The sequence below is a fragment of the Saccopteryx leptura genome, chromosome 2 (genome assembly GCF_036850995.1).
Source record: "Saccopteryx leptura isolate mSacLep1 chromosome 2, mSacLep1_pri_phased_curated, whole genome shotgun sequence".
NCBI classification, from domain to species: domain Eukaryota; kingdom Metazoa; phylum Chordata; class Mammalia; order Chiroptera; family Emballonuridae; genus Saccopteryx; species Saccopteryx leptura.
In genome coordinates, this window is record NC_089504.1 from 290,316,936 (window position 1) to 290,389,024 (window position 72,089).

Consider the following 72,089-nt stretch of genomic DNA (forward strand, 5'->3'; position numbering starts at 1 on the left):
CTTTGTTGTTCTTTAAAAAAAATTTAAGATGTATGCTCAGTTTATTGATTTTTTTGGACTCCTTTTCCTAACATGCAGTTAAGCTGCACGTTTTGCATTAGGCATGCAATTTATGTATCCTCAAAGTTTGGTTATTTTATATTTTTCTCATTTTCATTTAGTTCAAAATATTTTCTAATTTCCATTATAATTTGTTTAATGATCCATTTGTTATTTAGAAATTATTGCTTAATTTCCAAACAGTGAGAGATTTTTCTCCGTGTATCTTTCAGTTAGTGAATTATAGCTTCATTCCATGTGGTACAAAACAAACTGTACATGATTTCAATCCTTAAAAATTTGTTGAGGCCTGACCTGTGGTGGTGCAGTGGATAAAGCGCCGATCTAGAATGCTGAGATCACCAGTTTGAAACCTTTGGCTTGCCCAGTCAAGGCACATATGGGAGTTGATACTTCCTGCTCCTCCCCCCTTCTCCCTTTCCCCCCTTCTCTCTCTCTCTCTCTCTCTTTCTCTCTCTCCTCTTTCTAAAATGAATAAATAATTTTTTTTAAATGTGTTGAGACTTGCTTTGTGAACCAACATAAAGTAAATTTTTATGCTTGTCTCAAAGGGGTATGTTTTCTGAAGTTGTTAGGTACAGTGTTCGATATATGTTAGTTACTGTTTTCAATTAATAATTTTGTGGAAATCCTTTTTCAAATAGTCAAACTTAATATATTATTCTTTTTTTTATATTGGGATGACACCGGCTAACAACATTACACAGGTTTCAGGCGCACAATGCTATAATACCTCTTCTATATAACATTTTGTGTGTTCAACTCCCCCCCGCAAGTCAAGTCTCCATCTGTCATCATTTATAACCCCTAAACCAGTGGTTCTCAAAGTGTGCACCAGGGCACACTGGTGTGCCCTAGAAGATTTCAAGATGCATCCTATGGTATTCCAGAGAAATATGTGCCTGGTGGGGACCAAAAAACCAACACGGTTTTTGGTGTTTAGATTTTGTGGGGACAGAGGTGTGGGGAATTGGCTGTAAGCTGACAGTCTTCCCAATCCCCCACCTCACTTGCCTGATTAGGTTGCAAAAGGCTGTTAAGCTGTGGTGCTGGATTGTTTACACTACCCCCCAAGTTCCCTAGAATGACTAGAGGCAAGTTTCTTCTATCCTCTGTTTGGTGTAAAGTTAAGATGATATATATGTATGTTGGGGGTTTTCTGCACTCAACACAATTAAGAGTAAAAAGAGGAATTCTTCAATGTATTGACAAGGAAATGAGAGTTTGCCTTTCAAATATATGTCCAAACATTAAAGAAATCACTAGAACACATCAGACTCCTGTTTCTCATAAACACAATAATGAAAAAACTTAACACATTCATGCTGGGACCTGCTGAATTTACTAAATCTTACTAAGAATGTATCTATATATATAAAAAGATAACTTTTTTGTCTTTTTTTATTTTTTAACCCTTTTTTATGAATTCTAAAAAAACATAACAAAAATGTAACATAAAAATGTTTTTTAATGTCAGAATAAATTTAATTTTGTCATATTTATTTTGTTTAATTATCATAAAAGCACACTTGGACTTTTTTTTTCTTTAATATTTGACTTAATTATTATAACATATTTCTCAGAAATTTGTAGATAGTGCGCCTACAATTATTTGTAGGATTTTAAATGCGCCCTGACTTCTAAAAGTTTGAGAACCATTGCTCTAAACCCTCTTCTACCTGTGCCCCTAGCCACAGCAATCACCACACTATTGTCCACATCCATGAATTTTTTCTGGGTGTTTTTATTTTTTTGTCATTTTTTTGTCAATCTCCACCTCCCTCATCCAACTCACCCTCCCAACAGCTGTCAGCCTATTCACTATCTATGAGCCTGTTTCTATTTTGCTGTTAGTTCATTTTGTTCATTAGATTCTACATATAAGTGAAATCATATGGTATTTATTTTTCTCTGACTGGCTTATTTCACTTAGCATAATGTTCTCCAGGTCCATCCATGTTGTCACTATGGAAATCTTCTATATCTTTAAAATCTTTATCTTCTTATTCTATCAGCTGCTGAGAGGGATGTGTTTACACCATTTGATTATAGATTTCTCTGGTTCTCCTTATAATTCTGTCAGTTTTTGTTTTATGTCTTTTGAGGTACATATCATTTTAGATTTTTTATGTCTTCCTGATGAATTGACCTTTGATTGGTATAAAATATTTTTCTAGTAATTCTTTTTGCCTTCAAGTCTACTCTATAAATATTAATATAAAACAAAAGCATTGTTTTAAAGTTTAATACAATCTTTTTCTATCCTCTTACTTTCAAACATCTTTGTTGTATTTAATGTGTGTTTCTTGTGGGCAGTATAAAGTTTATTTTAAATCTAGTCTGACCATCTTTATTTTTAAATTAGAGTATTTAGCCTATTTATACTCACTGTTATTACCATCCTATTGAATTTAAATCTACCATATTACTACTTGGTTTCTAGCATCTCATCTGTTTTACATTTCCTTTTCTCTTCTTGACATTTTTGGATGAATTAAATATTTGTCAGTTAATTTTCCACATACTATGTTATTAATTATGTATTTCTTTACTCTTATTTTTATGCTTACCCTAGAGAAAAGAGCATGTGTCTCTGACTTACCAAGTATACTAAAAAAATATTTCAACCAAACTCAAACATTCTTACAATACTTGAACTCCAGCTTTATCTGATATTGTTATGTCAGATAATTCTATCAATCCTAAATTCTGAAAGCCATTATGAGGATGATTTTATGCAATCAATGTCCATTTTGATTTCCCACACATTTGTTCTTTGGCTTTTTCTTTATTCTTTCTGCCTCTCTGAGCTTTCAATTTGGTTCATACTTTAATATTTCCTTTATAACAGGTCTACTGATGATTGGTTCTGGGTTTTTAACTTGAAAATATCTTAAGTGTTCTTTTTGATGGATAATTTTACTGGGTATGTACTTCTAGAATAGAACTTATATTCCTTCAGAAAGATGAAGATAATGCTTTGCTGTCATTTAGCTGCCATGGTTTTATTTTAAAAGCCAGCTGTGTGTCTTATGGATGCTCCTTTCATGATAATGTTTCTTTAGCTACTTTTAAGATTTCCTTATTCTTTAAGTGCCCAGCAGTTGTTTTTTTCCAAATTAAATATAATATGTAGCTATGGTTTTCTTTTATATTTTTGCTTGTAGTTTATAAATATTTTGAATCTATGCCTTGATAATTTTTATCAGTTTTAGAAAATCTCAATGGTTAACAATCTCCACCAATACTATACTTCACTTCTAAGCTGAATGTAAATCAATAAATGTCACAATCTTGATAGTATTCTGATACCTACACACACTCACACAAACACAACAGACACACACAAGCTTTCTAGTTGTTGTCAAAGAAAGATTGCTCTGAATCAGCCTTGTATGTCAATGCACAAAGTGGTCTTTTTAAAACTGAATCATATTAGATGATCTGGTGACTTCCCATCAAACCTAAATTAAAATGTGCCTAATTACCTTATTTAAAAGTATTCTTATATATTGCAAACATGAAAAGTTGATTCTCTTGTTAGAAACATTGCACAATTACCTTTACCCCAAATTCTTCAACTAATCAACAAGGTTAGTTTCTTCTGGTTTTCCATTTTAAATGCAAATGTCTCCTTTACCACAAAACCTCTGATTAGTCTAAAATACTTCCAAAACTCTAGATTCGGGGGTTCCCAAACTTTTTACACTTTTTTCACTGTCCCTCAGACCGTTGGAGGGCCAGTCTATAAAAAAATCCCTATGCACACTGCACATACCTTATTTTAAAATAAAAAAACAAAATGGGAACAAATACAATATTTAAAATAAAGAACAAGTTAAATTTAAATCAACAAACTGACCAGTATTTCAATGGGAACTATGGACCTGCTTTTAGCTAATGAGATGGTCAATGTCCAGTTCCATATTTGTCACTGCTAGCCATAACAAGTGATATGACGCACTTCCAGAGCTGTGAGGCCTGCATCCTGCATCACCGGGAGTAGTACTGTATGTGAGCTACACTGCGCTTTGCAGCGCCACCAACATACAGCATCCGCATCCTGTGCTCCTCTCACTGACCACCAATGAAAGAGGTGCCCTTTCCGGAAGTGCAGCAGGGGCAGATAAATGGCCTCAGGGGGCCGCATGTGGCCTGCAGGCCATAGTTTGGGGACCCCTGCTCTAGATAGCATCATGATTATTTATATATTTACATATAGATATTCTATATAGGTATTATATATAGGTAATTACCTGTATATAGATATATATATATCTCACACTTCAATATCTAATTCTTTAATTAATTTGTGTTTACTGTCTTCATAAAATAGGCACATCATCTATCTAGTTCACTACTGTAATCTGCATAGCTTAAGGGTACCTAACCCTTCGATATTTGTTAAATAAATTAAAGCACAACTGAATGAGTGTAGAGCTCAAGGAAAAAGACATTAGTGGAAGTATCAATTTAAAAGTCATAAAGAAGATGGTATCTGAAGTCAAGATACCATTGCCTAGGAAAGGTGAGTAGAGATAATTTTTTTAAAAAACGAAGGAGGAGAAAGAAAGAAGAAGAAGAAGAGTAGGAGATGGATGAGGAGGAAGAGGAGAAAGGAAGGAAGGAATAAGGAAGGAAGGAAGGAAGAAAGGAAGGAAGGGAGGGAGGGAGGGAGGAAGGGAGAGAGGGAGAGAGGGAGGGAGGGAAAGAAGAGGAGGAGGAGGAAGAAAAAGAAACTCAAGGACACAGCCATGGGGGTTTCCAACCTTTTGAAACTGAGCAGAAGATGAGAGGCTAGCAAAGAATACCGAGTAAGAACAGTAACATGTAAAAGGAATATCATGAAAATGTGGTGTCATGAGAGCCAAGAAACAAAAGATTCCTTGCAGGAAGGAATGGTTATTTTACACTACCAAGAGGTTAGTAAGACAATGAAAAAGAGGAACTGACTACTGTAATTAGCAACTTGGAGAACATAGGTTATTTGATGAAAATCAGTTTTAATAAAGTTTTAAAGACAGAGAGCTAGGCAAAAAAAGGTGGGTGGTAAACATTTTAAGAGGTAAAACACAGAATACCCTTATTGTGATTAATGGTAAAATTATATGTAATCTACTAATCTTTTATTTTATACTTTCTCTTTACCTTGCCTTTTCTCTGCTTGCTCATTTCTTTTTTTCCTCTCTTCTGTTAAATTGGTGAAGTTTTTTAAAATTTTCCTCTATAATGGTTTAGAAGTTATAAATTATTATATTCTGTTAGTGATTACACATTAATTTATTAAATACATGCCATCACGTCAAATATTAATCAATGCCTATTTCCTCTTAATAAATAATCCAAACTCCATAAATGCTTTAGCTCTTATTACTACTCATGTGTTTCACATTATTAGTTCTTACAGTATTTTAGTTCTGTCTAGTTTTATAACTACTAAGGTAGACATTATAATGTTTTTATAAGTCAATGTTTGTTTAGATTTATTAACATGCTTAGTAATTTTTTGGTCACCAATAAGATAAATAGAACATTTCTTATATGCTATTCCTTAAGTGATAAAATACAAGCCAGTCAACAACAAAATATTAAAAGCTTAAAGTCATTATGTCAAATTAAAAATTCTGAAACTATCATAAATTGTTGGGAGTAAAAAAGCAAGTAAATTGAGTGAATGTTCACTGATAGTCTCAGTCACTTGGCTTTCAGAAAAAATTGTCTCTCAACAAACTGGTCACTTAGCAAATTTGCTTTTAGAAAACTGATTTTCAGCAAATTAGTATGAGTAAATTTTCCTACTTTGGAACAGTGAGCCTTTCTACTATCCTGCAGTGGGCAATAGCCAGATCATCAAGAACAGAGCACCCTGAGATCTATGAGACTATTTAAATCCTGCTGTGAATGGGTTCGTGGCCAAGAAATTGGCAGTGCTCATCATTTAGTCAAGCTCTGTGTTGATTCTCACTATGCACAGGCTAGAGAAGTTTTCATGGTCAACTTCCATTTTAAGACCTGAACTACTTAAGAGAAGATATATATTTAAAATATGAAATGAATAATTATAATTGATATGACTAAGAAAAAAATGCAAAAAGAGTACAGTTTTATTTCTTCTTTCTAGGTTCAACTCTATTTCCAAAAGATGTCTACTCTCCTGGAAAACATCACTGCCATCATCGACATATTCCAACAATATGCAGAAACAGACAAAGACACTGACACACTGAGCAGAGAAGAGCTGAAGGAACTTCTGGAAATGGAGTTTCACTCAATTTTGAAGGTAAAAATATTCACTGGGATTAAAGAGTATATATAGCACTGCAGTATGCACTAATAATCTAAAAAAGGATTATTGCAAATTTTTGGGAACTATATCTTCAGCAATAAAACCATATAAATTTGTTTCTCACCCTTTATGTCTATTATACAAACATATACAGAGTGTGTGCAAAAACACATCCCCTCTGTGAAGGACAATAATAGGAATATTTAATGACAAAAAATAAATACTAATTAGTTAGACTTTCATTATATTCTCTCTACATCATAAACAATAAGAGAGTAAATTGAAAAGACAGTTCAATTGTAGGCTTTATAATATATTGATATTTCAAGAAGGAAAAAGTTCTTAACCATCAAATATTTTCATATCACCATATGTGTTTAAGATATTTTTCTTTTAGTCTATTACGTTGAGTTATCCACTGAGTCACAATAAGCTAAAACAAATTAAGGAAAGAAACACCAGATTTGGTTAAAATTTAAGCAGTAAAATACACATTCTCTAAGTGGAATTAGAATTGTTTGATTGATAACATGAGTCTGCCTAATGGATTTTCTCTTTCTGTATACATTCCTTACAGAATCCAGATGACCCCGAAACTGCTGATGTCTTCATGGACATCCTTGATGTAGACCACAACAAAAAAATAGATTTTGAAGAATTTTTACTAATGGCATTCAAATTGGCTAAAGCATACTATGAGTCTAAAAAAGAACAGAATATACAGACATCAGGAAAAAAGCAGATAAAGAAGAGATACCATAAAAAACATGGAGAAAATAATGCTGAACAGGAAGAGAAAGAAAAGGAGCATGAAGGAAGAAAAAGAAAATCCGATCATTGGAAAACTGATAAAAAGGAAAAAGAATCAAGATCAAAGAGCCCAAAAGGACAAGGAAAGAGAAGACATGGATTGAGTTCTGAAAGAAGAAATAAAAAAAGAACTACAGAAGGGTATGAAAAAAACAATCATACGTCAAGTGCGGACATCAGGTCCATTTCAAGGCACCAGCATGGGTCCGTCCACGACCGGTCAGGAGACAGCTCTGGACGCTCTGATACCCGTGGAGGGCAGAGAGTCCGTGACGGTGGCCATGATTATGCACAGGGACAGTCGGAGTCTAGTGCCAGAGGAAGACAAGGATCAAATCAAGCGCAGTCCAGAGACAGCTCTAGGCGATCAGGGTCTCGTCAGGCAGACACAGCCTCTCAAGGACACGATGTCTCTTCCCGTGAGCAGTCGGGATCAAGCTCCAGACGAAGACCAGAATCCCGGCAGGAGCGGTCGGGGTCTGGTTCAGGAAACCGCCAAGGACCAGCCCAAGGCCAGTCAGGAGACAGCTCCAGACATTCTGGTTCCCGTCGAGGGCAGACAGACCGTCAGGGGCCGTCTCAGTCTGTCCATGGACGTTCAGACTCCAGTGTCAACACAAGACAAGGATCTAGACACAGACAATCCATAGAAAGCTCTAGGCAATCAGGGTCTCATCAAGCAGACAGATCTTCTCATGGACACGGCAACTCAACACATGGGCAGTCAGGATCGAGCTCCAGAGAAGGACAAGAATCCCGGAGTGAGCAGTCACCAGACACCTCCAGACACTCGGGCACTGGACGGGGACAATCGCATTCTGCACGTGGGACAAGACACCGGGGATCCAGTAGTAGTCAGGCCAGCGACAGCGAAGGCCAGTCTGAAGACTCAGCTAGACAATCCGCCTCAACCCATGCGGACACCGGGTCCGGTTCAAGGCGCCAGCATGGGTCCGCCCACGATCGGTCAGGAGACAGCTCTGGACGCTCTGATACCCGTGGAGGGCAGAGAGCCCGTGACGGTGGCCATGATTATGCACAGGGACAGTCGGAGTCTAATGCCAGAAGAAGACAAGGATCAAATCAAGCACAGTCCAGAGACAGCTCTAGGCGATCAGGGTCTCATCAGGCAGACACAGCCTCTCGAGGACACGATGTCTCTTCCCGTGAGCAGTCGGGATCAAGCTCCAGACGAAGACCAGAATCCCAGCAGGAGCGGTCACCAGACACCTCCAGACACTCGGGCACTGGACAAGGACCCTCATCCTCTGCATCCAGGACAGGCAGGCACCATGGACCCAGTAGTAGTCAAGCCAGCGACAGCGAAGGCCACTCTGAAGATTCAGCTAGACAGTCGTCCTCGACCCGAACGGGGACTGGGTCCAGTGCAGGGCACCAGCGTCGGTCTGCCCATGGCCAGTCCGGAGACAGCTCTAGGCCCTCGGCGTCCCAAGAAGGGCAGGCAGCCACCCACAGGCAGTCTGAATCTGCCCATGGACAGTCAGGATCCGGCCGTACACATAGACAGAGACAGCCCCACGAACCAACCCCAGACAGCTCCGGACACTCCTCAACCAGACATGGACAAACCACATCTAGATCTGATCGCAGCAGACACCGTGGATCCAGTGTCAGTGAGGCCAGTGACAGTGAAGGACATTCGGAAGACTCAGACAGTCAGTCAGGCTCAGCCTGTGGAAGGTCTGGCTCCAGTGAAGGGCAACAACATGAGGTCGCGAGTGGTCACTCGGGTGATAGGTCAGGCCACTCAAGGTCTTATCTGTACCAGGTCTCCTGGCATCAGCAGCCCGATTCTGCCCATGGACAGAGCCGGACCAGTACCAGGGGAAGACAGGGAACCCAGCAAGGGCAAGCAAGAGACAGCTCCAGACACTCGGGGCCGCAGGAGGGTCCGGCATCCACTGGCAGGCACTCTGAGTCCTCCCACGAACAATCCCGATCCAGCACTGGAGGGAGACAAGGATCCCGCCGAGAGCAGGAAGGAGACAGCCCTACACGCGCAGGGGCTCACGAGGGTCACACATCCGCTGGTGGACGCTCGCAGTCCTCCCATGGACATTCCGGATCCAGCACCCGAGGACGACAAGGACCTCGCCAGGAGCAGGAAAGGGACAGCTCCAGACACGCAGGGTCGCAACACCGCCCCTCAGCCTCCCAGGGTCAGGCTGATTCCGACCAGCGTCAGGCAGGATCCAGAAGTGCAGGCACTCACACAGCTAGCCAGGCACAATCAGGGGACAGCTCCCGGCAGTCACGGTCTCAGCATGGACATTCGTCGCCTGCATCCAGGACAAGCAGAAGCCGAGGGTCCAGCACAGGTCAGAACACTGATAGCGAAGGTCACTCAGAAGACTCAGAATCGTATTCGGGGTCTGGTTCAGGAAACCGCCAAGGACCAGCCCAAGGCCAGTCAGGAGACAGCTCCAGACATTCTGGTTCCCGTCGAGGGCAGACAGACCGTCAGGGGCCGTCTCAGTCTGTCCATGGACGTTCAGACTCCAGTGTCAACACAAGACAAGGATCTAGACACAGACAATCCGTAGAAAGCTCTAGGCAATCAGGGTCTCATCAAGCAGACAGATCTTCTCGTGGACACGACAACTCAACACATGGGCAGTCAGGATCGAGCTCCAGAGAAGGACAAGAATCCCGGAGTGAGCAGTCACCAGACACCTCCAGACACTCGGGCACTGGACGGGGACAATCGCATTCTGCACGTGGGACAAGACACCGGGGATCCAGTAGTAGTCAGGCCAGCGACAGCGAAGGCCAGTCTGAAGACTCAGGTAGACAATCCGCCTCAACCCATGCGGACACCAGGTCCGGTTCAAGGCGCCAGCATGGGTCCGCCCACGATCGGTCAGGAGACAGCTCTGGACGCTCTGATACCCGCGGAGGGCAGAGAGCCCGTGACGGTGGCCATGATTATGCACAGGGACAGTCGGAGTCTAATGCCAGAAGAAGACAAGGATCAAATCAAGCACAGTCCAGAGACAGCTCTAGGCGATCAGGGTCTCGTCAGGCAGACACAGCCTCTCAAGGACACGATGTCTCTTCCCGTGAGCAGTCGGGATCAAGCTCCAGACAAAGACCAGAATCCCGGCAGGAGCGGTCACCAGACACCTCCAGACACTCGGGCACTGGACAAGGACCCTCATCCTCTGCATCCAGGACAGGCAGGCACCATGGACCCAGTAGTAGTCAAGCCAGCGACAGCGAAGGCCACTCTGAAGATTCAGCTAGACAGTCGTCCTCGACCCGAACGGGGACTGGGTCCAGTGCAGGGCACCAGCGTCGGTCTGCCCATGGCCAGTCCGGAGACAGCTCTAGGCCCTCGGCGTCCCAAGAAGGGCAGGCAGCCACCCACAGGCAGTCTGAATCTGCCCATGGACAGTCAGGATCCGGCCGTACACATAGACAGAGACAGCCCCACGAACCAATCCCAGACAGCTCCGGACACTCCTCAACCAGACATGGACAAACCACATCTAGATCTGATCGCAGCAGACACCGTGGATCCAGTGTCAGTGAGGCCAGTGACAGTGAAGGACATTCGGAAGACTCAGACAGTCAGTCAGGCTCAGCCTGTGGAAGGTCTGGCTCCAGTGAAGGGCAACAACATGAGGTCGCGAGTGGTCACTCGGGTGATAGGTCAGGCCACTCAAGGTCTTATCTGTACCAGGTCTCCTGGCATCAGCAGCCCGATTCTGCCCATGGACAGAGCCGGACCAGTACCAGGGGAAGACAGGGAACCCAGCAAGGGCAAGCAAGAGACAGCTCCAGACACTCGGGGCCGCAGGAGGGTCCGGCATCCACTGGCAGGCACTCTGAGTCCTCCCACGAACAATCCCGATCCAGCACTGGAGGGAGACAAGGATCCCGCCGAGAGCAGGAAGGAGACAGCCCTACACGCGCAGGGGCTCACGAGGGTCACACATCCGCTGGTGGACGCTCGCAGTCCTCCCATGGACATTCCGGATCCAGCACCCGAGGACAACAAGGACCTCGCCAGGAGCAGGAAAGGGACAGCTCCAGACACGCAGGGTCGCAACACCGCCCCTCAGCCTCCCAGGGTCAGGCTGATTCCGACCAGCGTCAGGCAGGATCCAGAAGTGCAGGCACTCACACAGCTAGCCAGGCACAGTCAGGGGACAGCTCCCGGCAGTCACGGTCTCAGCATGGGCATTCGTCGCCTGCATCCAGGACAAGCAGAAGCCAAGGGTCCAGCACAGGTCAGAACACTGATAGCGAAGGTCACTCAGAAGACTCAGAATCGTATTTGGGGTCTGGTTCAGGAAACCGCCAAGGACCAGCCCAAGGCCAGTCAGGAGACAGCTCCAGACATTCTGGTTCCCGTCGAGGGCAGACAGACCGTCAGGGGCCGTCTCAGTCTGTCCATGGACGTTCAGACTCCAGTGTCAACAAAAGACAAGGATCTAGACACAGACAATCCGTAGAAAGCTCTAGGCAATCAGGGTCTCATCAAGCAGACAGATCTTCTCGTGGACACGACAACTCAACACATGGGCAGTCAGGATCGAGCTCCAGAGGAGGACAAGAATCCCGGCATGAGCAGTCACCAGACACCTCCAGACACTCGGGCACTGGACGGGGACAATCACATTCTGCACGTGGGACAAGACACCAGGGATCCAGTAGCAGTCAGGCCAGCGACAGCGAAGGCCAGTCTGAAGACTCAGCTAGACAATCCGCCTCAACCCATGCGGACACCAGGTCCGGTTCAAGGCGCCAGCATGGTTCCGCCCACGATCGGTCAGGAGACAGCTCTGGACGCTCTGATACCCGTGGAGGGCAGAGAGTCCGTGACGGTGGCCATGATTATGCACAGGGACAGTCGGAGTCTAATGCCAGAAGAAGACAAGGATCAAATCAAGCGCAGTCCAGAGACAGCTCTAGGCGATCAGGGTCTCGTCAGGCAGACACAGCGTCTCGAGGACACGATGTCTCTTCCCGTGAGCAGTCGGGATCAAGCTCCAGACGAAGACCAGAATCCCGGCAGGAGCGCTCACCAGACACCTCCAGACACTCGGGCACTGGACGGGGACAATCGCATTCCGCACGTGGGACAAGACACCGGGGATCCAGTAGCAGTCAGGCCAGCGACAGCGAAGGCCAGTCTGAAGACTCAGCTAGACAATCCGCCTCAACCCATGTGGACACCGGGTCCAGTTCAAGGCACCAGCATGGTTCCGCCCACGATCGGTCAGGAGACAGCTCTGGACGCTCTGATTCCCATGGAGGGCAGAGAACCCGTGACCGTGGCCATGATTATGCACAGGGACAGTTGGAGTCTAGTGCCAGAGGAAGACAAGTATCAAATCAAGCACAGTCCAGAGACAGCTCTAGGCGATCAGGGTCTCGTCAGACAGACACAGCCTCTCGAGGACACGATGTCTCTTCCCGTGAGCAGTCTGGACCAAGCTCCAGAAGAAGACAAGAATCCCGGCAGGAGCAGTCACCAGACACCTCCAGACACTCGGGCACTGGACAAGGACCCTCATCCTCTGCATCCAGGACAGGCAGGCACCATGGACCCAGTAGTAGTCAAGCCAGCGACAGCGAAGGCCAGTCTGAAGATTCAGCTAGACAGTCGTCCTCGACCCGAACGGGGACTGGGTCCAGTGCAGGGCACCAGCGTCGGTCTGCCCATGGCCAGTCCGGAGACAGCTCTAGGCCCTCGGCGTCCCAAGAAGGGCAGGCAGCCACCCACAGGCAGTCTGAATCTGCCCATGGACAGTCAGGATCCGGCCGTACACATAGACAGAGACAGCCCCACGAACCAACCCCAGACAGCTCCGGACACTCCTCGACCAGACATGGACAAACCACATCTAGATCCGATCGCAGCAGACACCGTGGATCCAGTGTCAGTGAGGCCAGTGACAGTGAAGGACATTCGGAAGACTCAGACAGTCAGTCAGGCTCAGCCTGTGGAAGGTCTGGCTCCAGTGAAGGGCAACAACATGAGGTTGCGAGTGGTCACTCGGGTGATAGGTCAGGCCACTCAAGGTCTTATCTGTACCAGGTCTCCTGGCATCAGCAGCCCGATTCTGCCCATGCACAGAGCCGGACCAGTACCAGGGGAAGACAGGGAACCCAGCAAGGGCAAGCAAGAGACAGCTCCAGACACTCGGGGCCGCAGGAGGGTCCGGCATCCACTGGCAGGCACTCTGAGTCCTCCCACGAACAATCCCGATCCAGCACTGGAGGGAGACAAGGATCCCGCCGAGAGCAGGAAGGAGACAGCCCTACACGCGCAGGGGCTCACGAGGGTCACACATCCGCTGGTGGACGCTCGCAGTCCTCCCATGGACATTTCGGATCCAGCACCCGAGGACGACAAGGACCTCGCCAGGAGCAGGAAAGAGACAGCTCCAGACACGCAGGGTCGCAACACCGCCCCTCAGCCTCTCAGGGTCAGGCTGATTCCGACCAGCGTCAGGCAGGATCCAGAGGTGTAGGCACTCACACAACTAGCCAGGCACAGTCAGGGGACAGCTCCCGGCAGTCACGGTCTCAGCATGGGCATTCGTCGCCTGCAACCAGGACAAGCAGAAGCCGAGGGTCCAGCACAGGTCAGAACACTGATAGCGAAGGTCACTCAGAAGACTCAGAATCGTATTCGGGGTCTGGTTCAGGAAACCGCCAAGGACCAGCCCAAGGCCAGTCAGGAGACAGCTCCAGACATTCTGGTTCCCGTCGAGGGCAGACAGACCGTCAGGGGCCGTCTCAGTCTGTCCATGGACGTTCAGACTCCAGTGTCAACACAAGACAAGGATCTAGTCACAGACAATCTGTAGAAAGCTCTAGGCAATCAGGGTCTCGTCAAGCAGACAGATCTTCTCGTGGACACGACAACTCAACACATGGGCAGTCAGGATCGAGCTCCAGAGGAGGACAAGAATCCCGGCGTGAGCAGTCACCAGACACCTCCAGACACTCGGGCACTGGACGGGGACAATCGCATTCTGCACGTGGGACAAGACATCAGGGATCCAGTAGTAGTCAGGCCAGCGACAGCGAAGGCCAGTCTGAAGACTCAGCTAGACAATCCGCCTCAACCCATGTGGACACCGGGTCCTGTTCAAGGCGCCAGCATGGTTCCGCCCACGATCGGTCAGGAGACAGTTCTGGACGCTCTGATACCCGTGGAGGGCAGAGAGCCCGTGACGGTGGCCATGATTATGCACAGGGACAGTCGGAGTCTAGTGCCAGAGGAAGACAAGGATCAAATCAAGCGCAGTCCAGAGACAGCTCTAGGCGATCAGGGTCTCGTCAGGCAGACACAGCCTCTCGAGGACACGATGTCTCTTCCCGTGAGCAGTCTGGACCAAGCTCCAGAAGAAGACAAGAATCCCGGCAGGAGCAGTCACCAGACACCTCCAGACACTCGGGCACTGGACAAGGACCCTCATCCTCTGCATCCAGGACAGGCAGGCACCATGGACCCAGTAGTAGTCAAGCCAGCGACAGCGAAGGCCAGTCTGAAGATTCAGCTAGACAGTCGTCCTCGACCCGAACGGGGACTGGGTCCAGTGCAGGGCACCAGCGTCGGTCTGCCCATGGCCAGTCCGGAGACAGCTCTAGGCCCTCGGCGTCCCAAGAAGGGCAGGCAGCCACCCACAGGCAGTCTGAATCTGCCCATGGACAGTCAGGATCCGGCCGTACACATAGACAGAGACAGCCCCACGAACCAACCCCAGACAGCTCCGGACACTCCTCGACCAGACATGGACAAACCACATCTAGATCCGATCGCAGCAGACACCGTGGATCCAGTGTCAGTGAGGCCAGTGACAGTGAAGGACATTCGGAAGACTCAGACAGTCAGTCAGGCTCAGCCTGTGGAAGGTCTGGCTCCAGTGAAGGGCAACAACATGAGGCCGCGAGTGGTCACTCGGGTGATAGGTCAGGCCACTCAAGGTCTTATCTGTACCAGGTCTCCTGGCATCAGCAGCCCGATTCTGCCCATGGACAGAGCCGGACCAGTACCAGGGGAAGACAGGGAACCCAGCAAGGGCAAGCAAGAGACAGCTCCAGACACTCGGGGCCGCAGGAGGGTCCGGCATCCACTGGCAGGCACTCTGAGTCCTCCCACGAACAATCCCGATCCAGCACTGGAGGGAGACAAGGATCCCGCCGAGAGCAGGAAGGAGACAGCCCTACACGCGCAGGGGCTCACGAGGGTCACACATCCGCTGGTGGACGCTCGCAGTCCTCCCATGGACATTCCGGATCCAGCACCCGAGGACGACAAGGACCTCGCCAGGAGCAGGAAAGGGACAGCTCCAGACACGCAGGGTCGCAACACCGCCCCTCAGCCTCCCAGGGTCAGGCTGATTCCGACCAGCGTCAGGCAGGATCCAGAAGTGCAGGCACTCACACAGCTAGCCAGGCACAATCAGGGGACAGCTCCCGGCAGTCACGGTCTCAGCATGGACATTCGTCGCCTGCATCCAGGACAAGCAGAAGCCAAGGGTCCAGCACAGGTCAGAACACTGATAGCGAAGGTCACTCAGAAGACTCAGAATCGTATTCGGGGTCTGGTTCAGGAAACCGCCAAGGACCAGCCCAAGGCCAGTCAGGAGACAGCTCCAGACATTCTGGTTCCCGTCGAGGGCAGACAGACCGTCAGGGGCCGTCTCAGTCTGTCCATGGACGTTCAGACTCCAGTGTCAACACAAGACAAGGATCTAGACACAGACAATCTGTAGAAAGCTCTAGGCAATCAGGGTCTCATCAAGCAGACAGATCTTCTCGTGGACACGACAACTCAACACATGGGCAGTCAGGATCGAGCTCCAGAGGAGGACAAGAATCCCGGCGTGAGCAGTCACCAGACACCTCCAGACACTCGGGCACTGGACGGGGACAATCGCATTCTGCACGTGGGACAAGACACCGGGGATCCAGTAGTAGTCAGGCCAGCGACAGCGAAGGCCAGTCTGAAGACTCAGCTAGACAATCCGCCTCAACCCATGCGGACACCGGGTCCGGTTCAAGGCGCCAGCATGGTTCCGCCCACGATCGGTCAGGAGACAGCTCTGGACGCTCTGATACCCGTGGAGGGCAGAGAGCCCGTGACGGTGGCCATGATTATGCACAGGGACAGTCGGAGTCTAGTGCCAGAGGAAGACAAGGATCAAATCAAGCGCAGTCCAGAGACAGCTCTAGGCGATCAGGGTCTCGTCAGGCAGACACAGCCTCTCAAGGACACGATGTCTCTTCCCATGAGCAGTCGGGATCAAGCTCCAGACGAAGACCAGAATCCCGGCAGGAGCGCTCACCAGACACCTCCAGACACTCGGGCACTGGACAAGGATCCTCATCCTCTGCATCCAGGACAGGCAGGCATCATGGACCCAGTAGTAGTCAAGCCAGCGACAGCGAAGGCCACTCTCCAGATTCAGGTAGACAGTCGTCCTCGACTCGAGCGGGGACTGGGTCCAGTGCAGGGCAGCAGCGTCGGTCAGCCCATGGCCAGTCCGGAGACAGCTCTGGGCCATTAGTTTTTCATCAAAGTCTTGCCACCAGTCTTAGGAAGCCTAAATCTTCATATAATCAATTTAGTTCTAGCAGTACACAAAGACAAGGGCAGCAGTGTGAGCACGTAGGAGATATCCCTGGACACTCAGGTAACATAGGTGGACAAACCTCATCTGATTATGGTCTTAATAGACATAGTGAGTCCAGAATTAGTCAGGCCAGGGATACTGAGGCTGGAAATGTCTGATCCAAATTTAGTCATGTGGGATTCATAGACCGATTTATTCACAAAGAAGATTGATTTTAAAAGGTCAAATAAATCGGATATTACATAGTCCCTGTGACATGTTACCAGTCATGTGATATCATAAAGCAGCTTTAAATTTTTTCAGTCTCAGCAATACTATTATTATGATTAAAAATACAATGGAAATTAATTAATTCAAAAAATACAAAGAAACAAGAACACAACTTTGAAACTAGAAAGTTTCTCTACACTTAAACAGTCATTATTTTTTCTTATTTCTTCTTTCAAATATGATATAGCATTTCTTTACTTTGGGGATTGTTTCTTCTTGTTCTCTAGGAAGCTTTGATCATTATGGGTATAAAATATGGAATGGAAAGAATGTTGTGGACAGCTAAATTAAAGAAACTCTGAATATTTTGGGAGACTATGGTTCAAAAAATGATTCTCTTTTAGCAGTTAAAATTTAGAATCTCTACAGATCAATACTACAATTTTTGCCAAAAATAAAAAAGGAATCAGAATTATAAAATCTTTGTTCTGGGGCTATCACTGCTCTACTACTATCATGGCTCAGTACATGTGCCTCTATTATGCTCCTATAAGCCTGTGTATTATTCTATATTCACTAAAATCACCTTCTGGCATATAAAACTCATAAGTGTAAAGTGCATGAAAATGGAAAATAAATGACCGATCATATAACATATGTTGTGTCTTCTTGTCTATTTCCCATATTTCCCAAAAGACTTTCTTCCCCGTGGCTTGAATTACGTCGTTTTTCTATCACTACAAACCTATTTGACTAAATCCCAGTTATACAGCATGCAGAAGTAATAAGGAGTCCAAAGAAGAAAATATTTAATCAAATCCTATGTTTTCCTCTAATATAATCATGGGAAAGAGTTTATCTCAACTATGAACAGAACCATAATTATTATCAAAGCAACAACCCTAGTGGCTATCCTCAACGTCAAACCAAGATCAGGAAACACGAATTACTGACCATAGGTCCATCCATCTTCCAAAGAGACTAGGAGATGTTTTTCAAGGGAGACTAAGGAGAGCAGAGAAATTGTGCTAATGTCTTGACAAAGGGGAAGTAATAAAGAAAATGCTCTCCTGACTGGAGAGAAAACTCATGTACAGTACTTTATGAGTTAGCCCAGTAGATGATGAGATTAAAAAACAGGAAATAGGTGAACAAGGTTCTACCGTTAGAAGGAAGATCCCTCTGTATGACTTATACCCAAGGTTCCTTCTTCATAATAGAAGACCAGCAGGGACTCAGAACCTCCAGGCTAATGTTCACATCTGATAGATGAGCCCATCACACACATAATGCACACTAAAATAGCAACTAGAGCTCAGGTCTCCTAATTCTGTGTTAAGTATTTTTATAAGCACACTTCACAAGCTGCCTTTTTTACTTTTCCTTGAATAAAACAAGCTAAAGTGAAATTAACTGTCAAAGTTTAAATGATCCCCAATGGGGACAGGGAGTAAATAAAAAGCAACAAACAAGCCCATTTTTCTCATTAGCCTCAAACTATTTCATGTCTATGTTTGCTCTCCACAAGCCACTCAAGGGGGATCTGACCCTCCTACTGGTCTCCTCTCTCCCTGCTTAAAGAGCCGTCCCTAAATTCCCATACAAGATGCAAAATTCAGAAGGTGCCAAAGCTGCAGGCCTCACTGAGTTGCCACAGACACAGATATGAAGACAAGGTCTCTCTCATTTCTGGGTCACTATTTGTCACCTTGACTACTGTCTCACAACCAGCTAATACAGCTTCGCCTGAGGCCCTTCTCTAGAGGTGTCAGGACTGAAGAAACAGCTGAGGAATTAAAAGTTATATACAATGAGAGAGACAGTGCAGGCCTAGCTAACCAAGGTGGAGGTATGGATGGAAGGACACTAATTGAACTTACAACAGAGATAGTCAGATGTATACACCTCTAGGCTAAACTCAGAATGTTTGATGAAGAACCCATAAACAACTAGAATTTTTTTTTATATCCCTATCCACTAAAGAATAGAATTAACAGACACTCCTCTTTGCTAGCTGACAGAAAACTGTTTGCCCAAAAATGTGCACACAACATTCATTGGGAACATCCCAGAGTATAATTTTGCTGTGTCCTCTCTCCTTCCCTTAGAAAAACTTTTTGACTTTTTTTTTAACTCAGTCAACCAACTTCCTCACATGTAAATCAACTATTTTCATGCAAAATAACTAAATTCTTGAAGTTATTCTTTGGGACAATCTTAAGGGGCAGACTCTATCTCTTGTTTCGCCCTTCTAAAAACCTTTCTCCAGAGCATATCAATCCCTATCAAATTTGTTAGGTGGCCAAAAGACACAGAGTAGTGGAATAGGGAAAAACTTCTGACCAGCAGTATCGTTCACAATCAGACTTTTCAGTCCTATGTATCAAGACTTCTTAAAGTGTGGGTCCACACTGCATTTTTGGCCTGCAAACTTTTACTGGTGTGCAACAAGAAAAGTGAGGAAACTGAGGGTGAAATTTATCAACTTTTAAAACAATTTGGCATGTTGCAACATCCAAGTGTGTGACCACTTTCATTTTATTTTAAGAATGTATTAGTTCCTTCCTGACCAGGTGGTGGCGCAGTAGATGGAGCATCAGACTGGGATGCGGAGGACCCAGGTTCGAGACCCCAAGGTCACCAGCTTGAGCGCGGGCTCATCTGGTTTGAGCAAAAGCTCACCATCTTGGACCCAAGGTTGCTGGCTCGAGCAAGGGGTTACTCAGTCTGCTGAAGGCCCACATGAGTCAGTCAAGGCACATATGAGAAAGCAATCAATGAACAACTAAGGTGTCACAATGAAAAACTAATGATTGATACTTCTCATCTCTCTCCGTTCCTGTCTGTCTGTCCCTATCTGTCCCCCTCTATGACTCTCTCTGTGTCTCTGTATTAAAAAAAAAAAAAAGAGTGTATCAGTTCCTGACAGACTGGACTTGAAGAACCTTGATCTTTAACCACATCAAATGTAAAAAACACTATTCTCTATATAATGGCTCTCACTACAAAGGGCTGTTTAGATTTTGCTCAGTAGATAATCTACTGAAGACTTATAAGAAAGACAGTACCTTAATCCAGTGGTCCCCAAACTTTTTACACAGGGGGCCAGTTCACTGTCCCTCAGACCATTGGAGGGCCAGACTATAAAAAAAACTATGAACAAATCTCTATGCACACTGCACGATCTTATTTTAAAGTAAAAAAAACAAAACGGGAACAAATACAATATTTAAAATAAAGAACAAATAAATTTAAATCAACCAACTGACCAGTATTTCAATGGGAACTATGCTCTTCTCACTGACCACCAATGAAAGAGGTGCCCCTTCCGGAAGTGCAGCGGGGGCCGGATAAATGGCCTCAGGGGGCCGCATGTGGCCCGCGGGCCGTAGTTTGGGGACCCCTGCCTTAATCAAATGTGTACTTTAAATGGCCTAGGATGGGCTAAAAAAGCAAAGAAGTAGATACGCCTGCCTTATAAAAAGGAGGTTGTCTAACAGAGAAATAAAATGAAAATCTGAATTAGGATAGTAAACAATAAGGGAAAGAGAATTTGGTCATCAATTAAATCTAAGAGAAAGAAGCAATCTAGGATTACTTCTTGGGTTCTATTTTGGACAAATGGATAAAGAATAAAGCCATTCAATTAAGTAAGGAATAAGATTAGAGGAGGAGAAATGGTAAAATCAGTTTTGAACATCATAAATTTCAGAATTCCAAGGAAAATTCATGAAGAGCCTTCCCCTAAGCAAGTGGACATAAATATCTAAATTTCAAAAAAGATCAGGACTCAAATCACCCATATATATTATAGATAGATGTTTTGCTGAACTAGTTAAAAGTTCAGGCTCTAGAGCCAGATGCTATCTAGGCAATTTCTCAGCTTTGTCTTTATTTTGCTGGGTAATTTGGTCAACTCATTGAGGATCCCTCTCTGCCTCGGTCTCCTCTAAAAACTGTAGATAACAGTTTGTATGTTAACATTGTTGTGGAGATAGAGTTGATACGTGAAACGTGTTCAGAATGGTGCCTAGCACATTATAAGCATACAGTAAATGTTTGCCATTATGAATGAAGCTATAGGAGTGACTGAAATGAGAGGGTGGAGAATAAGAACCAAGGTGAGAATATTGAGAAAACCTACCATTAAAAGTTCTGCCCACAGTCACATAACAAAATTATGGTGGAAAATTAGATTTGAAATTGGATTCTGTCTTTAATTCTATGTTGCTTTCACTGAAAATAAGAGAGTGTTACCAAAATTTCAATAGTTCAAGTGTCCTAGAATGCTCAAATGAAATATGCTCATTGATTTGGTAACTTGACTTTTGTGATCTTAGAAACAGCAATGTCTGTGGGGAAGTGATGATATAAACAATTTGTTGGACTTCTTATAAATGAATGTTTTTAAAGAAGTAGGCATGCCTGACTGGGTAGCAGCTCAGTGGATAGAGCATCAGACTGGGACGCAGAGGACCCAGGTTTGAAATCCTGAGGTAGCCAGCTTGAGCACAGGCTCATCTGGTTTGAGCAAGGCTCACCAGCTTGGACCCAAGGTCGCTGGCTTGAGCAAGGGTTCACTCAGTCTGCTGTAGCCCCCTGGTCAAGGCACATATGAGAAAGCAATCAATGAATAACTAAAGTGCTGCAACGAATAATTGATGCTTCTCATCTCTCTCATTTCCTGTTTGTCCCTATCTATCCCTCTCTCTGACTATCTCTCTGTCTCTGTCAAAAAAAAGAAGTAGGCTTAATAAAGGAGGCTGAGAGTAATGAACTAGCCTCACTATTCCTGTGAGAAATCCCAGATTAATTGCTAACCAAATCCCTTACATTTTCCCCATCTCTAAGTGCCTTGGATATAGGAATTCTGCTGTGAGGATTGGAAAAACAGTCTACAGGAGATATTTTTGAAAATTAAGCAGGAATAAGATTGTGTAGCATCTTCTTTATTTGTAGAAAAAAATAATTCAAAAGGTATCATCTTAGCACAATTCAGTATTGTTTAGTATATTCACATTGTTGTACAACTAATCCCCAGATTTTTTTTACCTGAATCTTTATACTCATTAAACAACAATTCCTTATTTCCCCCTCCCCTATACCCTAGCTACCATCATTTTACCTCCTAATTTTATTTATTTGACTACTTTAGATACCTCATATAAAGGGAATTGTAAAGTATCTCTCTTTTTGTGAATTGCTTATTTCAATTTGCATAGTGACAAACTACAATATCAATTTATGATAAAAAACACTCAATAAAATAGTATAGAGGGAAAGTACTAACATCATAAAGGTCATATATGACAAACCCTCAGCTGATATTGTATTCAATGGTTAAAAACTAAAAGCTTTCCTCTAACATCAGGAATAAGACAAGGATGCCACTGTTATTCAATATAGTATTAGAAGTCCTAGCCAAAGCAATTAGACAAGAAAAAGAAATAAAAGACATCATTTGGGAATGGAGACATAATACTGTCATTATTTGCAGATGACATAATCCAGTGTATATAAAACCCTAAAAACTCCATCAAAAAAAAACTATTAGAAATAATAACGAAACACAGTAAAGTTGCAGGATACAAAATCAATACAAAAAAATTGTTGTATTTCTATATACTAACAACAAAATATCAGAAGAAAACAATCCCATTTACAACTGCAACAAAAATAATAAAATACCTAGGTATAAACTTAAAGGAAGTGAAGGACTTGTACACTGAAAACTACAAAAAAAATAAATAAAGAAAGAAGACACAATGAAATAGAAAGGTATTCCATGTTCCTAGATTAGAAGAATTAACATTATTAAAATGGCCAATTTGCCTAAAGTAATATACAGAGATAATACAATCCATATCAAAATCCCAATTGCATTTTTTATAGAAATAGAACCAAAAAGTTCTCAAGTTGTATGGAACCAAAAAAGACCCTGAGCAGCAAAAGCAATCCTGAGAAAAAAGAACAAAGCTTGAGGTATCACACTCCCTGACTTTAAACTATACTACAAAGCTACAGTAACCAAATCAGTATGGAGATTGGCAGAAAAACATACACATAGGCAAATGGAACAGAATTGAGAGGTCAGGCATAACCCCACACATATATGAGCAAATAATTTTCTACAAAGGAGCCTAAATATGCAATGGACAAAGGAAAGCCTTTCTTATAAATGGTGCTGGGAAAATTAGAAAGCTATATGCTTAAGATTACACTAGACTGCTGTCTGACAACATAAAAAATACACAGGGATGACGTCAGAGTAATGGCGCGGTAGGAAGTGATACCGATAAATCTCTGGAAAAACTCAACAAGATCTTCAACCAGAAACAGAAAAATCTATCCTTGGAGCCTCCAGATGTTCAACAATACACCCGAAGGTCTGGTCGAGTGAAAAATTGGCTAAATATATAATCAAGCTCCGAAGGAAATAGGGAGTAAGAAATACTTCGCCTTCCTCACTAACCTAAATAGGGCTGCTTTCACTGGGAACTGAGAGTATAGAAACTAAGGCGGGAAAAGAGGGTGAATAGATTCAGGTCGTGGCACAAATGGCTGAACCAGGCTGTGGCACGGAGATCCAAGCCAAGGAAAAACTGTGCCTGTGGTAACCCAGGCAATACAAGCTAACACTCGCGCCAAACCCAGATAAAGAAAGACAAGTGGGGCAGCCATTCACCCCGATCTCCTGGTCGGCGCGCACAGATAGTAGGCGAGAGATTCCTCCGAAAGCCCCGGGAGTGGGTGCCCGTGTTGTCCCACAGAGAGGCAGAGTCAGAGGCCTTTGTGTGGGCTGAAAAGCGGAATCTCTGGCTGCTCCAGCACCCTGGAAAAGCCGCGCACAAGGAGGGAGCAAGAGCTAATTCCAACACTGGAACTTCTCCGTGCGGGCGGAGGTCTCTCTCGGAGTGAGAGACAGCCGGCCTGATCTCCTGGTCGGTGCATGCAGATAGTGGGCGAGAGATTCCTCTGAGTGCCTCAGGAGTGGGTGTCCGTGTTATCCCACAGAGAGGCAGAGTCAGAGGCCTTTGTGTGGGCAGAAGCCCCGCCTGATTATGCTAGCAGCTCTGAATGACTGAGCCTTACCCAGAGCCCTGTGCTGAGTGGGAATAGAGTGGGGATTTGCCAGCTCTTTGAGCCTCCTACTATCCAGGCAGAGGCAGCAGCAACCCCATAGCTGGATTATCAGGCTACTAATCGAGGAAGGAAAGAGTAGGAAAGAGGCTCCAGGAACACAGACTCTCTCATTGTTGGAGTCTACAAATGCTAATGAGCCTCAACTGCCAACGAGATTTAAGCCCAATATATGACATCACCATAGAGACTTATCAACTGCAAACCTCTACCTGAGCATGCCACAGGGGCAGAACCCAGGGTACAGAGTCACAGACCAGGAAGAGGGAGAGAAAAGAAAAAGCAAGAAGATAACCTCTCAAAATCAAGAATAATCCACAGACTTTATAACCTATCCCATTTTATTATATTTGTTCGTTTGTTTCTCTTATCTTCATTCTTGATTTTTTTTCTCCTCTTCCAATTTGGTAGTTTAATTCTCTGCAGGTTTTACTCTCCTCTCCTTGAACTACACTACCCATAAATGTTACATCTCCCATTATCTTTTCTTTCCTGTTCCTTTCTCTCTATGAGGGTTGCACTCCAAAACTCTTAACTCTCTCTCTCTCTCTCTCTCTCTCTCTCTCCTTTTTTTCTTTTTTCTTCTTTTAGTGGTTCCCTTTTTTTTCCTCTCTTTCTTTTCTCCCTCTATATTAGTTTCTTCCTTTCTCCTTTACGTCTCCTCTCATTCAATCCTCAATAACGAACAAATGATCTTATCTGGGACTCAAACTTATGTTTGTGACATTTTGGGGGGTTTTTACTTCACTTTTTTAACTCACTAGCAATGCTCCGAACCCTGGCTCTCCATTTTATCTAGTTCTTGTTCCACTAAATACAATAGTAATTTTTTAATCCCCCCCATTTTCCTGTTTCCCTCTTATTCCTCTCATCATATCTCTTAGTCAACCAACACCTAAAAGCAAATCATTTTATCCTTGACCCAAATTGTTTCCTTATTTGCATTTTGTGGGTCCATACCCCCTTCTTTTGCCCCTTTATTACCACTCCCCAACTCAGATCCTCCATTACAGGCATTGTTTGTTCTATTTAGTACAATATAATTCACAGTGCACCACAAGATTTTCTCAAGAAAGAGGGGAGAGGAGAGGAGAGGAAAAAAGGAAGGGGGGGGAATAATTTTCTTTTTTTTTAATTTTTAATTTTTAAAAAAAAATCTTTTTTATTTTTTTATTTTTTTTAACTTTTTATTCTTTATTAAATCTCATTAATACTATCAACAAAACCACCCTCAGATGCCATTAAGGAAGAGAAAATTGAATATCATGGATACAAAAGAAAGAAAGGTAACACAGATAGAGGAGGAAAAATCTATGGAGAAAAAATTTAATATATTGGAAACCTTGGAGTTAAATGACAAAGAATTTAAAATATAAATCCTAAAAATACTCAGAGATATACAAGAAAACACAGAAAGGCAATTTAGGGAGCTCAGAAAAAAACTCAATGAACACAAAGAATATATTTCCAAGGAAATTGAAACTATAAAAACAAATCAAACAGAGATGAAAAACTCAATTCACAAGCTGAAAAACGAGGTAACAAGCTTAGCTAATAGAACAGGCCAGATAGAAGGTAGGATTAGTGAACTAGAAGACAAGCAACTTGAGGCACAACAGAGAGAAGAAGAAAGAGACTCAAAAATTTAAAAAAATGAGATAGCCCTACAGGAATTATCTCCATCAAAAAGAATAACATAAGAATAATAGGTATATCAGAGGGAGAAGAGAGAAAATGGAATGGAGAACATACTCAAACAAATAATAGATGAGAAATTCCCAAGCCTGTGGAAAGAACTAAAGCCTCAAATTCAAGAAGCAAACAGAACTCTGAGTTTTCTTAACCCCAACAAACCTACTCCAAGGTACATCATAATGAAATTGGCACAAACCAACGGCAAAGAAAAAATTCTCAAGGCAGCCAGGGAAAAGAAGATTACAACATATAAAAGAAGGCCCATTAGATTATCATCAGACTTCTCAACAGAAACTCTACAAGCTAGAAGAGGGTGTACCCCAATATTTAAAGTCCTGAAAGAGAGGAAATTTCAGCCACGAATACTATACCAATCAAAGCTATCCTTCAAACACAAAGGAGAAATAAAAACATTCACAGATACAGAAAATATGAGGGAATTTATCATCAGAAAACCCCCACTCCAGGAATTACTAAAGGGGGTTCTCCAATCAGATACAAAGAACAACAACAAAAAAAAAGCCACAGGTAAAATCTCCAAGAAGAACACAATAAAACCAAATTTAAACTGTGACAACAAAAAAAAAAGGGGGGGGGCAGAGGATGGAGATTAACAGTAGCAAACAATAATGGAGTGCAAAAGTACTCACAAGATAGTGCACTACAATGAACAGGGTAGGAACCCTTTTCATTACTTAATGGTAACCACCATTGAAAAAACCACCACAGAAGCACATGATTTAAAAAAAAAGTAGCAACAGAGGAAAGATGTATGGAATACAACCAAATAAAAACAAAAGATAGAAAAATGAAAGAGAAGGATCAAACAAGACACAAAACTAACAGAAAGCAATCTATAAAATGGCAATAGGGAACTCACAAGTGTCAATAATTACACTAAATGTAAACGGATTAAACTCACCGATAAAAAGGCACAGAGTAGCAGAATGGATTAAAAAAGAAAATCCAACTGTATGCTGCCTACAAGAAATGCATCTAAGCAACAGGGATAAAAATAAATTCAAAGTGAAAGGCTGGAAAACAATACTCCAAGCAAATAACATCCAAAAAAAAAAAAAAAAGCAGGTGTAGCAATACTCATATCTGATAATGCTGACTACAAGACAGCAAAAGTACTCAGAGACAAAAATGGTCATTTCATAATGGCTAAGGGGACACTGAATCAAGAAGACATAACAATTCTTAATACATATGCACCAAACCAAGAAGCACCAAGATATATAAGACACCTACGTATTGACCTTAAAACAAAAACTGACAGCCTGACCTGTGGTGGCGCAGTGGATAAAGTGTCGACCTGGAAATGCTGAGGTCGCTGGTTCGAAACCCTGGGCTTGCCTGGTCAAGGCACATATGGGAGTTGATGCTTCCAGCTCCTCCCCCCTTCTCTCTCTCTCTCTCTCTCCTCTCTTTCCCTATCTGTCTCTCTCTCCTCTTTAAAAATGAATAAATAAAAAAAAAATTTAAAAAAAAAAACAAAAAACAAAAACTGACAAAAATACAATCTTACTTGGGACCTCAATACTCTGCTGATGGCTCTAGATCAGTCATCCAAACAGAGAATCAACAAAGATATAGTGGCCTTAAACAAAACACTAGAGCACCTGGATATGATAGACATCTACAGGACATTTCATCCCAAAGTGACTGAGTATACATTTTTCTCCAGTGTACATGGATCATTCTCAAGAATTGACCATATGTTGGGCCACAAAAACAACATCAGCAAATTCAGAAAAATTGAAGTTGTACCAAGCATATTTTCTGATCATAAAGCCTTGAAACTAGAATTCAACTGCAAAAAAGAGAAAAAAAATCCCACAAAAATGTGGAAACTAAACAACATACTTTTAAAAAATGAATGGGTCAAAGGATAAATAAGCGCAGAGATCAAAAAATATATACAGACAAATGAAAATGACAATACGACATATCAGAATCTATGGGATGCAGCAAAAGCAGTGATAAGAGGGAAGTTCATATCACTTCAGGCATATATGAAAAAAGAAGAGAGAGCCCAAGTGAACCACTTAACTTCACACCTTAAAGAACTGGAAAAAGAACAAAAACAACCCAAAACTAGCCAGAGAAAGGAGATAATAAAAATCAGAGCAGAAATAAATGAAATAGAGAACAGAAAAACTATAGAAAAAATTAATAGAACAAGGAGCTGGTTCTTTGAAAAGATCGACAAAATTGGCAAACCCTTGGCAAGATGTACCAAGGAAAAAAGAGAAAGAACTCATATAAACAAAATCCAAAATGAAAGAGAAGAAATCACCACGGACATCATAGATATACAAAGAATTATTATAAAATATTATGATCACCTTTATGCCACTAAATTCAACAACCTAGAAGAAATGGATAAATTCCTAGAACAATACAACCTTCCTAGACTGAGTCAAGAAGAAGCAGAAAGCCTAAACAGACCTATTAGTAGAGAAGAAATTAAAAAAACCATTAAAAAAAATCCCCAAAAATAAAAGTTCAGGCCCTGACGGCTATACCAGCGAATTTTATCAAACATTCAAAGAAGACTTGGTTCCTATTCTACTGAAAGTCTACCAAAAAATTGAAGAAGAAACAATACTTCCAAACACATTTTATGAGGCCAACATAACCCTCATACCAAAACCAGGCAAGGATGGCACAAAAAAAGAAAACTACAGACCATTATCTCTAATGAATACAGATGCTAAAATACTAAACAAAATACTAGCAAATCGAATACAACAACATATTAAAAAAAATAATACATCATGATCAAGTGGGATTCATCCCAGAATCTCAAGGATGGTTCAACATACGTAAAACAATTAATGTAATACACCATATCAACAAAACAAAGAACAAAAACCACATGATCTTATCAATAGACGCAGAAAAGACTTTCGATAAAATACAACACAATTTTATGTTTAAGACTCTCAACAAAATGGGTATAGAAGGAAAATATCTCAACATGATAAAGACCATATATGATAAACCATCAGATAACATCATATTAAATGGCACAAAACTGAAGGCTTTCCCTCTTAAATCAGGAACAAGACAGGGTTGTCCACTTTCTCCACTCTTATTTAATGTGGTACTAGAGGTTCTAGCCAGAGCAATCAGACAAGACAAAGAAATAAAAGGCATCCATATCGGAAAAGAAGAAGTAAAGGTATCACTTTTTGCAGATGATATGATACTATACATCGAAAACCCCAAAGAATCCACAAAAAGACTACTAGAAACAATAAGCCAATACAGTAAGGTCGCAGGATACAAAATTAACATACAGAAGTCCATAGCCTTTCTATATGCCAACAATGAAACATTTGAGAATGAACTCAAAAAAATAATCCCCTTCATGATTGCAAAAAAAAAAAAAAAATACCTAGGAATAAACATAACAAAGAATGTAAAGGACTTATATAATGAAAACTACAAACCAGTGTTAAGGGAAATCGAAAAAGATATAATGAGATGGAAGAATATTCCTTGTTCTTGGTTAGGAAGAATAAATATAATCAAGATGGCCATATTACCCAAAGCAATATATAAATTTAATGCAATTCCCATCAAAATTCCAATGACATTTTTTAAAGAAATAGAGCAAAAAATTATCAGATTTATATGGAACTATAAAAAACCCCAAATAGCCAAAACAATCCTAAAGAAAAAGAATGAAGATGGGGGCATTACAATACCTGACTTCAAACTATATTATAGGGCCATGACAATCAAAACAGCATGGTATTGGCAGAAAAATAGACACTCAGACCAATGGAACAGAATAGAAAGCCTAGAAATAAAACCACATATACATAGTCAAATAATTTTTGATAAAGGGGCCAACAACACACAATGGAGAAAAGAAAGCCTCTTCAACAAATGGTACTGGGAAAACTGGAAAGCCACATGCAAAAGAATGAAACTGGATTACAGTTTGTCCCCTTGTACTAAAATTAACTCAAAATGGATCAAAGATCTAAACATAAGACCTGAAACAATAAAGTACATAGAAGAAGACATAGGTACTAAACTCATGGACCTGGGTTCTAAAGAGCATTTTATGAATTTGACTCCAAAGGCAAGAGAAGTGAAGGCAAAAATTAATGAATGGGACTACATCAGACTAAGAAGTTTTTGCTCAATAAGAGAAACTGATAACAAAATAAACAGACAGCCAACGAAATGGGAAATGATATTTTCAAACAACTGCTCACATAAGGGCCTAATATCCAAAATATACAAAGAACTCATAAAACTCAACAACAAACAAACAAACAATCCAATAAAAAAATGGGAAGAGGACATGAACAGACACTTCTCCCAGGAAGAAATACAAATGGCCAACAGATATATGAAAAGATGCTCATCTTCTTTAGTTATTAGAGAAATGCAAATCAAAACTGCAATGAGATACCACCTCACACCTGTTAGATTAGCTATTATTAACAAGACAGGTAATAGCAAATGTTGGAGAGGCTGTGGAGAAAAAGGAACCCTCATTCACTGTTGGTGGGAATGTAAAGTAGTACAACCATTATGGAAGAAGGTATAGTGGTTCCTCAAAAAACTGAAAATAGAACTACCTTATGACCCAGCAATTCCTCTACTGGGTATATACCCCCAAAACTCAGAAACATTGATACGTAAAGACATATGCAGCCCCATGTTCATTGCAGCATTGTTCACAGTGGCCAGGACATGGAAACAACCAAAAAGCCCGTCAACAGATGACTGGATAAAGAAGATGTGGCACATATACACTATGGAATACTACTCAGCCATAAGAAATGATGACATCGGATCATTTACAGCAAAATGGTGGGATCTTGATAACATTATACGAAGTGAAATAAGTAAATCAGAAAAAACCAGGAACTGCATTATTCCATACGTAGGTGCAATATAAAAGCAAGACTAAGAGACATTGATAAGAGTGTGGTGGTTACAGGGGGTGGGGGGAGAGGGAGAGGGAAAGGGGGAGGGGGAGGGGCACAAAGAAAACTAGATAGAAGGTGACAGAGGACAATCTGACTTTGGGCGATGGGTATGCAACATAATTGAATGACAAGATAACCTGGACATGTTTTCTTTGAATATATGTACCCTGATTTATTGATGTCACCCCATTAAAAAAATAAAATTAAAAAAAAAAATTCACAGAAGAAAACCTAGGCACTGAATGTATGGACCTTTACCTCAGACATTTTTTTTGGAAACTTGACCACAAAGAAAGAAAAGTAAAAGCAAAAATAAATGAATGGTACTATATCAAACTAAAAAGCTTCTGCACAGCAAAGGAAACCATCAACAAAACAAAAAGGCAATAAATCAAATGAGAGAAAATATTTGCAAACAATATGTCTGATAAAGGATTAATATTGAAAATATATAAACAACTTATACAAATTAACAACAGAAACATAAACAATCTGATTTTAAAAATCGGTAGAAGACCTGAACAGACACATTTCCAAAGAAGACATATATGGAAAGATATTCAATATCTCTATTTATAAGGAAAGTGAAAATCAAAACCACAATCTGATACACTTTATACATATTAGAAGGGCTATTATCAATAAGAAAAGAAACAATATGGATCCAAGATGGCAGAAGAATGGTGGATATTACACTTACCTACTCACAGGACCAAACTAGAATTACAACTAAAATATAGAACAATCAAACTGAATAACCAACTGAAAACTAGATGAACAGAAGTCTTATAACCAAGGGTTTACAGAAGAAGCCACAACGAGATTGGTAGGAAGGATGGAGATGCAAAAAGACTGGCCCCACTGCCTACGGCAGTGGCTGAAATTCTGGAGGGATATCTCGGTTGCAAAGGTTCCCCTTGAGGAGCTGGGGTCTAAACACCACACAAGGCTCCCAAGCCACCACACAAGGCTAAACACCACACAAGGCTTTCACAAGGCATCAGAGCCAGAAAGAAGCTCCCACATAACATCTAGCTGTTAAAATCAGTGGGGATTCTGTCTGCCAGAGAGATACAGAAGTCTGCTAGAGACACAGGTGCTCTCTTAAATGGACAAAGCACAAAATATCATTTGCAGCCACTCACTCTGTGCTCTAGCAGAGGGATGGTGGAACAGACTAGAGTCATGTGAGGAGAAACTGAAGTTTGTGGCTCTGGGGAAAGAGCCAAAGGGATAATTGCCTGGACCATAGTGCTGAGTCTCTTTCCCACACTGCAGATGCCATCTTTCTGGGGTGTGTCCTTCTTAAGACATCAACATGGGGGAATGTAATAGACCCACACTCTGGACTCCCTGTCACCTCATCCCGCAAAGCTCATGCTCTGCTGAGGAGTCAGCTGCCTGGGCTGGGGTGTAGTGATCTGGGCAGATTCAGGGGGTGTCAGTGACTGAGTAGTGTGGCTTTAGGGCAGGGACTATTTCCCCCACTTTCCCATGAACCTGACTGGTGCCTCCCCTAATGAGAGATCTACTAACCCCACCTTATAGGCTCATGGTGGCCTGACCCTCCCAACTCCTGGTGGCTCAACAAGCTCTGGGCATAATCCCAGATGAACTGAGTTGCATGGCTTTGGGTAGGAGGCTACTCCTCCCACTGTCCCTCAAGCCTGACTAGCACTTTCTTCTCCTGGGACATATACTAGACCCACCCTCTCAACAGCCCTGCCCTGCTGAGTTCAGCCTCCCTAGAGATCTTGGACCGACTGAGTTGTGTGTCTAGGATGGGGTACATTTCTCTCTAACACACCTAATGTGTGCAGAGCCCTCCCTTCACATGGCCAAATCTTGGTCTATTTGGGTCTGATAAGCTCTGCTCGCCTCACCCTGATGACTCTGAGACTGTGCCCTATGACAAAGAATGGGGGGCACCCAGCAAGTGGCAGCTAGGCTTGGTAGAACCTGTGACATTTGCTGACTGGCCACAGACACAACACTGGCATGAAATTTCAACTTGTATCAATCTGGTGAACACCACTTGAACACCACTTGCCTCTACCTGGTGATTCATTAGAACCTACCTCATGTAATTTGAGTACTGCCAGAGGATCTTCAGGTGACTGAGCCTAACAGACAGCTGGCAGGAGGAAGCAGGTGGAGGTGAATTATGAGGTGCCTTGGGACTTGTGCTGACCTGCACCCAGGTACCAGGTCTGGTGCTGATAAAAGCCAGCCTTGGTGTGTAGCTTGGTCCTTCTTGTACACACCCAGGCTTGCTAAGAGGTTATTATCCAAAACTTATAAGGAACTTATAAAACTCAATATAAAAAAAAAAACAAAAACCAAAAACAAATGGGCAGAGGACCTGAATAGACACTTCTCCAAAGAGGACATTAAGATGGCCAATAGACATGAGAAGATGCCCAAAGTTACTAATCAGAGAAATGCAAAATAAAACTATAATGAGCTATCATTTCATACCTGTCAGAATGGCTATCATCAATAAATCAACAATCAGCAAGTGTTGGTGAGGATGTTGGGAAAAGGGGACCTCTGTGCACTGTTGATAGGAATGCAGACTGGTACAGCCACTGTGGAAAAGAGTGGAGTTTCCTCGAAAAATTGAAAAAGAAATGTCTTTTGACCCAGCAATTACACTCTGGGAATATGTCTGAAGAAACCTGAAACACTGGTTTGAAAGAATATATACACCCCAATGTACACTGCAATGTTACTTACAATAGCCAATATTTGGAAGCAGCCCAATTACCCATCAGTAGATAGAGTAGGAAAAAAAAGCTATAGTACATTTAGACAATGGAATGCTATTTGGCCATAAAAGAGATGGAAATCTTACCTTTTGCAACAGCATTGATGGACCTGGAGATTATTACACTAAGTAAAATAAGCCAGTCAGAGAAAGACAAGTACCATACAATTTCACTTACATGTAGACTTTAGTGAACAAAATAAACTAAGAAACAAAATAGAAATAGACTCTATTTTGGAAAAATACTAAGAAAAGGAAAAATACATGAGAGCTGTTAGCGGGTAGTGGGTTTGGGGGCTGGATCAAAAGTGAAGAAATTAGGCAGAAAAAATAACTCATAGACACAGACAACAATATGATGATTACCTGAGGGAAATGCGGGGGGGGGGGTAGAAGAGGGCAAAGGGGGGAGAAATGGTGATGGAAGGAGACTTCACTTTGAGAGGTGGACACACAATATGATACACAGATGATATACTGTAGAATTATACACCTGAAGCCTATGTAGTTTTATTAACAATGTCACACCAATAAATTCAATAAAAAAGTTTTTTAAAAAAATAACAACTGTTGGAGAAGATATGGAGAAAATAGAAACTTTATACACTACTGGTGGGAATGTAAATTGGTGCTGCCACTATTAAAAACAATATAAAGTTTCTTCAAAAATTAAGGATAGAGCTACCATTTGACCAAGTAATTCCTCTTCTGGGTATCTACCCCAGTAATTTGAAAATACTGGCCCTGGCAAGGTAGCTTAGTTGGTTAGAGCATCATCCCAATATGCTAAGGTTGTGAGTTTGATCCCCAATTAAGGCACATAAAAGAATCGACCAATGAATGCATAAATAAGTGGAACTGTTATATTGGAACAGTGAGAAACAGATGCCCTGCCACACAATCAAAAAACCAAATTGAGAAATTAAGGAACCTTTATTAATGCTGACTGCACGACCACATGGAGACCAAAGTCGTACAAATCAATGCAGCACCGAACACAGTCTGGGCTAGCTTTTAAAGACAAAATTACATGCTGACTGAGGAACAGGAGGAGAGGAAGCATAGCAGTAAAACAAAGCAGTGAAACAAGCTTTCTTACAATGTTTATCTATAGAGTTAATTCAGGGAGAAACATTCTGAGAACACCTGCAACCTTACAAAGCTAGCCCAACGCCACAGCCTGGGAAACCAGCCTCAAGGCCAGGAATAGGAAGTCTTTTAGAAAAAGTAAGTTCTGCTAAAAGTCTCTTTGTTTTAGAGAAAGTAACTTCTGCCAAAAATTATTTATGCTAAGAGCCTTTCTTTTCTATATTTCAGAACATATCAGTGTTTCTCTCTTTCTCTTTCTTTCTCTCTCTGTTTCTCTCTCTCTCAAATCAATAAAGTTTTAAAAACTTTTTAACTGAAAATATTTATTCATAAAGATATATGTACCCCTATGTTCAATGCAGTATTATTTACAATAGCTAAGACATGGAAACGTTAAGTGTCTTTCAACAATGATGTGGATAAAATGTGACAAAATATTGCCATCTGCAACAACATGGATAAATGTTGAGAGTATTATGCTAACTGTAGTAAGTCAAAAAGAAAAAAACAAGAACTATATTAATCCTTCCACTTAAAATTAATCTTTTAAAGCAGTGGTTTTCAACTTTTTTAACACTTGGGAGAATTATTTTGAGGGCACTAAGGTAGAAATCACCCTGACCATAAGGAAATTCGACTGAGATCATTGAGTCTATAATCTTCATATAATATCAGGGTGGTTAACTCTTTTGCCAACCAGTACAAAATTTCTGGTGGACCAGCAATTGAAAATCACTGTTTTAAAGGACAGTGTATACTTGTCCTCCTCGGTTAGCATATGTTAGTAGTGGAAGTTTAAATTTAAATGATTATATAGAAAAATTTAGTTATGTAGGATTCAATTAAAAGTAAATGAGTGCTCAAGTTTTAAAGTTTCTTCCCAATTTAATATTACATATGCCTGACTCTTAAAGGAGATGTATTAGGTCTTACAGCATCATCATATCAGTGTGATTACAATACCCTTGTGTTTATAGACAGAGTTTACAAGTGTCTGATTTCAACTATCTAATTGCATAAAATTTCCAATAAAAATTTATGAACAGTATGTCTTGCCTCTTTTCTGCTCTATTATCCTACTTTATTAATGGTAAAAACTGGTTCAAACAGGCAGAGAACTAAGGATGGAGCTTGGAGGAAAAAGGAAATAAGAACAGACCATGGGAAAAAAAAGCCTGGAAAAAGCTGTTTAGAGGGTGAAAATCAGGTTGTAAAGGGTGGAAAAGTAAATGGAAGATAAGGGGGTCGGAGGCATGGAGTGCTCAATGCTCTTGTAAGAAGTTAGGTTATCCTGAAGTTGCCAGCTTGAGCGTGGGCCCATCTGGTTTGAGCAAGGCTCACCAGCTTGAGCCCAAGGTCACTGGCTTGAGCAAGGTCACTTGGTCTGCTGTAGCCCCCTGACCAAGGCACAAATGAGAAAGCAATCAATGAACAACTAAGGAACTACAACTAAGAATTGATGCTTCTCATCTCTCTCCCTTCCTGTCTGTCCCTCTCTCTGTGTCTCTCTGTCTGTCTCTGTCACACACACACACACACACACACACACACACACACACACACAAACATTAGGTTATGAGGAGATGAAAAGAATTAGGTTATGAAGGGATAAAAAGAGTGAGATAATGGAAATAAATTAGATGACAATCATCAGTCACCCATCCCAAGCCTTCTCTTTACTATTTATCACTTCTCTTAGGAAAGAATACTACCACCTACACAGTTGTCCAGGCCACAAACCTTGATTACTCCCACACCCTCATCTCTCACCTGACTGATTCTCCTTATTCTACCTCATCTCTCCATGGTCTCGTATCAACAGAGCAGTGAGTAGATCATGTCATCCCTCTGCTCAAAACCCTACACAATAAATAAGCAATTATATAGTAAGTTAGAAGTATGTATCAAATAGAATGAGCAAGGTAAGCTTTATTGAGAAGGTGACATTTGAACAAAGACTTGAAGAAGATACAGAATAAAGCCAAATGGATACCTGGAGAAAGAGTATGCATAAAAACCACTTCCTAAGGAAGAAGTGTGCCGGGAAGTTTTAGAGAATACTGAAGACGTATGGATTCATTGGAATCTCTGAGGAGAGAGAGAGTAGGAAGGGAGAAGTTTAGAGAGGAAATAGAGAACCAATCAGTTTGATACTCAGTATACTCACAATGAAGTCTCAGTCTCTCTCTCCTCTCTCTCTTTCTCTCTCTCTCTCTCTCTCTCTCTCTTTCTCTCTCTCTCTCACACACACACACACACACACACACACACACACACACACGTTCTGAATCTGACTCCAAATAACCAAAGTTTCTATGTCTTGCCTCCCATACCTAAAACTCTGAAGTCCCCTCTGGTGTCTCCCATAGTAGCAAGTCTTTTGCAGTCCTTCTGTAACTTTTGATGGGTCCCTGGGGAACACTTTCAGTCACTCTCCTCCATCTTCCCACTTTGCTGGATCAGGACTGCATGCAGAAAGCCTCAAGAAAGTAGGAACTAGGGATACAGGTTATGAATGGCCAGGCTAATAATAGCATAAAGTAGCAAGTTAAGGAGATAGAAAGAGAAAGATGTTGGCAGAATAAATAAAGAGATACAAATAAGAACGAGCTCTGGATTCCAAGCATCTGGGCATTGGGGGGGTCTTGGAGGAGAAAATGAAAAATACTACGAGGAGAAAGAGAAACAACTCAATAGGAAGATTAATACTCAAGCAGAGTATGTTCCAGGGCCTGGGTCTGAAATTGAAAGATGTATTACCATGCCTGACACATCCCCCAAAATACATGCTTGGCTGTAAAATTATATCAGATCCATTTTTTATTTGGGGGGATAAAAGAAAAAAAAAAGACCCTTGTGCCTGGGGAGAAGGAAATGGAGGGAAATGCTTGCTGACCAGTTTTATATCATAGCTAACTTCTTTTGACTCTACTCACCCCGAAATCATGACCATCAACATTATTTGCTTGTTATGTCCCTATTTTTTTTTTACATATTCTCCTCATTCATGGAGATTGAGATACAAAGAACTGTCAAAATTGCAAGAAAGAGGTAAGGGAAGACAAAAGACAAGGAGAAAGACTTTCTGCAGAATTTCCGTACTGCCCAGCAGATGGCGCCATAGGAACATTACCCTGCCTTCAGGCAAACATGAGGAAGTACAGCAGTGGGAAGGACCTTCACAGTTTATCCTTACCAGTTTTGGTCGGTTGTTTGGTTAGCTGTGGAGGTGTTTGTTTGTTTGTTTGTTTGTTTGTTTAGCATGGGGGGGGGGGTAGGCCAAACCTTCTATTCCACATGAACTGCCCCCCAATCCTACCTTTTGAAAGTATAAATAGTCTGCACTCCCTGGCTATTTCTAGGTAGAAGTGGATCTGAGTTTGAATCTTGTCTTTTCCACTAAATAGCTAAGTGACTTGAAACAAGTTACATATTTTCTCTAGCCTTCAGTTTTCTCATCTGAAAAATGGAGGTACTAATACCTACAACATATGGCTGACATGAGAATTAATAAAATGATATACCAAAGCCCACAGAGCATTGGGTTTGGCATAGAGAAGAATGTAATTTCTTTTCTTCTGCCAACACATGTGGCACTGAAAAACCCAGAACATAACACATAAGAAAGCTCTCCTCCTGGACCCCATCATCTCCAAGGGAAAAAACCACCAACCAAACTTATAAAGGGGGATCTTCATGCCTACCCTATCTATGACTGTGGAACACATTTTCTGGTAAAATCAAGATTCTCCATTTTGGAAAGGGCCTTTGTGATAACTGACTCCAACTCTTGCTATTAGTAATTCTCAAAAGGGAGAGAAGAGGCCAAAATGCACATTAAATATGCTTCTTGTTTACGTGACACAAACCAAGAAATAAAGCTCAATAAAAGTTTGGCTGGTGTTAACTGAAGGATATTCAGAAAATAAAACAATGAAAGGATTAAAACTGTTGATATAAAACAAAAATAGAAAAACTGCTTACACGATACATGAAAGTTTCTCTAATATTCCTGACATAAAGTGAATTACTTTGCAAAGAGCTCATTGAGGTTTTTAGCCAATGCAGATGTTAAAAATTTCTTTCTTACATCAAGTCAAAATTTATCTCACTTTATGAGCACCCAAAGGCTCCTTGTTCTATTCCCTTTACCTACCACCCAGGCAGGTCGACATTCACAGACATGCACACTTTCTCTCTCACAGAAATGAGTGGTTCTGATGTCTCACAATTTCCAGCACTTCTCAGGTTCTCCTTTCCTGGCAAATCTTCCTGACAAGCAAATACAAAGAGGGCCAGGGTGCAAACTGGAGCCCACGAGCCATACCTAGCTTATCACCAATTTTTGGATGGCCCACAAGTTATCAATGTTTTCTACATTCTGAAGTGATTGGAAGAAATGATGACAGGTGAAATTTAAAGGTCAATGTTGATAAATGAGTGTTATTGAAACACAGCCATGCTCAATTTTTTACACGTCAACTATGGCTGCTTTCACACTGTAAGGGCAGAATTCAATAGTTACCGCTGACACCATCTGGCCTGCAAGCCCTATAATATTTACTGTCTGGCTCTGTACAGAAAAATATTTGCTGACCCCTAGCATAGGAGAACACTGGCCCCAAGAGCAGGTCCACCTGGAGTAGTCTTCACCCTCAACCCTCTCTTCTCTCTTTGGCAATAGCCAGTCCCTGCAGGAAATGAGCCTTCGCTCAGCAAATTCCACCTCCCCTGCACTCCCACAATCTCAGTCACACCTTTAAAAAGCTCATTCCTTTGATGAAGCATGACAACCTGACCCAAATCAGATGTCCAGAGGAAGCATGGTCACAGTATGGAAACTGACTCTGCAGCCCTCTGGGTAGTTCTTAGGAGAAAACATATGCCTAATGGTTAAATTTTGAATCGTGAGATTTATCATCTGCCAATAATTGCTACCACTCCTCCAAAATCCTGATGGTCATTTTGCACAAGTTTTAAGTCTATGTTACTTTACTCAGCTTCAGTGAAATTTGTGCTATACGTTCACAATGGATGAAGTGCAGAGCAAGAACCTCAGAGATAAATAGAAAGGCATTTGTGGATTCCAGGGCTAAGACTCAGTCTCTATTCAGATGAAATCATGTCCTCTGAGCTGACAATGGCAAGAGAAAGGGCAGACCTTCGTCCTACTGTGAAAAAGTAAAAATTGGTCTATGAAGAGCACTGTATCATGACCCTTGCCCCTCATTCAGTTCAATTCAACTGAACAAACATTTATTGGGGAACTTTATATGCCAACAATTTGCTGAGTCTCCAAATGACATCTGGATTAATGATGCCCATTCCCTATTTTCAAGCTCATAGTCCAGAAATGATATGAGCACATTGCCAAATGTGTGTGTGTAAGGACATAAACCAAATAATTAATAGTAGCTATTTCTGGGTAGTAGGATTATAGCTGTTTTCACTTTTTTTTTTTTTCTTTGCTCATCTATATTTTCCAATTTTTATATTAAATTCATAATGAGATGTGAGATTATAATATGATTGACATTACAATAGAATTATTAATAAGGTACACAATTCTCAAAACCCTGGGCTTGCCTGGTCAAGGCACATATGGGAGTTGAAGCATCCTGCTCCTCCCCCCTTCTCTCTCTCTCTCTCTCTCTCTCTCTTTCTCTCTCCTCTAAAATGAATAAATAAATAAAAAATAATTAAAAAAAAATAAGGTACAGGCCCTGGCCGGTTGGCTCAGCGGTAGAGCGTCGGCCTAGCGTGCGGAGGACCCGGGTTCGATTCCCGGCCAGGGCACATAGGAGAAGCGCCCATTTGCTTCTCCACCCCTCCGCCGTGCCTTCCTCTCTGTCTCTCTCTTCCCCTCCCGCAGCCGAGGCTCCATTGGAGCAAAGATGGCCTGGGCGCTGGGGATGGCTCTGTGGCCTCTGTCCCAGGCGCTAGAGTGGCTCTGGTCGCAACATGGCGACGCCCAGGAGGGTCGCAACATGGCGACGCCCAGGATGGGCAGAGCATCGCCCCCTGGTGGACAGAGCATCGCCCCTGGTGGGCGTGCCGGGTGGATCCCGGTCGGGCGCATGCGGGAGTCTGTCTGACTGTCTCTCCCTGTTTCCAGCTTCAGAAAAATGCAAAAAAAAAAAAAAAAAAAAAAAAAAAAAAAAAATAATAATAATAATAAGGTACACAATTCTAATTCTCCAGTAATTCAAGACAGATTTCCTACAGGGTAGCTAATGTGGGTTCTGAATTATAAATAGGCATTCACTAGGCAGATAATGAGAAAAGAGATTCCAAGAAAAAAACATGAAATAGTATGGTACTTTCAAGAAATGTAAGTACTTCATCACTGGTGGAGCATTAAGTGGAAGAGAGAGAGAAGATGAGGCTGGAGAGAAGCCACAGCCCAGATCGTGAGGAACCTTGGATACTACGCTAAAGAGCATGAACCTCTTCCTGCGGTTATATAGTGGTTGAAAAGCTACATTGACAAATGGCCATAAAGTCTGGTAAACAGAGTTAGGTAAGTAGACAAGAGGGCCTCTGCAGCCATTATACATTTCACAGGTGACATCTTGGCTGGAATCCTGCATAAGAAAATTTAGCTTAAAAAAAAAACAAACACTTTGATTAAGTTATCTTTAAGCTTCCTTTTAAAAATCAGATTCCACAACTCTTTGACGTTTGTTCCCTGCTGTCCCTGCACACACTCCACTCAACTTCAGTTAAAATCCACATAATCTGTTATCAATGCATTATGCCAGATACTTCGTTGAATACACAAGAGGTCTTTCCACAGCATCTCAAGACTCTCACAGGTGCAGCCTATTATCCAGATTTGGAAACTGCTAATGCAACCCCAAGGAAACATGTGAGGAAGTAAGAAGATCAACACTGGGAGGTGGAGACAAGAGGTGGAGCTGGGCTTATTTAGGACTGAATTAGGACATTTCAAAGAGGGCAGCTCCTCCCTAAAATGAACCATCAATCTCTCTATAAAAAGGCCACTATCCCCAACAAGCAACACCCTGTAAGCTACCTCACTCTCCATCCTACTCGTTCCTCTGGTGAACTAGGTAAGTGAGCAGGAGTCCTTAGAGCTATAAATTATGAGAATCTGGGATGTGCACTAAGGCAGTGGTCCCCAACCCCCGGGCTGCAGACCGGTACCAGTCCGTGGGCCATTTGGTACTGGTCCACAGAGAAAGAATAAATAACTTACATTATTTCTGTTTTATTTTTTATTTAAGTCTGAACAATGTTTTCTTTTTAAAAAATGACCAGATTCCCTCTGTTACATCTGTCTAAGACTCACTCTTGATGCTTGTCTCGATCACGTGATACATTTATCTGTCCCTCCCTAAAGGCCAGTCCGTGAAAATATTTTCTGACATTAAACCGGTCGGTGGCCCAAAAAAGATTGGGGACCACTGCTCTAAGGTGAAGGCACTAGATACCAGGCTTCTTTTTAATATACTTTGGAGAACTTCAGAATAAGTTTAACTTTATTGTGAAGAAAAATGAAGAGATATTTGGGATTGATAGTACCTCCTTTCTTTGGGGTCATTGCCTTAAAAATCATGGGCTCAAATTATCCAGTAGGCAGGTTACCTCCTTTGTAACTGAGCTTTTTCTCTCTGTGATATAATCAGTAAAGCCTGAGGGTCAGTCCCTGCTTAAGAATGAAAACAGAAGCTGAGCTTGATACAGGCTGGCCCAGCTCCGTATCAGCTAGACCTGTTGTTGGCTTTACTCACTTTGTCTACTTTTTCTGGACTAGAAGTTTTGAGGGTCTAGTTTAGACACTGGTACCCCTTAGTTGGAGTCAGGTGTGCGTGTAGATAACAGACTTGTCCCTCCCTAGTGTGATGGTTGAAATCTAGAAGGGAACTGAGGAAATGGGTGGACTGGCATACTCAGGATTTCTACAGCTCCAGAACAAAGCACAGAAAAAAGAGAGACAAAAAATAAAGTCATTGCTTCTAATTCATTCAGGAATTGAAATATCAGATATAGAGTCTGTTCCTAATTTCATCACTTTCTTGCTACATCATTTAAACAAGTCTTTCAACAAGTTTGAAATGGCTCTTGATTACAATAGAATTAATCATACCTCATTAATTCTCAACAATTATCACAAATGATTGAAACTATTTATGTATTTAAGCAAGAAAAAGAAACAATAAAAGGTGGGTCTCTCCTTTTTTTTCCCTTTAGGTTAATTAAATCTACAAAAAGATGCCTAAACTCCTACAAAGCATCGTCACTGCCATCGAAGTTTTCTACCAATATGCTAGCCAGGATGAGGAGTGTGACATGTTGAACATGGAAGAACTTAAAGAACTTTTGGAAAATGAATTTCATCAAATTATGAAGGTAAGAACTCTATATCAGGATTGAAAACAACTGTGATTCCCTTCTCCTCTCTTTCTATATTTTGTCACATATGTCAAACCCCTAGAGGACTCTCCCTACTTAGTAACAGGGCTTGGTAAAAGCTTGAAATAAGGTCAGAAGTTGATATGTAATGGTTTCCACAACATGAGCAAGGGAACTGATCCTAAAAAAAAGACATATCCACAAATTTAAAAATGTTCTATGTGAGTAATTCTTCTGGAACAGCAATTGAGATGGTCCTCAGAAAAACTGAAAAGTAGGTAAAATGCATCTTCTTCCATTTTTTTGTCTTTCTTCAGCCCAAAACACTCTGACCACTGCCCATTTCTGAGATTCTGGCACTATAAAGCCTCTGAGTTCAGAAAGTACCATCTTACTTCTAAATCATGAAAGAGGATAACCACCACCTTAAAATGTCAGCCCTGGAAATAAATATCCGGGACCTTATCTCTAGCTCTATCAAGATCACATCAATTCATTAAATCCATCTGCCCACTAAATATTTTTATTTGGATTCCAATAAATGTTTTAAATTTGGTGTGTCGGATACAAAACTTATCATCTTCCCCTCTAAACTCTCCTTCTATTTTCCCAAAGCAGCAATCTCATGCCATTCTTCACTTCCTCTCTGAATGTTCCTCCACCCTTCAACCTCTATCAAATTCATCAATAGTCTCTCAAAACAGCCCATTTCTCCCCATCACTATTGCTAAACTCAGATTCAAGCCACTTCTTACTTCCCATCTCAGCATTAAATACAAATCTAATCATTTCACACTCAGTCCAAAATCCTTCAACAGCTTCCAGCTCTTAAAAATAAAGTCCAAAGTCACTTAATGTGATTTTAAACGCACGAATTGCTCCATCTCTTTCTCTCTCTCTCTCTCTCTCTCTCTCTCTCTCTCTCTCTGGCCACATCTCTTGACTGCTGAGACTCTAAATTTAGCAACCCTGAATTTCTTTCAGTTCCTTGTCTATAAGCCATATCTTCTGTCACCGCCAGCTCTTTGTTCATATTGTGCTCTCTGTCTGGAACAATCTTTAGCCCCTTCTCCCTCTCTTCCTACCCTTTCATTTAGCTAATTCTAACCCATCCTTCGAAAGATATTACTTCCTCTCATTAACCTTCCTTGAACCCCCAGTGGCTCCCTTCTGTTGTGCTCTAATAGAAACATTATCACAATAGATTGTAATTTCAAGTTTGTATGTCTGGCCCACTAAACTTTAAGTTCCATTTTGTCAAGAACCAAACTTGTTTTCTGCTCAATACTAGGCAGAGAGTAGGTAGAGTAGGTACACAATAAATCTTTGTTGAATGAGTAAATGGATTAATAAGCTAATTAACCTGGAAGTTTTTAAAGTCATATTAATATAGGTATCCAAAATTATTATTTATAAATTAGCTAATCATTCATATTTGACCCATTCCATACAAAAAATAATATTCAAGTTTTATACTCTTCAAGCTATTTCTCGCTGCATCATTCATTGCATATTCTCTTCTCTCTTTGTGCTCAAGATAGGCCAGTCCAGCTTAAAGGTTTAAGTGGTTGAGCTCCACCTATGTAAGCCAAGCATTCACATTTCTACAGTCTTATTAGCTGGGTGTGCGGTCCGAACTGACAGAGCTCCCCTTTGTACCTTGTTCCTATACAGAATCCAGATGATCCAGACACTGTAAATATCATCATGCAAAGTCTAGATCAAGACCATAACAAGAAAGTAGATTTTACTGAGTATCTTCTGATGATATTCAAGCTGGCTCAGGCTTGTAATAAAATTATCGGCAAAGATTACTGCCAAGCTTCAGGGTCAAAGCATCACAGTCACCAGCACCAAGAGGAACAAAGTGAAACAGAAAAGAACAACAGACAAGAATCATCTTCTAGCCATTCAAGTTGGAATGAAGGAGAGAATGATTCCCATTCCAGGGGCTCCAGAGAAAGCATTAAACACAGGCCTCGATCCAGCTCCAGAAGAAAGGGACAAGGAGGCTTCTCTAGTTTGGAGCACAGGCAAAGTTCTGGGGAAGGACGGAGACAGTCAAGTTCAGGCCACTTGGATAGCAAGAAAAATAAGTATGGCTCTCATCAGCAAAAAAGGTCTAGGAGTGAAGAAGTTGGTAATACTCATTCAAGTAACTGTACAAAAAGATCATTCTCAGCAAATGAGTCAAGTGGCAGTGAAGAACAAGGACATGTGTGCCACTCAGAGGATCAGTCTTCCAGTTCTGACCAACACTGGCCTGAATCAAATGAATCTTTAGGAAATGGACAACATAAGAAGAAATCAAGCCAGTATCACGGATTCAGCTCAGGGAGTTGTGGAGGACAAGACCACTGGTCAAATTCAAATAAGCCCACTGGTTGTGGTCATGAGTCTAGCTCAGGTCAGGCCTCTCAACGGAGATGGCATGAATCAAACACAGGGCCTCAATCAAGAAACTGTGAAGGACAAGAATATTGTTCTAGTTCGGGTGAGACATCCAGTTATGGAAGACATGGGTCAAGCTCACGCCAATCTATTCAAAGACATGGATCCAACTCAAGTACTCAGTCTGAGAGCTATAAAAGAAAAAAGCATGGCTCTGTGTCAGGACAATCCTCTAATTATGGAAAATATGGATCTGGCTCTAATCAATCGTCTAATCAAAGATACCATGAGTCTAGTTCAGAATCCCGTTTAGGTGAGTCATCAAACCATGAACAACATGGATCTGGGTTTGGTCAGTCTTCTGGCTTTGGTCAACATGGGTCTACATCAGGACAGACTTCCAGCTATGGAAAATATGGTTCAGGCTCAGGTCATTCTTCAAGATATGATCAATATGGATCTGGATCAGGTCAATATTCTGGCTTTGGACAACATGATTCTACCTCAAGAGAGTCTTCTGGCTTTGGAGAGCATGAATCTGGCTTAGGTCAGCCATCAAGCTATGGACAAAATGAATCTAGATATGGTAGCTCTTGTAGCTATGAAACACATGGTTCTACTTCAGGTCAATCCTCTGGCTTTGGACAACAAAGATCTGGATCAGGCCAGTCTTCTAGATATGGCCAGCACAGCTCTAGCTCAGGTCAGTCTTCTGGATTTGGGAAAAATGGGTCTGGCATAGGTCACTCCTCTAGTTATGGACAACATAGTTCTCCTTCAGGACAATCATCAAATTTTGGGCACCATGGAACTAGTTGTGGTCAGTCTCCCAGCTATGGTCAACGTGGGTCTGGCTCTAGTCATTCATCTAGTCATAGCCAACAAGGGTCTGGCTCAGGTCAGTATTCTAGCTATGGCCAGTGTGGGTCAGGACTAGGACAGTCTTCTAGCTATGAGCAATATGGGTCTGAAACGGGTCAATCCTCTGGCTATGGACAACACAGATTTGGCTCGGGTCAAGCCTCTGGCCGGGGCCGATATAGGTCTAGCTCAAGTCAATCTTCTAGCCATAGCCAACATAGGCTAGGATCCGGTCAATCCTCTGGCTATGGAAAACACAGATCGGGCTCAGGTCAGTCTTCTGGCTTTGGGCAACATGGGTCTGAAACAGGTCAATCCTCTGGCTATGGACAACACAGATCGGGCTCGGGTCAGTCTTCTGGCTTTGGGCAACATGGGTCTGAAACGGGTCAATCCTCTGGCTATCGACAACACAGATTTGGCTCTGGTCAGTCTTCTGGCTTTGGGCAGCATGGGTCTGAAATGGGTCAATCCTCTGGCTATGGACAACACAGATTTGGCTCGGGTCAGTCTTCTGGCTTTGGGCAACATGGGTCTGAAACAGGTCAATCCTCTGGCTATGGACAACACAGATCAGGCTCAGGTCAGTCTTCTGGCTTTGGGCAACATGGGTCTGAAACGGGTCAATCCTCTGGCTATGGACAACACAGATTTGGCTCGGGTCAGTCTTCTGGCTTTGGCCAACATGGGTCTGAAACGGGTCAATCCTCTGGCTATGGACAACACAGTTCAGGCTCAGGTCAGTCTTCTGGCTTTGGGCAACATGGGTCTGAAACGGGTCAATCCTCTGGCTTTGGACAACACAGATCAGGCTCAGGTCAGTCTTCTGGCTTTGGGCAACATGGGTCAGAAACGGGTCAATCCTCTGGCTATGGACAACACAGATCAGGCTCAGGTCAGTCTTCTGGCTTTGGGCAACATGGGTCTGAAACGGGTCAATCCTCTGGCTATGGACAACACAGATCGGGCTCGGGTCAGTCTTCTGGCTTTGAGCAACATGGGTCTGAAATGGGTCAATCTTCTGGCTATGGACAACACAGATTTGGCTCGGGCCAGTCTTCTGGCTTTGGCCAACATGGGTCTGAAACGGGTCAATCCTCTGGCTATGGACAACACAGATCAGGCTCAGGTCAGTCTTCTGGCTTTGGGCAACATGGGTCTGAAACGGGTCAATCCTCTGGCCATCGACAACACAGATTTGGCTCGGGTCAGTCTTCTGGCTTTGGGCAACATGGGTCTGAAACGGGTCAATCCTCTGGCTATGGACAACACAGATCAGGCTCAGGTCAGTCTTCTGGCTTTGGGCAATATGGGTCAGAAACGGGTCAATCCTCTGGCTATGGACAACACAGATTTGGCTTGGGTCAGTCTTCTGGCTTTGGGCAACATGGGTCTGAAACGGGTCAATCCTCTGGTTATGGACAACACAGATCGGGCTCGGGTCAGTCTTCTGGCTTTGAGCAACGTGGGTCTGAAACGGGTCAATCTTCTGGCTATGGACAACACAGATTTGGCTCGGGTCAGTCTTCTGGCTTTGGGCAACATGGGTCTGAAACAGGTCAATCCTCTGGCTATCAACAACACAGATCAGGCTCAGGTCAGTCTTCTGGCTTTGGGCAACATGGGTCTGAAACGGGTCAATCCTCTGGCTATGGACAACACAGATCAGGCTCAGGTCAGTCTTCTGGCTTTGGGCAACATGGGTCTGAAACGGGTCAATCCTCTGGCTATGGACAACGCAGTTCAGGCTCAGGTCAGTCTTCTGGCTTTGGGCAACATGGGTCTGAAACGGGTCAATCCTCTGGCTATGGACAACGCAGTTCAGGCTCAGGTCAGTCTTCTGGCTTTGGGCAACATGGGTCTGAAACGGGTCAATCCTCTGGCTATGAACAACACAGATCTGGCTCGGGTCAGTCTTCTGGCTTTGGGCAACATGGGTCTGAAACGGGTCAATCCTCTGGCTATGGACAACACAGATCTGGCTCGGGTCAGTCTTCTGGCTTTGGGCAACAACAATCTAGGTCCAGAGAGTCCTCTGGCTTTGAGCATGGATCTGGATTAGGTCAGTCATCAAGCTCTGGACAGCCTGAATCTAGATATGGTCAGTCCTCTAGCTGTGAACAACATGGTTCTACTTCAGGGCAGTCATCAAACTATGGTCAGCATGCATCTGGATCAGGTCAGTCTTCTAGCTATGGTCAACACAGGTCTGGACCAGGTCAATCTTCTAGCCAGGGTCAATATGGTTCTGGATGGAGCCAGCCTTCTAGCTATGGCCAACACAGATCTGCCTCTCACCGAAGTCAACATGAGTCTGGCTCAGGACAGTGTTCTAATGCCGAACAATATGGGTCTGGCTCATGTTACTCATCTAGCTCTGGGCAATGTGGTTCTGGATCTGGTCAGTACTCTGGCACCGAACAATATGGGTCTGGCTCATATCACTCATCTAGTCCTGGGCAATGTGGTTCTGGATCTGGTCAGTATTCTGGCACTGAACAATATGGGTCTGGCTCATGTTACTCATCTAGCTCTGGGCAATGTGGTTCTGGATCTGGTCAGTATTCTGGCACTGAAAAATATGGGTCTGACACTGAACAATATGGGTCTGGCTCATGTCACTCATCTAGCTCTGGGCAATGTGGTTCTGGATCTGGTCAGTGCTCTAGCTATGAACAATATGGATCTGGCTCATGTCACTCATCTTGCCCTAAACAATGTAGTTCAGGGTCTGGTTGGTGTTCTAGCTATGAGCAACATGAATTACAAGGGAGATGTGGGTCAATTTCAAGTGAAATTCATGATGAGTACAGTAAACCCGTTGGCTCAACATCCAATCAATCACTAAGAAATAGCCAGTAATGGTCAGGGCACAACCAAAAAGAAAGAAGTAGAAGTAAGTCTGATAGATATGGGAGTATTCATGGACAAAGACACATAGAAAGCTCCTCAAGTCATGGTTTTTGAAAATTTATACCCTCCTGTGGATAGTCTAGTTCCAACACTACCAATATATTGTTAATTTGCAAGAAGGATAATAAACAAGATGGCTATAATAATCAGAGAGAAGATAACCATGAAGCTGGAAGCATCAGCTCAAGTTCCCACAGTTTCTGTAGCAGCACTCCACTCTATAAGTATATCCAAAAGCAGAGATGTTAATTATAGCGATGAATAATAAACAGAAGTGTAATTAACTCAAGTAACAATTTAAAAAATAAGAAATACAACAGATAAGCATTTTACTATAAAGCTTCTTTCTAAAAGTGGATGTATTTGTTTCTTTTTTTTTTTCTAAACATGTAACTGTACTCTATCTATTCCTTGTTATTGGGTTCCTCTCAAAGCATGTAGGGTATATGGGCTACTTTGTTAGGAAATATTGAGTTAAACTGTGTGTGGGACTAAATTTGGAAAAATAATGCAAAGTTTTTATGGAGCTTGGGATTTAGTTGAGGTGTTTTGTTGTTGTTGTTGTTGCTGTTCTTGTTTTTGGAGCTCATTATTCATTATGTATGTCAACTGAAGCCTACATCTCTAAAAAGCAAAAAATTGTAAATATCAGTTCTGGAGCCAAAGTTTCTCTTACAGCAATATGGACCATAATTTTTGGTATGCCCCACACAGGATGGTGGCAGAAAGAAGATCCTAAAAGCAAAGATGTAATGTTGGTTGTTTCTTAGTTTATCAAAACCAACAAGCCCTTATTCATGGGTGCATCTTTAATCAGTAAGTTACAGAGGCATTAAAAAGTGACACCAGCTGCTTCTTTCTCCCAAGCCAGTGAGAATTAGTTTTTAAACAGCAGGGATGAAACAGTTCAGGATTAAAAGATCCAAATGAGGGTTCTGACTTAGTTTAACAAGAAAGATATTGTCCCCTACTCTTAAGAATTTGCTCCAAGTTAAAAAAAAAAAAAAAAAAAAAAAAGCCTTTGGAAGAGAAACAGCATAGAAATACAATGGCTCCAACATATTTTTATAGTTCATTGGCCTTTCCACATAGGAAAATATGCTTTATACCTAGACGAAAAGGAAGACTGTCATTGCTATATAGTTCCTTGGTTTGACTGTAACATATTTATTTCAAATAACTGGATTGTATTGAAATTAACAATAAATAATAGTGATCAAGCATTGAGCTTGTCTCAGCTATGCTTCATTTCACTCTCACACATGTAGTCAGACTGGAAACGAAACTCAAACAACTATTTTCCAAGGTTATAGCCTTCACAAATAACCCAGGTTTTACAAGGAATTTTAAAAACTCAGTAAGACAAATAACTGAATTTTAAAATGAGTAAAAGGTTTGAATAGTCCCTTCACCAAAAAAAAGATGTACAAATGGTCAATAAGCACATGAAAATGTGTTCAATGTCATTAATCATCAGAGAAATACAAATTAAAACATAATGAGATACTATTACACACCCATTAGGATGACCAAAATTAAAAATACTGACAACACCAAGTGTTGGTATTGCTGGCAAGAAAGTAAAATAATACAATCACTTTGAAAAATGTGTGACAATATCTTATAAAGTTAACTATACTTAGCTATATGACCGAACAATTTTATTCTTAGGTGAAATGAAAACATGTCCATATGAATATCTTTACATAAATGTTCATCACAGCTTCAATAACAATAGCCCAAAACTTAAAACCACCCAAATTTCCACCAACTGATGAATGAATAAACAAATTGTGGTATAGCCATACAATAAAATACCATTTAGAAAAAAAAAAACTAATACACGTGACATGGATGAATCTCAGAAACATTATATTGATCAAAATAACTGGACCCATTCTATTTATATGAAACTTACTAAAGACAAATATAAAAATATAAGAGTAGAAAGTAGATCAGTGGTTGACTAGGACTAGGAGTAGAACTTATGAATTTTCTGGAAAGAGAAACACAAGGGAACAAACTAGGTTGATGGAATTATTCTAAACAGAGATATATTTTTGTCAAAACTGTTAAAATTGGTGTATTTTGTCATAAGTAAATTATACCTCAATAAAGTTGATTTTATTTAAAGTCTCTTGTAGGGCCAGTGGCCGTGGCCATCATTGTGCAGGTTCACATTAGATTCAGGCAGATGGTAAAGGAACAGTGGAGCCAAAAAATGGTGGGTCATTCAGTTTATTAAAGTCTCATAACAGCAGATGAGCAAACAGGCAGAGAAGACCATTTCCCCTTCTCCCTCTGGACTCATCCAGACTCACAGGCCCCCAGCAGCCTCAGCAGTCCCCAGCCAAACAGGCTGGGCCCAAAATCTGGGCTCCCCAGCCCCTCAATACTCCAGTGTGTGCGCTCTCTCTCTCTCTCTCTCTCTCTTTCTCTCTCTCTTTCTCTCTCTCTGAAGTCTCTTCTCTGGTTCCACAACCCAGACTCCTTCTCCAGAGCTCACCCTCTGGACTCTCTCTGCACTCTCCAGTCAAAAGCAGGCTGGGGGGGGGAAATCCCCTCCTTCAGCAAATAATAGCAAACAATCACCCTCCCAAGTAGAAAGGCAATCTGCAATTTGCAATGCGCTGCCCTGAAGGCAAGCACCCTCAGCCCTACAAAGATTATACACACATGGTGCTGCTCCAATACATGCCAGCAAACTTAAAAAGTATTTGTTTACCCAACATTCTACAAAGATTTTCGTAAAATTTAACAAATTAACTCCTTAAAATTTCTTCTGTAACCTGCCTTGGTGTCTCTATGTAATCCGCGATTAAAGTACAGTACTTTACAACAAGTTCAGCTTCAGGCCAAGAGCTGGCAACCACAGGAGCCGAAGATGGAGCTGTGCTGGCAGACTGGCTCTGAGTTGGCAGAAGCAGGCGTTTCCAGCTCCTCTTCTGAGGATGAAGAGGCTCGGGCTAAAGCTGCCACCTGCACACTCAAAGCTTGGCCAGAGGTTGTTGCGAAGCCAGTAGCCAGGGCCACCATCACAGCCGCCCAGCCCATGCAGGTTCGCACTGAATTCGGACAGTCGGTAAAGAAACAACGGAGCCAAAAACTGGTGGGCCATCATCTTTAATCCTAGCTTGCACCCGGCAGGCAAGTAAAACACACACACACTGGGCTCCAAATCCCACTCATCCAGTGCTCACAAAGCTACTGACTTATCCAAGTTTCCTAGAATCAAAGGTTTCTAGCTCACTAGCCTTATTCACCTCTGTTCCCCTTCTCCTTCTCTCTCCACAAACTGCACAAACTGGCTTCTCCTTCAACACTCCGCCATCTTGGCTGCTTCTCCTGGCCTCCTCCACATGGCCTTTCCCTGCTCTCCTTTTCTGCTCTCTCCTCTAATGCTAATCTCAGGAACTGAGATTAGCAACCTCCTGTTCTGCCCCCATTCTATAGTATAGAAATCAAAACCTTTAATCCAATATACAAAATAGGGAAGTCTCTAATACAAAGTCACTTATCTAAGGCATGATGAGAGTGCACCACCCCACATCAAAAAGGGTGGGAAAGGCTTAGTCCTAAAACCAAGCCCCAGGCTACAAGGATCCTTCCTGCCCACAGCCTGCCCCCAACACACATTAATATCACCTGGGTGACGGGCCTCCACGTGGGCAGCACCATCTTTAACAAAGTGAGCATAATATATTTTATCTGCCCAAGAGTTGTCCAGAAGATGAAAACCCAGCAGCAAAGAGTACCTCCCCTGATAGGGTTGCTGCAAGTGTGGGGCATTAGAGTGGATAACATCATGTTCTCTGAAGCAGAGATGGAGAGGTTGGCCACCACTGCCATGCAGTCTTCCTTGGGGCAGCATCTTCAGAGCTGCCTTGGTGACAGGGATGAGGGGGGGAGGCCTGAGGCCCTATGTGAACCTAGTTGCCTGTAATGGACCTTTACCTTGGTGATTTGCACAGACAGCTGGGCTGTCTACCATGGACTGACTCTTGGACTATAACCAGAGGGGGGCACCAGCTCCCTTGTTGAATGGACATGCTGCCTTTGGACAGTATGAGAGACTCTGATGGGGACAGCCAGGTCTGGTGGAGGCCCTCTTGTACCGCAAAGCTTTTTTCATCCAGTTGGAGAGATGCACCAAGGACACTTTAAGGTTTACATGGACACAGCCCTGTGGCCCTCCCATCTAGCATGCAGTAGGGGGCTAGAGATGGACCTCCAATCTGCACCTTGGGCAGAGTGCTCAGGGAGACATTGTGAAGGGCACCTTCGTAATTGTTGCAAGTGTATAACTTGTGCTGTTGCTATAGTTTGTTTATGTAACATACCTCATTCCTCACACAGGGATACCTGTGGTGTAGATTGTGAAGTGAGCAAAAGGGATGGAATGTTGGGCAAACAAGTGTGAAACAAGTGTATTTAGATTTGCTCACTTATATTTTGCATTGACCTGGGCAGCACCAGGTGTGTGTAGTTTATGGAAGGCTGCAGGTCCTTGCCTGCAGGGGGACAGATTGCAAATTGAGAATTTGGCTGGAGAGTGCAGATAGGGAGAGAGCGAGAGCTGAGCGGCTTGGGGGCCCTGTGAGGCTGGTGGGGGCCTATGAGTCTGGCTGAGTCAGGAGTGCTGAGAGGCTTGAGAGCCTTATTATAAAGAGAAACAGTCTTTCCTGCCTGTTTGCTCATCCGCCATTAGAGACTTTAATAAATGGAATGGCCCACCATTTTCTGGCTCCACAGTTCCTTTACCATCTGCCCGATTCCAATGAGAACCTGCATGGCCATGGCGGTGGCCACTGGCTTCACAGTTTGTCTTTTCTCACTGATGTGCAGAGCCATTACTGTTACATAGTAATTATGCATGGGTCTGTTTCTGGATGTTCCATTGTTCTATGTGTCTATCTTTACAACATAATTCCACAGTGTTAAATAATGTAACTTTATAATATATTTTTATATTTACTTTCTTCCCCCTTATATATCTTAACAACTATCCTGGCTATTTTTGATTCTTTGCTTTATATAAATTTTAGAATTAATTAGCTGGCTAGCTACACGGGGCACAGTCCCAAATCATGTAGGGCCTCATACAGTTCTGAGCCTGCTTTTATACAAAATCAAGTACTGGTTTGGGTGGGTAAGGAGGGGCTTCTGATCCCTTTGTCCAGAAGTATAAGTCACTCTTATGACTTTAGGATGGGAGGGTGAGACAGAGTATAGGGATTCTCAATTAAGGTACATAAACATTGTTTTCTAAGGCTTTCAGATAAATTCTATCTTCTTTGCTCTGTGTGGCAAGTGGCTCCAGGCACCCTTTCAGAGAATTCTAGGAAATTAGCTGAACTATGACTAGTTGACCCAGTTGTCCTTGTAAGCCAGAAAGCTCCTGCATTCTTCTCTTTCCATTCTCTACAGAAAGGAGGAGGTAAGAAACCTGACTTTTCTTCTTTAAAATGGAATTGCTAATACTGAGTTTTACAGTTCCTTGGCACCTTATCACAAACCCACAGTTGTTCCTGCAACAATTGCCACTGCCAACGTTCAACTTTCAGGACTAACTGCAACTGACGAACCTGTAGATCACTCCAGTTCCAGGCACTGTGCGTGCTCAATAGTTCTCAACCCCAGTCGGCCTCCTTTTCCAGTGCTCACTCCAGTTCCAGGATCTGCAGCTCTTTCTCCCATGACCATTTCAGCTCCTGCTGTTGCTGCTGCTCGATTTTCAGACCTCGGGCAGCCTCTAGCACAGAGCTCACAGTTACCTCTCTCAGTGCTGTAAAAAGCAGCCAGCCAACAGTTCCCAAAAGGAGAGCCATGGGGAACCATACACTGGAAAGCAATGATGAGTCTTCTGCCCCAAGGATGACTGCAGCTCCATACCAATCTGATCCGAATTCTGCCAACTACGCCAGATGTAAAGCCAGTGGTCACTGTCATGGCCATGCAGGTTCTCATTGGATTTGGGCAGACAGTAAAGGAACTGTGAAGCCAGAAAATGGTAGGCCATTTCATTTATTAAAGTCTCATAATGGCGGACAAGCAAACAGGCAAGAAAGACCACTTCCCTTTCTCTTAAGGCTCCCAAGCCTCTCAGCACACCTGACTCAGCTGGATTCACAAGCCCCCCACCAACCTCAGCAGGGCTCCCAAGCCTCTCAGCTAGCTCTCTCTCATCTCTTTGCACAGTCCAGCTAAAACTGCCTGAGGGGAAAAACACCTTCTCCAGCAAACAATGGTCCCTCCAAAGCAGGAAGGCAATCCTCAATTTGTAATCTGCCACCCTGAGGGCAAGCACTTGCAGCCTTCCATAGACTATACATACATGGAGTTGCCCAGATCAATGCAAAATATAAGTGAGCAAGCCTAAACACACTTGTTTCACACTTGCTTGTCCAACACAAACCTTTCAATAAATTGTGCCAAGATAATCAGTTTTCCATATTAAAAAATTGTATCTCCATTTCATACCACATACAAAATCAAGTCTAAGTAAATTTAAAGGCCTAAGTGTGATAAGACAAATCTTTTAAAACTTTAAAGAAAATAAAGTAAAAATGGATGGATTTTTAAAATTTTAATTTGCTTATTTTAGTGAGGAGAGAGAGAGAGAAAGCGAGAGCGAGAGAAAGAGAGAAGGGGGAAGGAGCAGGAAGCATCAACTCCTATATGTGCCTTGACCAGGCAAACCCAAGGTCTCAAATCGGCAACCTCAGCATTCCAGGTCAATGCTCCATCCATTGCACCACCACAGGTCAGGCTGGATGGATTTCTTAGACAAGAAATATAAAAAACACAAAGAAAAGATCCATGCAGCCCTGGCCGGTTGGCTCAGCGGTAGAGCGTCGGCCTGGCGTGCGGGGGACCCGGGTTCGATTCCCAGCCAGGGCACATAGGAGAAGCGCCCATTTGCTTCTCCACCCCCCCTTCCTCTCTGTCTCTTTCTTCCCCTCCTGCAGCCAAGGCTCCATTGGAGCAAAGATGGCCCGGGTGCTGGGGATGGCTCCTTGACCTCTGCCCCAGGCGCTAGAGTGGCTCTGGTTGCAGCAGAGCGACGCCCCGGAGGGGCAGAGCATCGCCCCCTGGTGGGCAGAGCATCGCCCCTGGTGGGTGTGCCGGGTGGATCCCGGTTGGGCGCGCCGGGTGGATCCCGGTTGGGCGCATGCGGGAGTCTGTCTGACTGTCTCTCCCCGTTTCCAGCTTCAGAAAAATACAAAAAAAAAAAAAAAAATCCATGAATTTTATTTATCATAATTAAATTCTAAATGTCTGTAAATCAAAAGACACTCTCAAAATGTAAAAAATAAAAAAGACAAACCACGTACTAGGATAAAACTTCTGCAGTGGTTATAAACAACTGACTAATAGCCAGATTGTACAAAGAATTTATAAATATCAAATTATGAAAAGACAACAAAACATATAAAAAGAAAATTCACAGAAATAGAAATCTGAATGTGCAAGTGGCATCTTTTAAAAAATGCTCAGGTTAAACAGAAAATTAAAACACAATGAAATACCATTTCATACTCATCAGGTAAGAAAAAACTAAATTCTGGCAATATCCAGTGTTGGGGAGGATAAAGATCAATGAAGTTAGGTTTGAACTGCTAACCACTTAGGAAGCTATAATATTTGGCAACCACATAAGAGTCAGCAAAATGCTACAAACAGCTTAGAAGTCTAACAGAAGAACAAATAAATAAATTGTGATACATTGATATACTATAATCTTATTGTTGGGCAGATAAAATGTATTATGCTCACTTTGTTAAAAATGGCGCTGCCCACGATGAGGCTGTAGCCCAGGTGATATTAATGTGTGTTGAGAATCCTTGTAGCCTGGGGCTTGGTTTTGGGATTAAGCCTTTCCCACCCTTTTTGATGTGGGGTGGTACGATCCAATCATGCCTCAGAAGAAGTAATTTTGTATTAGAGACTTCCCTATTTTGTATATTGGATTAGAGGTTTGGAATCTACACTATAAAATGGGGACGAAGCTGGAGCTTGCGCTCTTGGTTCCTGGGATGATTAGCATGAGAGAGCAGAGGGAGCAGAGCAGAGAGCAGCGGAAAGAGGCCATGTGGCCAGGAGAAGCAGCCAAGATGGCGGAGTGCTGAGTGAGATGCCAGTTTGTGTAGTTTGTGTAGAGAGAAGGAAGGAGATGGGGAACTGAGGAGAATAAGGCTGGTGAGCTAGAAACCTTAGATTCTAGGAAACTCAGATAAGTCAGTGGCTTTGTGAGCACTGAATGTGAGTGGGTTTTGGAGCCCAGTGTGTATTTTTACTTGCCCGCCGGGTGCAAGCTAGAATTAAAGAAAATGGCCTATCAGTTTTTGGCTCCATTGTTTCTTTACCAACTGTCCGAATCCAATGCAAACCTGCATGGGCCAGGCTGCTGTGATAGTGGCCCTGGCTGTGCCTCCTGGCTTTACACTTATACAGCAGTTAAAATTAGGAATGCCTCCATCTGATACCAGGGTCCAGGGTCTTGTCACAGAACAAGTAAGAATTCGAAAGAGTGATGGAAAGATGTAGCAAAGCACAGTAAATTTATTAAAGTGATAGTACACACGCCAGAAGTAAGAGTGGGCAACCTCGGAGAATGAGACGCCCTAATGCGGTCTGGGTGGAAGGTTTTTATTAAACATGGGCAAGGCGGGGCATAGGGTGAGCTTTAGCTTCTGATGCTATGGGGTGACTGCATTCACGGCTCATCCTTGTCCCTACTCTCCAGATAATAATTTCCTTTCTAGTCCTCTGGGAACTGTCATGGCAGCAGGGGAGTCCCAAAACCATAATGTAAATTTATTATAAAGATATAATAGCCCTGTTGGCCACTTTTACATCAGTATGACTGCCAAATCTGGTTATGACCAGTTTTGTTTGTCTCAATTACAGGAAATTGGGGAGGGGAAAGTGGGGGAAACAGGTGGTCAGTGAGGGTCATGTCTATGACTTTCTAGACAAGATAGTAATGGGGAGGGGTAGAGCTTGAGGCCTTTGTGCCCTACTCTAGCTTTCCTGCCTCAAAGAGAAACACTATGAAAAATGGCTTAGAAAAGTCTCAACATGGACAAGTCCCAAAAAATATAACATTAAGTGAAAAAGTTGTAAAAAAAAAAAATATATATATATATATATATATATATATATATATATAGTCTTATACATAATAATGACATATACTTGTAGTCAATATATATTTATGGGAATGCTAAACACCAAATTTAGAATAGTGATTATCTCTGTGGAGAGGATAGAAAAATAGAATTGAAAGAATAAAGGGCAAAAGTTTGGGGGTTTGTTTGTTTGTTTTTTTAAATGAGAAGACAGAAGATCGTGAGACAGACTCCCACATGTGCCCTGACCAGGATCCACCCAGCAATGCCATCTGGGGTGTATAGTCGAATCAACCAAGCTATTTTTAGTACCTAAGGCTGATGCTAGGACCAACCAAGCTATCCTCAGCACATGGGGCTCGAACCAATGGCGCCACGACTACAGGAGGGGAAGAGAGAGAGAAGGGGGAGAGGAAGGAGAAGAGAAGCATATGGTTGCTTCTCTTGTGTGCCCTAACTGGGAATTGAACCTGGGATGTCCATATGCCAGGCCAACACTATCCACTGAGCCAGCCAGCTGGGGCCAAAAGTTTTCTTAAGCAAGATGATGTTTATTATATTATTCCCTATACTTACTTGTAAACCTCAAACTATTTCAAATAATGAAGGGGGCACAAAGATTAATATTAGAATGCCATCAAGGACTGCACAGGAGAGAAAATGCTCTGACAAGCTGGTCCACTGGCATATCTGTTCCAGCACAACCCAGTTGATGAAATAAATGCATTAGCATATCAATGCCTGATGATATTCATCATCCAAATTACATAACCAACTGTCAGGCTCAGAATTGAAATTCACCAAAGAGTCTTCTGAAAATTTCAGCTTTTTGTAATTTTCACAAAAGGAAAAAATATTCACTTGCCAGATTAATATGGACATCTAGAATTTCTGATAGTGCATTTCTGACTATAAATTAATAACCTGGCATTATGGTTTTCATACCTCAGTCCCTGGTGATTTATTTCCAATGAAAACAACTTTCCTGAATCTAATCAACTCTGGGACAGTAACATGAGTGCCTATCTGAATCCACAAGGATGAGGACCAAACCCTAAACTTTTTTCCAGGCAATGTCTCAACCTTATTCTTGGCCTCTTCCAAATTTCAAGAGTTCAAGAACAAGAAAATTTTCTAAGTAAGAGAAAGCAAAGAAATTTCAAAGAAATGCTTAGTTGAATAGACAAAACAAATTTTCATAGTTTCTGTTCTCCTTCTTATAACCCCAGAATCTAAGAACCACAGTGTTGCAGCTAAAGGAAGAGAAGAGAAAAGGGTAGGCTAACTGCTTGGGACAGGATCTTATAGGTTCTCAATACCTTGGTCCAGAGTCTGGACCTCATTTTTGAAGACCACTTTTTTTTCTGTAAACTCAGATGTTATCAATCTGTGGGAAACAGACTCATACTAAGCAAAGTCTTAAGTGTTCAATTTATTACCTATAAATATATATTGTGGATGAAACAAAGCAGTTCTATGGAAAGTAACCTCACAGGGTGATCTGGTCATAGTGAGTAGTCACGTCCCAGGCATAAAACTTCTTTAATAAAAATGCTTATTTTTGCCTTAAGCAAGCCTTGTCCATTGTTTCTGTGCATCTTTGTTAACACACCTTTGAAATTCCCCCTTTTATTTTATTATTATTTTAATTTTTCCATTAATGAGAGAGAGAGAGAGAGAGAGAGAGAGAGGAAGGAAAGGCAACTCATTGTTCTACTTAGTTGTTCCATTTAGTTGATAATCATTAATTGCTTCTTGTACATGCCCTAAACCAGGAAGTTGAAATCACCACCTTGGTACACCAGACAACCTTTATTCACTGAGCAACCCGGCCAGGGCTGAAATTCCCCTTTTAGGCCCCTCCCCTTAAAGCAGACCACCCTCAGGAGCGCACATAATATTGTTAACTATCCTGTAATCCAATGCCCACCTTGCTTTCTCCCATGTTCCATCCTCAATTCAAATGCATAAAAGAAACTGCAAAACTGTTATTCTCCAGAGCATCTGAGATCTTGCTCCCCAGTATATGTTGTCTGTTTGGCTCAAATAAACTCCTTTTAAAAGTTCTTCAACAGATATATATGTTTCTTATTTTTTTCTTTCTTTTTTTTTTTTTTTTTTTTTTACTTATTGATTGATTTTAGAGAGAGAGAGAGAAACACGGATTTGTTGTTCCACTTATTTATACATTCATTGGTTGATGCTTGTATGTGCCCTGACCAGGATGGAACCCGCAACCTTGGCAAATTGAGACAAAGATCTAATAAACTGAGCTAGCCGGCCAGTGTTGTATGTTTCTTATGTCTATAATATGCATTGAGAATGAGAACAACTTGTCTATCATGGGATATTTCCTCCCATTGGATAGATTTATTTAAGAGTTATCAGAGGTGGTGGATGAGCATCAGAGCAAAGGAGTTTTATCCTCAGAAGGTTGTTCTCTCATGCTATAGTAACCTGATGATTTTAACAATTTGTCCTGAAAGGGAATAAGTACAAAACCAACATTTTTATTGAGTACCATATGAACTGAGAATGTTAAATTATGTGTTTTTACATATATTATTTAATATACAGTGTGTCCGTAAAGTTATGGTACACTTTTGACCGGTCACAGGAAAGCAACAAAAGATGATAGAAATGTGAAATCTGCACCAAATAAAAGGAAAACTCTCCCAGTTTCATACCTATTCAGTGCAGTTCAATGTGGGCTCATGCACAGATATTTTAGGGCTCCTTAGGTAGCTATCCCGTATAGCCTCTACAGACTTGTCACTGACTGATGGCCTACCAGAACGGGGTTTCTCCACCAAACTGCCGGTTTCCTTCAACTGCTTATCCCACCGAGTAATATTATTCCTATGTGGTGGTGCTTCGTTATAAACGCGCCGATATTCACGTTGTACTTTGGTCACGGATTCAAATTTAGCGAGCCACAGAACACACTGAACTTTCCTCTGTACTGTCCACATCTCAACTGGCATGGCCGTGGGCTACTCCGCCGTATACACGGTGTTACATCATCATCTGCGCATGCGCACATGCTGCCACATCATCCGACAGAAACTGGGAGGGTTTTTCTTTTATTTGGTGCAGGTTTCACATTTCTATCGTGTTTTGTTGCTTTCCTATGACTGGTCAAAAGTGCACCATGACTTTATGGACACATTGTATTATTTCTTGCTTAATTTCTTCTCATAAATACCCTGTGATTAAAAGTATTACATTCATTTTATTAAAGACTCTGAAAGGTCAAGTGACTTGCTTACATTAGTGGAGCCAGGGTTTCAGACCCAAACCTGTCTGACTTCAAAACACATGCCTTCTACTTTAGTAATATTTCTCTGTAAACAACTATCATCAGGTATCTAGGACCAGAACAGCCCCTCATTTTGGACTCTGCTGGAAACACACCGACTTAAACTCAACCTTATTCTCCTTTCCTCCCCTCAGTGCAACGTCACTTAATGTCCTTGAAGGACACATGAGAAACACCCTCCTTCATGAACAGCACATTTAAGAACAATTTCCAAGGGAGGATCCCTGCTGCAGATAACTCATCTCTTCATATTTAATTAATCTCATCACATTTAATGATGCTCATTAGCTTCAGTTCCAGACAGAGGATGGCTTTTCTGACCTAGTCTTCCTTATTGCATGCCTTATCTGAAGATCATTATGGATTAATTATAAACCACCCACAGTCTTGCACTTCTTAAAAGCCGAAGATCCTATATCCAATTCCCCTCAATAACCAGAATTTCCTGTTTCTGCCCTTATCTACCCCTGTGCTCTCTGATTCTCTTAACCCTGCATGCTCTAACCTAAACATGAAAGATATCTGGGCAGCCAGCCCGCCCAGCTGCTGCTCCGTCCTTATCTGAAAGTCCTAGACTTTACAGACGAAGAAATTTCAAGTGCGAAAACAGAGGAAATAGGATATTCAAGGACCAAAGGGTAGATATCTTTGAACGAAGTAGGTAGGGCAAAGAGTACAAGAAATTGTAGCTGGTAGAGCAAGTCAGAAGCAGGCTGAAAAAGTTTTAGTGGAGTGTGAGGTAAACGGAGGAGAAAAGTCAGTGAAAAACACTGATAAAGATAAACCTAAGTAGAAGGAGAAGCAAGGTAAAGAGGTATTCCAGAAGCCAAAAGAAGAGTCTTCCAGTAACTAATGGGCATAATAACAAAATGAATTTTATAAAGTTGAAGTAAATAAAACTGTAGAGTACTGGCAGAAGAGTAGATAAAACAAATCAATTTTACCAAATAAATAGCCCAGAAACAGATCCTAATAGATATATTTTAAAATTGATATATGAAGTATCTGCTACATCAGGGGTCGGGAACCTATAGCTCGAGAACCAGATGTGGCTCTTTTGATGGCTGTATCTGGCTTGCAGACAAATCTTTAATAAAAAAAAAATGTTAAAAATATAAAACATTCTCTTGTATTACAATCCATTCATTTCCTACCGCTCATGTTTATGGTTGCGGGTGGCTGGAGCCAACCAATCACAGCTGTCCTCCAGGACAACACCAAATTTTTACTGGATAATGCATAATGTACATAGGTCGTTGTATGGCTCTCACGGAATTACATTTTAAAATATGTGGCATTCATGGCTCTCTCGGCCAAAAAGTTTCCTGACCCCTGTGCTACATAGATAACATATATAAAGCACTTTAAAAAAGTGAGCTACAGTAATTGTCTGATAAATGTTAGTGGCTATCCTAACACTTATCTTATTGTTATAAGTATTACTACTAATCAACAGGGAAAGGAAAGATTCTTTTAATAAGTTTGGTAGGAAAGAGAAGCAAGATAGCAGGCAAGGAAGACAGAAGAAACCTTTACAAAGTAAGAAATTAAGGCCTGTGCTGCAAACATAGAGACACTTGATAAAAATTTACCAAATGAGTGTAAACCAAGGAGGAGACTGTGAAAAGAGATTGTCGATACCAGAGAAGGGAGTTTGCTGGCTCAAGGACCTAGAAGAAATTATGTAAATGGAATCAAAAGCACATATAGAAAAATCAGCTTTGAAAAGGAATAGGATACCACGTTCTTGAGGCAAAAGGGAGATAAAAAGGGTGAACATATCACTATCTTGGTGATTTTAAAAAGGATTCTTAGGATGAGCTGCATTAGAATCACCTGAGTTAATTCTTTTTTTTTTTTTTTTTTTTTTTTTGAGAGAGAGAGAGAGAGAGAGAGAGAGAGGCAGGGAAAGAAATAGACAGGAACATGGAGCTGCTCCTATATGTGCCCAGACCAGGGAATTAAACCAGCAACCTCCGCATTCTAGGATGATGCTCCAACCAACTTAGCTATCTGGCCAGGACTTAATTTTTATTGATTTTAGAGAGACAGAGAGAGGAAGGGAGAGAGAGGGAGGGGGAAAGGGAAGCATTCACTTGTTGTTCCACTCAGTCATGCAATCTTTGGTTGTTTCCCATGTGTGCCCTGATCAGGGATGAAACCCACAACCTTGTTGTTTCCCGATGACACTCTTAACTGACTGAGCTAACCAGCCAGGGCACCTGAAGTAATTATTTAAAAAGCAAATTCTTGGACTCCATCCCATACTCACTGAATCAGAATTTCCAGGAGATAAAGCCCAGCAACCTGCATTTTTTTTTTAAATATTTTATTTATTGATTTTACAGAGAGGGGAGACAGGGAACAAAAAGTATCAACTCACAGTTGCTTCACTTTAGCTGTCCACTGGTTGCTTGTCATATGTCATATCAAAGGAGGTGGAGGCCTTGACCGGGCAAGCCCAGGGTTTTGAACCGGCGACCTCAGTGTCCCAGGTCAACGTGCTATCCACTGTGCCACCACAGGCTAGGCAAACCTGCATTTTTAATGGTCTGTGATCCAGTGGATTTCTTTGAGAACAGAATTTAGGAAAAATCACATCTGTTGGCCCCTTGGAGAAAGCAAAGCTGATCCCTTGCACAGCTACCACTATGACTAAGCCTATCGGGCCCAACATTTGGAGAGGAAAAAGAATCTTTACACCCTGAGATAACCTAAAAATAAGGAAGAAGATTATACCTAGAATCAGTCTCCCAAAATCAATGAAGCCTTGAGCCCTTTCCTGGAAACTGCTAACTTCCTAATGTAAAAAAAACCTCTGATTTCTGCAAATACTGATGTCTACAAGTATAATAATCACATGAGAAACTTTCTGTTTTATTTACATAAAAATACTAACTATAAACTTAGTAACTTGGTGATTTTTTTTTCTTGAAATGCCTGCTGTATGATTTATTCAAAGGAATATTCTTCTCAGGACTGAACTCCTAATGCTCTTTTAATCACTGCATCATCCCAAGAAGGAAGTGAAGAGATCTACTAAATGAAAGGTGAGCAGAAAGAAGGTAGGAGGCTTGAAAAGAGTGGAAAAGGTTTGAAGTCTGTCCACGGGTCTGTAAAAGGACATCAGCTAGAAATGGGAAAAGAGATTTCCAGGAAGTATTCAGAACTGAGATAAGGCTGAAAATCATAAATGAGGAGAGAGAAGCTAAAGAATCACAGTACATGATATTCTCAAATACCCCACTGCCTGGCAGAAGAAGCAGGAAAATGAAGTCAGGTTAATTGCAGGTTTGGGATTTTCAGAGCAGGTGCAAGAAAAGGTTATGAGTCTGACAACTCTCAATGATTCCTACTGAGGGTTACAGGTATAGGAGAAAAGGATAGAAACCCTTACAGGACTTCTCCTGGGCCCAAACTGTGTGAGAAGGGTGGGGTAATTTTATAACCAAATTTTCCTTGACATTCCATTACCATAGGAAAGATGGACCTTGCTAGTAGCAGCAGCTTTTCAAGTTAAAGAAAATAACTATCTTGCCCTGGCCGGTTGGCTCAGTGGTAGAGCGTCGGCCTGGTGTGCAGAAGTCCCGGGTTCGATTCCCGGCCAGGGCACACAGGAGAAGCACCCATCTGCTTCTCCACCCCTCCCCCTCTCCTTCCTCTCTGTCTCTCTCTTCCCCCCCCCGCAGCCGAGGCTCCATTGGAGCAAAAGATGGCCCGGGCGCTGGGGATGGCTCCTTGGCCTCTGCCCCAGGCGCTAGAGTGGCTCTGGTCGCGACATAGCGACGCCCCTGATGGACAGAGCGTCGCCCCCTGGTGGACGTGCCGGGTGGATCCCGGTCGGGCGCATGCGGGAGTCTGTCTGACTGCCTCCCCGTTTCCAGCTTCAGAAAAATACAAAAAAAAAAAAAGAAAAGAACTATCTTGAATACATTGTCAGGGATATACTTTAGAATATACAATGTTAGGTCACTTGTCCATTTTTTAGTTCACAAAAACTCTTTGGGGCAGAGAGCTTTAAGTTCCTCAGTGTGAAAATTAAGGTTTTTAGAAATTAGGCCATGAATCCAAGGACACACAGCTTGCCCATAATGTAGTTCAGATTTAAACTTCAGTGTGGCTGACTGAAAAACATTCTCAACCCACTAGTCCACACTGATTTCACCAGGAACAGGTAGGCTCCACTTCATAGAGTAAAAGGAAACAGCATCATCAAAGGAAAACCAAATTTGTGATACGATGAGTTGTAGGAAGTAGTCTAAGAAAAAATTAAGAATAAGGGCATTTCTAGGCAACAGGAAAAAAAATGAGAGAAGCATATGTAGGAGAATCAGTGATATTAAAAAAATCATGAAAGACATGATAAGACCCATCACCATCCCTCCAAAGATGACCCAGCCTGAAACAATACTTTTCTTTCTTTTGTTTGTAACTTTCTTTTCCCACCCAGTTACTGCTTACAAAACCCTTCCACTCTGTACCACTTCTCAGAGTCCTTATTTGCTGCCAGGCCCTGGCCAGTTGGCTCAGTGGTAGAGTGTCCACCCAGCGTATGGATGTCCCGGGTTCGATTCCCAGTCAGTTCACACAGGAGAAGCAACCATCAACCCTCCCTCTTCTCTCTCTCTTTCTCTCTCTCTCCTCCCGCAGTCATGGCTCGATTGGTTCAAGTGCATCGGCCCTGCAGATAGCTCCGTGGAGCCTCCCCCTCAGGGACAAAAAATACTTCAGTTGTGAGTATGGCCCCAGAGGGGGGTTGCAGGGTGGATCCCAATTGGTACACATATGGGATTGTCTCTCTGTCTCCCCTCTTCTCACTTGGAAAATAAAGAAAAAAAATAAAGATGCTGCCAGATTCATGACTTGTTCAATAAAGCCATTAGATTTTAAAATTTACTCAGTTGAATTTTTGTATTTTAACAGAAGAAAGCAAATAAAATGTAATAAGTAGCTATAAATAATCAGATTGCTAGCTGAAGGAGAGTGTGTACATGGGAGAGATGGGGGTGGAGGAGAGAGCAGGGTGGGGAGGAAGTGACAAGAAGAAAATGTGCTTGGCCTACTCACTGTCATTATGTGTGAGTCTCTCAAAGGAGGTGGAGGCCTGTGTAGATAAGGAGAGTCATCATTCCTGGTGGGAGGACGTGACTCTTATTGTACTCTTAACCTCGTCCTTTCCTCTGCCCTCTTTAGGAAGTAACCAGGGTGACTAGGTTGCTCCTCTTTCAGATGCTTACCCATTGCCGACAAAAATCACAAGGCATTATATCAGCAATATTCAACCAGTATGCTGAAAGAATTTTTAAAACATGCACTCCTTGACTATTTAGTCAGTGGGCCCTGATCTCTTTTCCCTTAGACTGTTAAATTAAAAAAATGACCAGGTCAACACAACAATAGCTATCCAGTATAAACAATTCAAGATTATACCTATTTTATTTTGTCAGATCAGCAAAAAATGCAATATATTTTTTGGTGATCTGACAGAATTTTAGAAATTAGTTCATATGTGCCATAAGATGAAAAGGGTTGAAAAATCACTGCATCACTGAGGCCCACAATTTCAAAAGTGTGATTATGAAATCCAGGATAGATATGAAACAAGGCAAAAGGAGGACTGACAAACTAAAGAAAAAGAGATGGGATAAAGCAGTGGTCCCCAACCTTTTTTGGGCCACGAACTGGTTTAATGTCAGAAAATATTTTCACGGACCGGCCTTTAGGGAGGGACAGATAAATGTATCATGTGACCGAGACAAGCGTCAAGAGTGAGTCTTAGACGGATGTAACAGAGGGAATCTGGTCATTTTTAAAAAATAAAACATCGTTCAGACTTAAATATAAATAAAATGGAAATAATGTAAGTTATTTATTCTTTCTCTGCGGACCAGTCCACGGCCTGGGGGTTGGGGACTACTGGGATAAAGAACAGATTTATTTTTAAAAATTGCATACTTGTCTGACAGGTGGTGGCACAGTCAATAGAGCATCAACCTGGGACACTGAGGTCAGGTTCAAAACCCTGATGTTGCCAACTTGAGCGTGGGCTCATCTGGCTTGAGTTCAGGCTCACCAACTTGAGCACTGGCTTGAGCCCAAGCTCGCTGGCTTGAGCAAGGGGTCACTGGCTCAGCTGGGCCCCCTCACAGGGAGTGTCAATGAACAACTAAAGTGACATAACAATGAGTTGATGCTTCTCATCTCTATCTTTTTCCCTTCTAGTCTTATCTCCTCTCTCAAAAACAAAAAAAAATTGCATACTTTACCACCAGAGTTATACTTCTAGTCTTATATTTTAAAGGAATTTGCATCTCTATGACAATAATAATATCTAACATTTATATAAAACTTACTATATGTCAAACACTACTACATACAACCCTCTCAATTACCCCATAAGAAATATAATTTTATATTCCCATTTTACTAATGAGGAGACTGAGGCACAGAGATCAAGTAATTTAAAAAGTGAAAGATTTATGCGATCTGAAGAGAAACCAGAGTATAGAGATCAAGTAATTTATAATGGCCATAGTATCTAGCATTTGAACCAAGCAGTGTGACTCTAAAGTTTTCGTTCTTAACCAAAGCTTCACAAACGTTACTGCAGTTTGCCCACATGCACTTAATAAGCCACACATCCCTAGCACAAAGCTATGCTCACCGAGTACTTTTATCTTTGCTCGGGCACCTTTCATTTGCTAAACTATGTGTTCAGAGGACCAGGTCCACGCAAAGAAGACATGTTTCTCATTCACACAAAGGCACCATAGTGGCTAGCTATGGTCCTACCTTAGCCGCAGCCCTACACTGCCTTGTTTGTGAGAAGACACTAACAAGAGTAGTGAGTGAACACTATTTGTAATGATGAATGTGGGAAACAAATAAATAAATTGCATTAAATTCTTATATTGGAATGCTAGGGAACACTTAGAAGGAATGAACTATTACATATATGTGGATTTTTAAAACCAAGTTGCAAATTAAAAAAACAAGTTATAGCCCTGCCTGAGTTACAGCTCAGCTGGTTAAAGTGTCACCCCCATACACCAATGTTGCAGGTTCGATTTCCCGTCCGGGCACACACAAGAATCAACCAATGAATTCATAAATAAGTAGAACAGCCTGACCTGTGGTGGCGCAGTGGATAAAGCGTCAACCTGGAAACGCTGAAGTTGCCGGTTCAAAACTCTGGGCTTGCCTGGTCAAGGCACATATGGGAGTTGATGCTTCCTGCTCCTCCCCCCTTCTCTCTCTCTCTCTCTCTATCTCTCTCTCCCCCCTCTCTATAATAAATAAATAAAATCTTTAAAAAAAATAAGTAGATCAATGTTTCTCTCTCTCCCAATAAATTTAAAAATTAAGTTATATACAGTACACTATGTAAATTTAAAAACACAACAACATTACATTTTATACACATACACACATTCACCAAATTCATGATGGTGGTTGCTTCTGAGGAGGAGAGGATGAGATTAGAACTTGAGGGAAAAGCATAGGAGACTTAAATGTATCTGTAATGTTTTATTCATTTTTTTTCTTGTATTTGTTAAAAGAAGCTGGAAATAGGGAGAGACAGTCAGACAGACTCCCGCATACGCCCAACCGGGATCCACCCGGCACGCCCACCAGGAGCGAAGCTCTGCCCACCAGGGGGCGATGCTCTGCCCCTCCAGGGCGTCGCTCTGCCGCGACCAGAACCACTCTAGCGCCTGGGGCAGAGGCCAAGGAGCCATCCCCAGCGCCCGGGCCATCTTTGCTCCAATGGAGCCTCAGCTGCGGGAGGGGAAGAGAGAGACAGAGAGGAAGGAGGGGGTGGGGTGGAGAAGCAGATGGGCGCTTCTCCTGTCTGCCCTGGCCAGAAATCGAACCCAGGTCCCCCGCACACCAGGCCGACGCTCTACCGCTGAGCCAACCGGCCAGGGCCTGTTTTATTCATTTTTGAATAAAAAATACTGGAAGCCAATGTAACAATGTTTATTACTACCAGCTCTGGGTGGCAGGTAATTACTCAAAATAAAAATAAAGATGATTATATTTTTAGAATAGGTTTAGTAGAAATCTGCAAGTAGAAGAGTTAGAAGCTATGTTGTATGATCAATAGGTGGAATTTCTGGGTTCATGGCTTCAGAGATGGAGCACTTACAGATGATGACAAGGTCCAGGTGTGGCCATTTGAATGTGGCTTAAGTGGAGTGGAGGTGGAATTCAAAGGAGTATAAGAAATTAAAGCTCCAGATGTGTCACCAACATGATTGTTGAAGTTTTCTAGAATGATGACAAAAGCCAGAAGGAAAAAGACAGGTGGCAAAGTCCTCAATGAACATCATTATAGGGCACAGAGATTAGTCAACTAAAAATGAGGATGAAAAGAGGGTGGAGTCCTGTGCATCAGTAGAGGAGTAGCTGCTGAATGAAGCCACAGTTGCAAGCAAAAACATGCTCAACCCATCTGCAGGCCACAACACACAGAAGGAAAACCCGTGCCCTGCACTAGAACTGCTGATGAGTAGTGTCATTCAGGAAAAGCCCAGTTCTAGTTCAGCTGAGAAGGTAGTAACCTCCAAAAGTCTATTGAAACTCTAACTTTAAAACTCAATGATCCAAATTATGCGTTCAATGAGACAGTAAAGGTGGTTTTCATCAACAAAGAAAAAAGTCCTGAGACCTCTAGGAATAGAAATTAAGCTGCAAGCTGCCCCTAGGAGGACAGAATGCTGAGGGAGGTTAACACAAAGCCAAGGCCAAATGATCAGTAAGTCTTCAGGCTTGGAAAATCAAATTGGCACTGAATGGGTGAAATAAAGCATGAGAAAAAAAAAAAAACAGAAATCTCAGAATATCATAAATAAAGAGATGACTATGGCTGGAGAAAGTATCAAGGAACAAATGGGAAGAGTGGCCCACATCAGAAGGGACTTAAAGTTTAGAGTCCAAAATAGACCCATATGACAGGGAGAAGCCAATATATTGAGACTTAAATACTCTTAAAGATAGAATTAGAAAAGTGACTACATCAGTAAAAGGCGAAAGATTTATACGATCTGAAGAGAAACCAGAGCATGTGACTACATCAGAATGGTGAAGAAGAAGACAGTCAAGAAGCCAAAAAAGGAACAGGAATAATTGGTACTTCCAGATGTCCTCTCATACCACTGAGCTTCTCCAACACTCATGTGAAGACAAGGCTAACCAAGTTTTCTACTCCACACCACTGAAGGGCCTCTGCAAGGCTTGCAGTCACCTTGGTAACACTCAAGGAGGGAAACACAATGTCCTCTCAGCTCTGGGATGCTCACACTTAGAATGGACTGTTCACTGATACTGGAACTGTTAGAGAGACTCCTTTATTTATACATAGAATGTGCTACAAAGACAGTTGATTACCCTGATGAAGGCCTTATTCAGAAAATACACCTATGCCTTCCTGTAAAAAAATAACAATTCACCACCCTTTATACTCAGTGTTGGGTTAGAGAAGAGCATACACATGACATCCTAATCTTTTTTATTCTCCAAATCCCCCTCCTTCCCTATTTAGGTGGTCTTTTTGCATTCTGGATAAAGTGGAGTAAAAAATAATATTCTGTCCAATAGCACCTCCTCTCAAACTCAAATGTCTCACACCTGCACTTTGCCTTTTGCATTCAGAGGAAAAGAATGTTGATGTCTTGTTCCTGCATTCCTTCAATGCCAGTAGCTGAGGCCAGGCAGGTCCAAGTTGGATTCAGCCAGATGGTAGAAAAACCATGGAGCCGGAAAGTGTTGGGCCATACCATTTAAGAAAGTCTCGCAACTGCAGATGAGCAAATGGGCAGGGAAAACCACTTCTCAGGCAAATGAACAGCAAAAACAACCCCTCACAGTGGTGGACAGGCAATCCGCAATCCACCCTGAGAGCAAGCACCCCTAGCCTTACATAGACTTCACTATACACATGTGGTGCTACCATGTGCTCACGCACTAATCAGGCAAAGTGCTTGCAGCCGGTAAACCAGTGAGCAAGCCTAACAGCTTTTCCCCACAGTCCCTCACTAAGGGGCCTTCCGAGTACACCTATGTGAAGCCCCACAGAAGGGCTGGGAAAGACCTCATTGACAGTGCGTACAACTGGCCACAGTTGTTTCTGCAGCTCTAAAATGTTTCACTTCCAAATAGCTCAGCATTCAGCAAAGTAAAATCACTCCAAAGTATAAAATAACTGGCATCAAATCCATCTTTGCTCTGTTTGTCAGTGAGAATGCTACGTGCCTGAAATGGTGAGCCACAGGGACCCAGAAGCAAAAAGTAACTTTTTACAGTTATTCAGTTTGGCAAAGTCACCAAACCCTCCTGGCCCACCCCACTATCACCACCACCTCTAGGAAGGAAATGTTCAATGTGTTCACTGAGGGTGGGAGAGTCAGGAAAGAGAGGATGGGAAGGTGGGGAACTCCAGCACTGCACTAATAACCATGCTC

The 72,089-nt window shown here is 42.3% G+C and overlaps 1 protein-coding gene across 1 annotated transcript; it reads left to right on the forward strand.

Annotated features, from left to right (window-relative positions):
- Positions 1-41,662: 41,662 nt before the first annotated feature.
- LOC136392096 (filaggrin-2-like) lies at positions 41,663-50,159 on the forward strand. The gene is made up of 4 exons (XM_066364100.1): positions 41,663-41,708; positions 42,850-43,008; positions 44,686-45,895; positions 46,013-50,159. Exons 2-4 carry the CDS (start codon positions 42,871-42,873, stop codon positions 49,123-49,125), a joined length of 4,461 nt encoding a protein of 1,486 aa, XP_066220197.1. The 5' UTR covers positions 41,663-41,708; positions 42,850-42,870; the 3' UTR covers positions 49,126-50,159.
- Positions 50,160-72,089: the final 21,930 nt, after the last annotated feature.

Coding starts and splice junctions, on each gene's coding strand:
- LOC136392096 (XM_066364100.1), top strand. CDS start 42,871: ATGCCTAAACTCCTACAAAGCATCGTCACTGCCATCGAAGTTTTCTAC. Junction 43,009..44,685: donor AATTTCATCAAATTATGAAG/GTAAGAACTCTA, acceptor GTTCCTATACAG/AATCCAGATGATCCAGACAC. Junction 45,896..46,012: donor ATATTCTGGCTTTGGACAAC/ATGATTCTACCT, acceptor GCTATGAAACAC/ATGGTTCTACTTCAGGTCAA.